The sequence below is a fragment of the Ceratosolen solmsi genome, unplaced genomic scaffold (genome assembly GCF_000503995.2).
Source record: "Ceratosolen solmsi marchali unplaced genomic scaffold, CerSol_1.0 scaffold10, whole genome shotgun sequence".
NCBI lineage: Eukaryota > Metazoa > Arthropoda > Insecta > Hymenoptera > Agaonidae > Ceratosolen > Ceratosolen solmsi.
The window spans coordinates 22,218,822-22,288,178 of NW_011948412.1; the positions used below are offsets into that span (position 1 = coordinate 22,218,822).

Here is a 69,357-nt window from a genome sequence, read left to right on the forward strand (position 1 = left end):
TTTTTCGATAAATGAAGAAAGTTTGTATAGTATTTGTTTATTCATCGTAGAAGATGAATCGTACTTAATATGGTTTTGGTAGAAGCATGTTGATATTTTAATGCTAAATTTGATTTTGCCTAATTTGCACTACTTCCTTTATTCCATTTTAAAGGACAAATAATCTAAATTTGATTGCAATAATTTTAATTGGTAAGGTTTTACCAGAAAATAATTTGTATTAAATATGTAAAGAATAATAATTTTTTATTACCATTTATATTATTGAATAATTTTACATTTATTTATAAAATAAACTGTTAATGTAATAATAATCTAAATTATTAAATTAAATTATTAAGTATAAATAAATTAATTTTCGTGTTCATATGCTTGTGTCATTTCTCTGTTTATGAGTGATTATGAAATTATAAGAGCAAATTTGATTTTTTGTGTCTATTTAAAACTTCAAATTGCTAGTGTTATAAGAGGTAGAAATAATAAAATGTATTTTACTATTACAAAGTTCATAACCTATGAATATCCATTTTTAAATATTAATACTACGGGCGATAGAAATAATAAAATGTATGTTGACATTTCAAAAAGTAAAATTGTAAATATCAATTTTTCTAAATACGACTTACTGCGATAAGTCATAGGAATTTTTTGTACTTATATAATATTTGTTTTACTTGAAAGAAAGTGGATATAATTTACATAATTTTTCATTAAAAATCATAAGAAGCAGTTTTTTACAATTATTATACTTAACAACTCAAATAAAAAGAATCGTGTAAAGAATTATAAGATTATAACCTGCGAGCTATTTTTTCTGAGATATTACTGCTGGGCGCACATTTTTTAACTGCCCAGGTTTACAAATTGTATAACTGCTCTAAATAAACATTCGTTTATTGCCGTCGCATAAGTGAACGCAAACTAAGTGATATTACGTTTTGATTATATTGATACGTGGTATTACTTAAAAAAAAAACAATTTCTCTTCAACTAAAATACGTTGAATATAAATTGTTTATTATAATTAGAATATTTAAATATAATGGATTATAATAAAATAAATGTAATTAATTTTACAATTAAATTCATTAACTCCTAAATAATTGTAGAATAATAATGATCCTAAAATAAAACTATATTTGTGTGGAGAATAGGTTACGAATGAAGGATCTTCATTTAGAAATATAGTATATAATTATTTGAATGTTTTATTATAAGAATATCAGAATTATTATAATAAATGATTAAATTAACATTAAAATTGAATGCTTTAAATTATATTAAAAAATACACTTCTCTCTCAAATAAAGATAAAATAATGCGATAATTTACGTATTAATTTATATTTGAACAATATATTAACAAAATATTTGTAAATACACTAAATAAACATATTTAGAAATTCCAGAAAGTTTAATTTTTAATTTTATTTTTTCTATACTGTACTTTATTTTTATTAATAAAAAATTATGTATTTTTGAATTTGAATTTCTAGATTTAACAATTCTTTATTAGTAAATTAAAACATTTTTCCTAATTTATAATAAAAAAACATCAATGTTTAAAAAATTAATAAATAAAAATAAAACATCTCAAAATAAAAAATAAATTTATATAATAAATATATCGCTATAATTTCCCTTGAGAGACATTGAATTTTCAGCCAGCAAACGTTGCCTTATTAAAAATGTTTTAATTTAATCAGAAGTTCTTAAAAACACTGTCTTAAAAGTAATTGGTTCATTAATATAGCATAGGTCTTATATTTGTTATACAATCGTAAAAAAATTTGACTTTCACTTTTTTATCAATTATAATATAAACTGTAATTCATTTAGGAATTTATAAAATTATTTATATTACCACATTCAATTTAAATACCTATGCATAAGAATTTGTGAGCAAGAGATTTATTATTAAACAATAGCACTATAAAAAGTATTCGATGTTGGTACAATCGTAAGTCACAAATTATGCACGTTTAATAACAAAATTTTTGTAAAGAACTGTGTTAAAACGCTGAATTTTCTAAGCAAATTTTAAAATAAATTAAATTAAAAAGTATTTTAATTAATTCCATGAGGTGTTTCTCATATTTATATACATTTTCAATAATGTTTTTCATGTAACAGTGCCGGCAGTGTTTAACATTGTTTAGCCGTATAACAATTAAAATACAAATTTATATAAAATCAGCAATGTTATAAATATTACAATGTAAAATATTTCAGATGTTAATAAAAATTAATAACTAAAGTATGATAATGTTTTCGTGTTAATTTGTATATTTTATTAAATATATTATATTACTATATTAATATGTGAGTACAATAATGTTATATTTCATCACTCTCAAAAATTTGAAGTTTTATTTATTCATTATTTAAATAAACATATCTATTTAAGTTATATTTAGTAGTTGATATACAATACTTTAAATAATAAAATTGATAATAAATTGCCATCAGAGTAAGTCTATTTATCAAAAATTGTAAAAAACCAATAAAAAGAAAACAGTTATTTAAATATCAATTTACCGATAATAGTGTATTCTTTATTAATTAGCAAAAATAATCTTTCCGATACTCTTTTATATCACTTTATATAATTGTACTAATGTGGCCCATATTTTAACAGCTCAATCTATGATTTCCAAGCCAAAATCAGCTTTTTAATTTCAAAACTTTCAATCTATGATATTTTTATTTTATATGTAATATACTTATGTGTAATATTTCTGTTTATTCCAAAATTGAATATTAATTATTATAATAATAACAAATATTTAAATTATATATAAATTAAAGCTTAGATTCGTGTATACATTTAGATAATTTTGATTACCGCTTTGCTTACAAAGTTTACAAAACGTATTTTAAATCAATTTTTCAATCCTACCATAAATATTATTATTAAGTGTTGTAGTCTAGTTTAAAGTAATATTGTACGTATTTTTCGCCTAAAACAATCGTTCAACCATTTTTCAATAAAACTCGTATTAAATATTCAGTTTGAAACATTTACAATCGCATAGTGTCTAATTTCGGAAATATTTTAATAAATGAATAGAATCATATGTAAAACTATAATGGATTTGTATGAATTGTAAAATTACATACAAACAATGTTATATTTAATAGTCTTGTCTTAACTTACTATTTATCTGCAATTAATTTGATATCTAACGTTCTTTTATTCATAAAGAAATAATATTTTATTTAAAGTAATATGTTAAGAATCATTCATTATAATAATTAAAATAAATCACAAATTTCAAAATGCTTAAGCAAACATTTAAATGTATTACTTACCTTCATAAATTTCTTCATTTCAAAAAATAAGAGTTTTAAGATTTTATATAGATATTTTATTACTATATATAGATAAAAAATTCCTCTCCTTTATATAAATGTATACATAAAAAATTTAATTGAAACATTTTTTCGACTTTATTTTTTTATAAATTTTAACATTTATTATTAAATTGTCTTTCCTTATTTACTAAAGTTTATTAAACATTTATTAAAGCATATTGAATTTAAAAGGTTATTAGAATTTGATTTTAGATTTTGGTACTTTGAATAGCAGAAAAAATATATTAATTTTGTGATGTAAGCATTCTACTACATCTTGTACCACCTGCTTCTAACATATATCAGATAGAAATATGGACTGCAACTTTGTACCACCTATTGTGTCGTGTGCATTGTAGAAAATAAATGAAGTTAAAATTAATCCACACAAAATTGCTGGTTAAAACGAAGCAAATCACAGACGAAGTTGACAAGCCATTGTGGATAACAAACATCCCAATAACGCACTTTATCAATAATCCGATCTTATATTAGAGGCTGGGCGGTGGGGAAAGTCGGGAGTCCAAGATTGTCAGCAATATTGAAAAACTGACTGCCAGAATCAACGGTGCAGCAATAGGTGTAACCCTGGATGGCGATGTTGAATTGTGGATAAAGTATAGCACACTTGGCGTAGGTTTGGCAGAGTATGTCCGAAACTGTGATGGCCGTCACGTGGGGATTATTCACTGTGATGAAAACAATACCGGTATTCGCAATTTTGTTCATCACGTACTTGAAGAGGAAGCGAGGCACCGGGACTACGTCGTTTCCTTCTCCGTTTGTTGCCAGTGTAATGGTGGTCGCGTTACCTGTTCTCATGTCACAATTTTATTTTTTGTTTTTTTCATATAATAGTTTGTCGTTTTAAGCATTCCCATTTCATTATCTTGCATGATAAAAGAGATATTTTTACATTGTTTCTAATTTATTTTCACCCAAACTTAAAGTGTAATTTCGTTTATTGATGCGTAATATTATAGTTTTTAATAATAAAATAATCTATCCGATGATGTAATGTTGTAATACATAATTACATCAGAGAATTGCAACTTATTTATATAAAATTATATCTTTCAAACTATATCCGCATTATGGAAGACACCTTTTTTATTTTGTAATATAAAAGTACTATCAAAATTATAAAATTAGGAATTTATACTCATAAGTACATGCACGAAAATAATTTAATATTTTTACTTTTAAAATATATTTACTTTTAAAATGTTCATTTCATGAAATTGATATTTATTATATAAATTTAGAAATATTTATAAGAAATATTTTTAAATAACTAAATTTATGAACCATTTTTATGAACGATCCAGTTAACAAATAAATATGCCATTCCTTACCTTGTGAGTTATTGAGGGTAAGATTACCGATACCACCGGTCCATACGTCCAATTCGATGGGTTGCTTACTGGCTACTTTTCGGACGATTTGCTCAACTAGATTCCAATTTTGGTCTCTAATACTCTTCCACACGGGCACTGTATTAATATAAAAGAAAGTGCTGCGCTGTTGTGCCTGATAGAACATATCTTCTTTAGGAACCAACATACTCTCGACAAGGTAACTGTCACCTGGAAAGATATTTATTATCTCTTAATGTCACCTCGATTTGTATAAATACTAATCGTACCGTCGATAAAATAATTTTATTATTCTTATAACTTATTATGTTTTAAATTATAAGTAGACAAATCACTTGCTTCAATGATTTTATTATATATTTTTTTTTGTTAACTGATTAAAATAATGTTTAATAACGGTTAATTATTTAATTAATCAGCCCTAATAAATTTTTTTACTTTTCCTGGAACCCCAACTTACCAGCATTCGGAATGTATATGTCAACCAATGCTGTACTGTTAAGTAGCGTCCGGAGTCTCGATTGCTGGTTCTGCTTGGTGAAAATCCAAGGGTTCATGCTGATATTTTGATAGAAGGGACCGGTGGAGTATGTAGGTAGTCCGAGTTCGCGTTGACGCTTACGAATCGATATGGGAACCTTCGAGTGGGCCCAGTGAGTCTGACCTAATGTTTCATTGTGACAAATCTCATCAATTGTTGGTAGAAAACCAGAGTTCTGCAATCGGAAACCGATGTGGGCGATAGTGCCATTCGGGCAGGTGATACTTGTGGTGTTAGCTTCTGCTAGAGGGGGCTGCGCACAACTAATGCGCTTCACTGGCGCACTATAGCCAGTCCCTGCCTGTAATTACATTTTTTTACGGTATTTCATTACTTTTTTATTTTTATTGCAATATGCTCTCATGCAGAATAATATACTGATAAAATAAAAAAATTCTTCAAAATAAGTTTTTTTGTAGCTTATTAATTTTAAGGTAGAATATAAGATAGTCATACTTGACTGAGTACAACGATAAATGATAACATATCTGTACTTGCATCATCTTTCTAAAAATAAAACGCCTAAAAATAAGCATGTACTTAGGTTCCAGTTTTAAATGTGTTTTAATGGTAGAAACAGAATAATTTATAAATAATTCTTAAGATTTTAAAGCGTTTAACTTTGAAGAGCAATTAATTTACAGAAAAGGTAACTTTTAAGGAGAAACAATTTTTATTTGTTTTTATGAGATTGTAGGCTTTTCTCCTATTAGTTTAAATGCACAAAATATAATATTAATAATACCTACTATCAAATTCTATATATACTAATGTCATTGTAAACATATATTCCAGAATAATAGTTATGCATATAAGATATTTTATTGTTAAATTTCGTAAAAATTATATTTTGCGATATTATTTTTATTAAATAATATAAATTATATAAAATTAATTTTAATATAATATAATTTTAAGATAAAATTTTATTTTCAGATAGTAAATACTCGTGTTAAGTTGAAAACATTTAATAATTATAAGATTATCATAATTTAATTATTAACTCTAAAATATAGCCAATACATTTTAATATTTAAACTTATTTATATTAATAAAATTTTAAATATATGTATAATGAGAAATTAATGATAAAATGAAATAAATGTAAAACGAAATATATTAAATTATTAGTTGATCGTAATAATATTTTTTTTTCTTTTTTAGAAAACATTTGTTACCCAATTAAAATTGTATCTCATGTATACTATATATTACTTTTTTTTTATTGAAATGACATAAATGAATAACACATTTCAACATTTTCGTAAAATATTTTCATAATAAACAAGTTTCAATATACATCTGATAAATTAACATCAAGATAATTTACAATGATGTGAAATGAATACATCTGGCTATTCAAATATTTTTACTACTTCACGTATATTTATCATATATATTGAAGTTTGTATCATAATTAGATTTAAGATTATTAATATAAATTATTTACAAAATTCTAATTTAATTTAGAGTTACGTTAACTTATATATAGCTTAGTTATTTAAAATGATTACTCTAGAATATTTATGTTGATTGGAATTCATAAATTCATTTTCTTCGATCATTACGAAATACTAACTATATTTAAAATAAAGCTGTATTTACCACATTGAAAAATAAAAGTCCATAACACTTAAGTGTGGCTTCAGAAATATTCAGTTTCGATGAAAAAACAGTGATATTATCTTGGGGACATGCAATACGCAGACTCTCGCAGAATGTAAATTTTAAATCACTCGAAAAACTTTTCGAAGGATATAGAAATTCATTTGAATTTGACTGCAATACCAATGGCTGCCTCTCGTTAAAATCTTTATTTACGTCGATCCAACAGTAAGTTGATCCTGTTGATTGTGGGACTTTTATCAATTGTTCTTTATGAACATTATGTATGTCGATGAATTAATGAGCAACTTTACAATGTTGAATAGATTAAGAAATAAATATCAAAAATATAATAGAGAAACAGTTCAAATTACATCTTGGTAATTAATATTAAATGTCAAATCGAGTATATACCAAGAAGTAATTAAATTTTGGATTATATTCTAATTATTTAATTGAATTATATTCAAGCCCCATGATAAACAACATGTATAAGGTTCTTTTTCACTAATTCAATTTCTTATATAATTGTACAAAAAGATCTTCAAATATTATTATGCACTTACGAGCAGGTGGAATGTAAAAAGAAAGAGAACATAGAATAGTGGAAATGAGAAACTTGCACATTTTAACTTATGCAACGATCTTAACAAGTATACAAAACCCGGTACGCGAGCTGTAAAATCGCTCACAGCTGTTGAGACACTTGTCGTTCTCCACAGAATCTTCGTCCTTTTATTTGCTGTCTTATCGTCGGCTAAATTTTTTTCTGTACATGTTACGTAAATATTTCTATATTAATTTCTATTACTTACTTTCGAGTAAATCTTGTTCACATGGAGTAGTGATCAATTAGGAGTTTACTTGATACTCTAATCAACGCTATTCCGGAAATAAAAAGAGGCCGATTCTAATCGCGCTTATTAAAAAAAAAATATTGTTATTCTAGGAAAAATCATAGCTAAAAGCCCTAATGCGAATGATATCACAATAAAATATATTGGTCAAAGATAAATTCTAAAAAAAACTGTATACTATGGATTTCATTTTAATTCAATTTATGCATTTGTCTTATTTACAGATAATATTGTACTTTGAAAGCTAAGGATGATGGGATATTGAAAATTCAAAGAGATTTATAAATAACAAAAGATTACTGTAGTTCTTTTACAAGGTAAAATGTATAAAGTAAAAGATTATTATATAGACAATATGTATAAAATTATAATTACTTTTATTAAATTTTTGTTATAGAAATACAATACATATATGCATTAACTATAAAATTTAACTCATATATTAGTGCGTAACGCCGTGGAAACATTATAATTAATTATTTATATAACACGTAAGTGTAGTACATAACACATAAGAAAAAATATAGTACTTAAAAAAGTAATACAATGTATAATTTTAATTATATACTCTTATGTTATCATAAATTATTAGATAAAGTTTTCAAATTTTACAGCTACTAGAAAAGAAATACTATTTATAATATGATACGTATTTACATAAAAACAAATTTTTCTTAAAATACATCTTTGTTTAATCAATGAACTTTTAATAGAAAAAATGTATTAAATTCCAAACGCGAATATAAATCTTTATGAATAAAAATTTATACCATATTCTTACATACAGCTTTTTAATCATTCAATCTCAATTAATTATCTAACAACCTAATGTCAGATCCAAAATATGTTACTTTGCAATTGACTTAACGAATACGTTAATTGAATTAATTTCTGCAATACTATTTATTTGGAAGTATATTTATTACAATTTAACAATTTTATCTATTTTCTTCACGTTGTACTTGAAACTGAGATAAATTTTTTATTTAATACTACTATACAATTTTTTGGTTATTTATAATAGTAAATAATTCAACTTTGCATAGTATTTCCATTATCGTTGCATCAATATAATAAATATAAAATTTTAAATTTTATTTTTATTAACACTAAAATACTACTATATGTAATGAACAATATACAAAATATTGTCGAGTGCATGTATGAAAATTTATATATTTAACCATATTATCAAAAACTTTAGAAAAGACTTTCCCATTCAACCAATTGTCGAATACGACCCGAATTTTAGATTCTAGATCAATGTTAAGTTTACACTAACAATATCATCAGTTACTCATCAGATTGTCTTATCCAACTAATTTGTACAGAAAGCGAGCCGACGAAGAAAAAGTAGGTGATAGATGATAAGACATTAAAAGGATCGGTTGATAATAGTAAAAAGAATCGGACAAAGCACACATTATTTTTGCAGAAACTATGTTCGCAGTACGTACATGAATGTAGAATCAATTTTATGTGGATGTTAAATAAATGAAGAACTAAGACTTTCGGTAAAAATAAAAATACTGTGGTTATACTGATAGGTGGGGCTCACGAATCAAAGATAACGATGGCGATGGATTCATACTCGAAATAATAGAAATAGTTTCATTTTTTAACAGAGCCTACATTCTTAAATGACCTTCTAATACCTCAAGGATAGAACGTCAGAAAAATTGAGATGCCAAGAAGAAGCAGCTTTTGCTCAATAATAATCAATATCTAGTGCTTTTCTTACATCTTACCTTAAATCATACCTTTACAGATATTCTGTCAATGAAATCTTTATAACTATACATTTATTATAATGCTCAAGATGAATGTTAATATGACTTAAATTACCATAGCAATAATAAATTTTCATACTCTTTTAATATAGTTATTTGTTTTTCCATAATTTGTTTATTTTGCCTTTAATATGTATTTCATACTTTACAATGGAATGTATAATACAAAGAATAATATAAATTTAATTTCCATTATATGGAAATATATAATATAAAAAATTGTCGATAATTGTTGTTTATTTTATTTTGGATTTGTTCATATTCTGAGCGAATGCATGTACTTAGGTTCTATTCTAAGACAATGCTTTCACCTGGTTGTATATGATATTGCAAGTATATGAATTATTTTGCTGTAATTATTATTAGTGTATATTTCATACGATATGATCGCTTTAAAAAGAAGTTATAACAAAGAATTTTAAATATTCCAAAATTTACAACTTTACAATATTATAGTGAATGTTAAAACTCAAAGGGAAACATAATTACACTAGTTAAAATTTACAAAAATATTTGAGAAAGATAATGATATATTTCTTAAATAAAATGTATAAATATCGATAATATTTTAAATTTATATTTATCATGATATCGTACCAAGGATAAATTATTTTCTAGCAACATATTCAAATACAATCAATATAAAAATAAAAAAATTAAAAAAATAAAAAACTACTTCGTAAAATTTAACAATAGACTCAGTTTGTTTTTCTAAGAGAGAAAATTCATGATATTGCTCAATCGATAATTGTTTTTGTACAATTATCCTGAATTTTTATATGACGCGATCGCTTTTTGTGAACTGTTTTCTAATTAACGATTTTTTATTGTGTATTCCTTCTGCGATAAATAGGTTACTCTTATGTAGTAAAAACTTTAGTTTATTGATTTAACATGCATTAAGTGAATTATATTACTTGTGCAATCAAATTCTGAATATATGAATAAAAAATTGATAAACTAATTAGTTGTGTCAACAAATTTAGACGGAATATTTTAAAAAATTTCTTTATAGAATTGTATAATAAGGAAATTTTAAGTTTACATCAACAAAATTAAGAGAGTAATTAAATTAATAAAATGGCATTTACTATTAATTTATAAAAAATTAAATTATATTATATACCATATTAAACATTAACAATAAAAAAATTACAAATTATAAATGTATTTTATATCTAATTTTGTTTTTCAATGATATTTTCAATAATTAAATTTATTGTTTTATATTATTTATCGAACTTCTAAAGCAAATAAAATAGTCGAATTTATGAAATTATCGAATTATTATTTTAGTAAAATAATATATTGTCTAAATCCTTAATCATAATTGGCTTATAACCAAAAGGAAACAAAATTGGTACATTTATCGTTGAAATTATGCATATTATACCTTCTTATTATACATTTAATTATTAATTATAAAAGCAGTTTAAACATATCACTCTATATAAATAATGTCATAAAATTATTTTGTATAATTATAAATATTTTTTTATATAAATGTTTTTAATCCTACTGTAATTTATTACAATTGTAATAATAGCATTACTGTATATACTTATTATATATATATTTATTTAACATAATCGTATTATCACACATAAAAGCTTTCTAGAATATTCTTCATTATAATTAATATATAGACTATCGTTCATGAATATTAAAGAATAAATTTATATATAAATATTCTATCTTTCATCATATTTATTCATTTAATTACAGCATTTTTACTAAATATAAATGAAGAATATATTTTTGAAACATAAAATCAATGTAAATATCTATCCATAAACTATATTATTATTTATTAAATAAAATCCTTTCTATTTATCCCTTATTTTTGTCAATATAAACAAGAAATTTTGTCTCTCATAATACAATAGAATTATTTGAATAGTTGACATGTAATAGCAGATAATTACTGGGAAAAACTTATGTTTATAGGATTAAAATAAGTAAGGTAAGTAGGATTTATATGCTAATTTATATTATTCGTTCTAAATTATAGTTATAATGAAAGTTATTATGTGCAAAAATTACAATTCTTATATTTTGATTTCAATATAAGGAAGTTTGAGATCGTAGTTAATATAATTTTATCGTAATTTCAATGATTTGTAAAATATAGTTTTTTTTTAATTTTTAATTATTTTAACATTAAATTGTATAAACATAATATGAAAATGTTAGGCAAGCTCGCATATCTATAAAATTTAAATTATAATGCAATAAAAATCCTTAAAAAGTTAATATTTCTTTTCAACATCCTGTTTAGTAAATTAAAGATGTGAGGGATGAATTAAATTATTTAGTATTTCATGTTTGGATAACTCAGTTCTATTATTTTTCGATTGTGTATCTTGTGATAAGCAAAAGACAGATAATATTTTTCTACATAATTATGATTTTATTACATATAATTTAATATATTCAGAAATACATAAAATAAAAATGCAACATAATAGACTTAATAATAGAAGGTATTCCCTCGATTTCAACTAATCTGAATTTCCTCCTTGGTCAGGAGTGTCATCGGTTTGAAATTCAGGAACTGTTTAAGGTCCTCGACGCCTACGTCCTCGTGATTCTTTACGTAAAAGTCTTGAATACTGCAGCAGTACATATAGCCTAGCGCTCCGTTGTCATAGTTTGTCAATTTTTCGCACAACGAATGTTTTTTACAGATGATATATTTGTCACCTGCGGCCTCTACCTCTGTTTTCGTCAAGTACGGATTGTTAATCACGAGGAAGCAAAGGCCCTCCTTCGCCTCCTTGTCAACGGCACACTTGAATATGACCTTGGGCACAGGTATCCGACGGTCGATGACTTTCTTGCCAGGCGATTTTTCGTAGTACAAGTAGATCTCCTTATTCTCAAGTTGCAGGGTACTGACACCTCCAACCCAAACCTCGAGTTCGTGCTGCTTATGGAAGGCTAGTAGGCGCACGTATTTCTCTACAAAAAACCAATTACCAGGATCGGCATTCACTTGCTGCCACATTGGTACTGCGTTTGCGTAAAAGTACGTGCTCTCCTGCTCGCTTCTGTACATTTTATCAGCATTTGCAATCAAGTGGCCTTTCGCTAAGAATTTTCTCTCATCTGCCAACAGGAAGTTTATAGTTTACTTACTTTTATAGTCACTTGACATTATTAGCAGGGAAAATTGGTATCATATGTATCTAATGCTTCCAAATTTGGAAAGAGACGTACAATTTCCTTATCATTCAAATGTAAATAAAACCTTTTTAATATAATAAAATAAAGTTATACGTTTTACTTTAAGCAGTTTGAAGGTTTATGTATTAATTTATTATATGGAAACTTTATCCTTTATAAATAGTAATTCGCATTTATGATTCATATATTTTGACAATAATTATTTTATAAAACTTATATAAAAATTAAATACTTAATGTATGAACAAATTTTAAAAAATTGTTGTTTAATAAATTTCAATTTACACATTTTAATACTGAAGAGTTATTTTATTTATCATTATTCGAGCTTTGTACAAATCCATTATCAAATTTTATAATTTGAATAACTTCAATAAAAATGTATTTTGTTTCTAAGCGATAAATAACCTTATACTTTATTTGGAATATTTTCATAGATTTGCGTGACTCAAGTTAATATCAGTAGATCTTTATTTTATTGCATTTTTTAAAATTGATTCATCATTGACGGTTACTTTATCAATGCTATAATCATAAGTGCGTCTACCATTCATGTCGGTAATAACTCGAAAACCCTTTTAAGTAAAGTACATACTTATCTTTGTAGACAAATACTTATTGACTGCTGTGGCGTTCTTGAGTATGATGCTAATAGTTTTGTATGCGACGTTGAGATTGTACGGTTCTTTTTTGGACATTTGCATGTTATCGTAAAGACAGCCTGCCTTAAAGGACTTGGCACCGTCCCCCGAGTACCGGAATTGATCCTGATCGGTGGGCTGGATAATGGCGTGGGCCCAAAGGGTCCTGGCCATTTTTTTATCGTGACAGAGGTCGATTGTCTTGAGGAATCCATGCTCTTTCAGGTCAAAGCCAATTTCGTAACGTTGTCCATTCACACAGTCTTCATTGACATTTTGCATTATTGCATTGTAGCTCATTCGTGGCTCTTCATGGCAGCTGATCTGCTTGAATATGTCCAGTTCGTCGTCTATCTTAAACTTATCGCCGCCCGTACACATAATCGATTCCATTGATTCCGGCGTCTTTGGCTCTTTACCATGCACCAGCACTATTTCCGGTTTTAATACAGCGGTGCTATTTTGGTTAGTCCTACCAGGGCAGAACACCATAACCTTCTCCCCCTTCTGAAACACGAGGCTCGAGGCATTCGACATCTTCGGGTAGACGTACATCGGTGGCTTAGAGAGTTTCACCACGATCGGGGGATGTTCGCGGTTCATACCATTTTTCACATTCACCGTGCATTGATCACCGACTATAGATTCTTCCATGGACAAGCGATAAATTTATTACATAAGTTATACTTTTTCTAAGTAATTATACGTTGCACACATTTAGATCAAACTATGTAAGTACAGTAATTTAAAATTCATGATACAAAAAGTTTATTCTTTTGAAAATGTTTTATATACAATATCTTTTAATTTATAATTTTTTTATATCTGAATTATTGAATATATTATCATATTAAACTTTTTTTAAATCTATTCCTATTTTATTCCTTTTTTTATTCTATTCCATTTATGTATAATTTTCTTTCAATTAAAATACTGAGATTTTATTATTCTAATAATTTATTTATTAATAAAACTGAATGTGGTTTATGCAAAGTATTTTTTATACAATACTGACACAGTATTTATATTTATGTTTATATTTATGTTATAAATAATTTATATTCTTAATACTATTATTTTTTATTTTGTTTTGATAAAATAAGAAATATCATCGGATGATTTTAGGATAAAAAAATACCTTAATAGTATTTATATCAAATATCATTATGTCTAAATAAATATTAAAATAAATAAGTTATGTTATAACTAAGGTACATTTTAATTAATAAGATATTTAATTAGATAAATGTATTATTCATTAAGATTCGTATGTATACATTTTAAAAAATTTGTATCCATAATTCCAATATGTAATATTTCTTACTTAATCACAATAAAAATTATATTATCTACATTATATGTAGAAGCTAAATTTTATGATTAAAGAAAAAAATGTCATAATGTTTAAGCATATAATATTTATTATAACAGCCAATGGCTTAAAATTGTAAATAATACATAATTGGTATTAATTGATTACTTTTTATTCTCTTAAAAAATTTTATAAGGAATAATTTTAATAAAATACTTAATGATAAAGTTTCGTAAATAGTAGAAGACAATTTATAATTATACTCTATAAGACATATAAAATATTTGATTAATTTAGTGACTTATTTTTTTGCTCGTTTAAGACTTATGAGATAACTTCATTAAATTATTTTCATTATTAATGTATCTATCTATATTATGCCTTTAAAAAAGAAATGATAACACTATTTGATGTCAACCCTCTTATCTTCATAAAAAATTTACTATTGTTTTGATTCTACTCTGACAGTTATGGATGAATTTATAATAATTCTTTTTTGTGTATTAATTTTATATTTGGTTAATATGTCTATAATGCGATATACTGTAGTATTTATCATGAAAATGAATTAAGTTTTTATTTAGCTTTTAATGCGTATATTAAAACGTATCTTGTTAAAAATTGATTTAATAATTTAAAAAATCTAAGGAAAATGATGAATACTAGTTTTTATTTATTTTTTTTTTTAATTATACCCATATAAAATATAATGCTTTTTACTTATATTACAATAAAATTAATATTACGTTCGTTTATATAAAAATGAAATGTTGCAGATTCAAATTATCTAATTAAAAAATATAGAAAAATATTTTTATAATTTAGAAAACTTTTACACAATCATAAAGCATTCATAAAAAATGGATTCAAGTATGAATTCTCGTGTATTAATCTGAATCAATATTCTGCAGTGTACATTAACAATAAAATTTTGTAATGCATAAAAATATATAATTTGAAAAATGAATTATATAATTTATAATTTGATGTTAAAAATATAAAAAGCTTTGGAATTAATATTATTTATTTATATTATAAACTATTTGTTCATTAACTTTAAATAATGATGGAGAATGAACATGCATTATTACCACCATTTCATTTCTCATATATTTATTCATCGTATACAGTTAATAAATAATTAATTAATTTTATATATAATTATCACTTTACTGGACTTTTTCAGAATAAGCATATATTATTGGATTATCAAATATAATATTCATAAACCACCAAAAAATAATGCTTACAGAAAATGTATGTAAGTATTTTTAAATATCAATATGTAAATCCAAAAAAATTGATAAAACTAATTTAAAATGAATTGGAAAATTTGTAGCAAATCACGATTTTATTAAACTTTGAGATGTAAATATTTATTAACAATATTTAATTTTTTACTAGTTCAGATATGCCAGAATTCAATGAATATATTTGAACATATTAATGCTGAAATTTACATTAGAATTTCCTTAAAAGATTCATTGTAATTTATTTGAATAATTTTTAACAATTATGCAAATAATTGGTAGAAATAATTTATACATAAAATAATGTTATTATAGAAATATACTATGAATATTAATTATTTTTTAATACATCATACATATGAGACGTAAACATCATTACCGTAGTTGATGAAACGAATCTTTAGAAAAAATTATACTTCTGGTACTACTTACTTGCTGAAATAGTGTTGAAAATTGTGAGATAAATAAATAAAACTGCTGGAGAAAAATGGTTGGATCTCATTTTCAATTAATACGAGGCTCAAAAGACTTAACACGCCATTCACAAATTTATCGAAGAATGACCAATAAAATTATACGAGAAGCAATATAATTTAAACTATGTGGTATATAATTTATGTGTTTTCCCTATCTTGGTGTTCAGTCAAAACATTGCATAAACACCTGTATCATCAATCCGTAAAATAATATTATTGTATATTTAAATTTCTGTGTTGATACGAATTATTAATTTCCAAATTTTTGCTAAATAAATTATTATATTTTTTTTACCAGATGAGTTTCTTTATCTTTATTTTAAATCTGTAATGATTGTAAAAACAAGGTTATTTTTAAGCTCCATTGACGATTATGTCCTCCAACACCGTTTTAATAGCACAGCAAATGTTAACTGCAAACATGTGACGACATTTTGAATTATAAAAGAAACTTGATAAAACATATTCTTAGTAATATCCGTAAAACTGAAATATATGCGTGCATACATATTGACACATTTCTATGTGTTTCCAGCTGTAATATACAACACTCAAAAAAAACAAATATATTAATTCTATCTATATGTAAGAGTGAGAGCATCTTTTTTAATTTTCTTCATGATTCTACACATTTTATGATGTACAAACTGTGCTTCACGTTATTTTTGATTAAGTAACACCTCCATAAAATGTATTCTATATCATTGATATTGCTAAAGATGAAAAAGGAAAGAGATAAATTATAAACTAATAAAGTTTTTTGTTTCCCCGACACACTTTTTCGACTATGTCACTCTTTTTCCTTTTATTTTTTCTTGTCACGTAGAGCAGAAGTATATGAAATTAATAAGTGTTATACATTTTACCTATAATTTAATTCATCTCTTTCTGAATTTACATTTCCATTCATCGACAGAAAATTTCTGAGAAGCAGGTATAATGAAAAATAGGTTTTTCTCTGTTTAAAAACTCCTTTAAAATCTCATATCTTTTACAGTTTATAAATACGTTAAATTAATATTAAATAAAAAAAATTAATATTAAATAAAAAAAATTAAAATTAAATAAAAAAAATTAAAATTTAATATAAAAATTAATATTTATTAATATTAATTTAATATTTAAATTTAATATTCATAATTCAACTTTATGAATAGATTGCTATATAATCTTTAGAATATATTTATCTCAAGTCAATAACAATTGACTGGATCTTTCCGATTTTGAAAAGATGTGTAAATATAATATTCAAGGGTTATTATTTCCCTAAAAATATTGATCTATTTCATTATTTAAATGTCACTAAAGATATCTAATGATAACTACATATGTAGCGATAAGGCTATCTAGAGAGCGGCCGTCTCGTCAAAGAAACTTTCAACTTTGAGGCTTGAACGAGGTGTACGTAATGATACACATGAAAAAGCTTGTAAGAATTATGATAAAAAATAGACTGAAATGTAATTTTATTTGTTGTATAATTACCTAGGTTAGAAGGAGTAATAATTTTGAATGATGTTTTCTTTAAAAACACATGTTATTTTCCATATATGTAATATAAGTTATTGGATAAATTTGTTGACCAATGTGTTTACCAATGGATAATACCATATCCGTTTTTGTTTAAAGTATCTAATTTCACAATGAATTGTTTAATAATACATAATTATGACAAAAATATTGTGACATGTTCAATATTTAAATTTTTTTATTGTATGAAATTGTTATATTGCTTTTTTAGTTTACTACCATAAAAACAAATTATGGTACGTTTTCCATTAAAAACTGCTTTGTTCAAATCAATTTTCTGATATATCTACACAAACGTTTTATAAATACAAAATACAATTAGAAATAATTATAACGCAGTAAATTATTTATACACTACGATATAAGTTATTTTATAAATAATTGTAGACAATAAAGCATAATTATTTATTAATTAATATTACATTTCCATTAAAGAATTAACTATTTAATTTATATGTAAAAAAAATTGTGGTAACGTAAAATTTATTGAATCAAAAAAATTCAATAAAAAATTTTTTTATTATAATGTAAACATTTAATTAAATCTGTTGGAATTTATAAAATGAAATGAATGTAGTCTATATAATTGCTCATTGTTTCCAAAAAAAATAATGGACCATTTTAACTTTTTTTAAGAATATACTCCTAACAATGTAAAACATATATTATGTTTGACAATTTACAAAGTTTAATACTAAATATTTTGCTTTTTATTTAGAAACAAAGTTTTTCTATTTTCAATTTTTTTTAACTTTGTGTATACAATTTGAAAGTAAATCACTATATGTTATTTGGGACAATTTGTTTATTTTTAACATAACATTATATACAGTAAATAAATAAGGAAGAACGTATAATAAAATTCGTTCAACCATAATGTTAAACAGTTTTAATTTTTAAAAATAATTTATAATAAAACGAAATGTAAGATAAAAATCGATATTTTACATGAAGATAATTTTCATTTAAACATGTAAGCTCAAAGATAACAAAAAATATTCATATAATTAATTATTTAATAATAACGTTAATTAGCGAATGGAAGGAATCTTAGCTAGTATCCAATTTATATTACTGCATTTAAAATATGTATGAAATTCAATGTTTTGATAAGAATTCCCGATTAATTATTAAATAAAACTATTATTAAAAAATAATATGTATTTTTTTAATTAATTTGTTTCGTATATATAATTAATTTGATACATGCAATTATAAGGTACTGTTTTATTAATTTGATCTATACACATGAAATAATAAATTTGAGTACTTTTTAAATAATTATCGGTACAGTTTATTATACAACTAAATTGAAATTTGCTGGATTTAGTTGAGAACATAGTGCAGTATTCAGTTTACAAAAGGAATGATTTAATTATAATAATCAGAACGGATATATTAAAAATTCCTCTCAAATTTATACAAAATAATCATAATAATAAAAATATAGTAAATGCTCAAAATATCAAATATATTAAAAGTTTTATAATGGCCGAAGCATTGAAATTTACGTCGATCTTTTTATTCCAAGAATCTTTCACGGAAATGGCATTTTCTGCAAATTAAGATTGGCCTAATAGCCAATCTTGATTTCACCTTGACATAACAACTTACAGAGTTGCACAGAAAAGGCTCTCATTGTTCTCGCAAACGATGCACAAAGTCTTCCAAATAATCACAATGAAGCTCGTATTTTTCTACAATTAACAAAACCGCTAGATGAATTAGGCAGGCATATTCGAAACCAATTCCACTCATATCGAAAAGCGTAGGCGACTCATCCTAGAATCCATATTCGCACGTAAGCGGTGGTTTTACAACTGATTGATGTTCAACGCCCACCCCTCGGCAATTACTCGAATGCCTGTTGGCATTTGTTGCCGACCCTCGAGCGCAGCTTGCATTACAAGTGCGGCATTCTTGAGGTTCGCGCCCTGTATTGATTCCTATGTTCAAAAGCGCTCTTAGTTTATAGTTTCTTTTGCATTGATTCCATTTCACTAGGAATAACTTTGGAGAAACTTCATTTTGAAATTTTGAATTAATATGGAGCTGTAAGTCATGGATTTTCCTTTGACTGATTAGCCAATTATTATACAACAGGTATCATTTTTCTTTGAAAATAAGCTGAACATGGTACAATCGCACATTCTGTTAAATATTCCATTATTTCCTTGTCAAATATTATTTTAGAAATTTAACTCCAAAAGCGAAAAACATAGCAGGCTTTCTAAAACGCTTATTATTAAAAAAAAAATTGGTTAATACTTGGAAATACACAATTTATTTTAAAAATTTTAATTTATTGTGTGTGATTTTATTAATTTTTTCTTAAGTGAAAAATTAAAATATTGACAATTTATTTTTTAACGAATTAAAATTTCAAGATTAATCTGCCTTTATCGACATGTAAATTGGATGTTCTACAAATACTTGAAATGATTAGCTTTTGCAAAAAGGATGAATAAAATCTTTTTGCTCGATGCTGCGAATGGCTCTTATCTACATTAAATTGGGCTTATATATATATATAGATAAATTGACATATGAAAGATAAAATGTTCGTTGTAATATAATGCAAATAATCAAATCGTCACAATAAATTGTATATTTATTTAACATGTGAAATAAATTCTGTCAATTGTATTTTCCTATTAAATTTTTTTCCACAGGCTAGTAATTTAGTTAGAAGCAAGACATAGTAGCCTCTTTATCTCATTGTTTAATTGTAGTATTTTGTATTATAAATTATATATAAATTATAATATTAAACAAGGACAAATAATAATATTTTAAAATAGATCATTAATTATGCAAGAACTTAATAAAAAAATTTTTAAAAATTGAAATTATTTTGAAAACAAATATACGTAAATATCGAAAAATTGACACGAATTTTTCAATGACATAAATATTTTTTTTGCGTGACACTTTATTTCATAAGCGGAAAAAAACATATTTAGAGAAAAGTTTTTATCCCAAAGACTAAGAAAACGAGATTACTTACTAGTAATATGAATGGTACTTGAAAGTATAGAAATATGAGCATTAAAAGTAAAAAAGTTGCATTAAAATAAGTTTCACTAGCGCGTAAGGCGCTGACAACAGGCACTTTATAAGAAAGAAAAAGTGACTATTAAACCTTATACGGAATACAGAACAGCAGCTCCTTTCTCTTACTGCCAGTGCATGTCTCATCCTTAGTATTCTCTCGTAATTCACTCGAACGTGCCAGGCGTTAGCTAATTTATTTTGTCATTCGCGAGAACTCCGTGGCATAGAAGAAACCCATCGAGATGTACGAACGAGTAAGATGTCTTTGACGAAGTTTCATGAGCGAATTATCAGTAACATACGGGGCTTGAATTATTTGTGTTTGAAAACACCATCGAACCTAAATGGCTTACATGAATTTCATAACTTTTTACGATGATAAAGTGTAAATTTTGATGATTGGGTAGGGCATAAGAATAGCTCTAGAAATCTTCTGTAAGTATACATTTGCATATGACAAGTTTATTCGTAATTCAATTATTGTTTTCTAAATTCATTTATTATTTTGATTAAATTTAATTCGTATATAAATAAATTTCTATTATTACTTCTTAGTTGTGTACAATTTCATTTTGGAACAATTTGATTCGAAATGAAATTAAAGTTAATAATGATAGAGAATCGATAGAAAACAATACACCATAATACTTAATATTAAAATTGAGCTATAAAAATCATTTTAATTTGAGATATTATTGTGAATTATAGTTCTCGGGAAAAGAGAAAATTGTCAATCATATACTCGTTAAACATTCAAAATCAAATATTTTACATTTCAAAGAATTAATTTTTGTTTAATATTAAAAAATCCACTTGATTTTATATCATGGAATAAATATTAAATTGTATTTAATATTCATAGAATCAAATTACTGCTTTCTTCTGCAATGTATATTAAAATATTTTTCTGTTCAGCATTCGTTAGAAATACTTGAATTTCAAATTCATTTAATTCCCAATACTTATTTTTCATCTAATTTATAATATAAAAAATATTAGTTAAATACAGTGATTATAGCGCAAATGAAGATTTTCATTTATCATTCTAATACCTAAATTTTAATAGAAAATGAAGAATTTTTAAAAAATAACTCGAAATTAAGAAAAATACATTTAATGCTATCATGTAATGTTAAAAAATAGAAACTTTAAAATGGACTCTTACTTTTAAAGATAATCGGTTAATTTTGAAGCGCTAATCATAAAAGCACGGAAATAGAAATAATGGAAATTATAGTATTAAAGACAAAATGAGAAATGTCAACATATAGCGTTAAGATGGAGAAATGAGAAGAAACGCTGGGAATCAATAATAATGTTGAAAAAGTAGATAAAAAGTTTTCCAACATTAAAGACAATAGGTATGAAAGAGACCGAGAAAGAATAAGTAATAAACAAAATACTTAAAGATATCTACAAATTTCTTAAAAATTATGCATATAATAAAAAACTTCAAAATTATAAATTGAAGATTTATTAAAATCCGTAGATTAGTTAAAAATTATAATTAACGCAATATTTATAGAAGAATTTAAAATATATGTGCAATAAAAACTTTCCTAAATGACTTAAAATTAATTAATTTAATGCCCTATCGAAGCAAATCGTTTTAACAAATTATCATATGTTCAAAAAATATGTGTAAACACCGCAAAATGTAATTGAGTTTTCAGAAAGATGAGAAACAATAAAAAAGAACAACCTATAGATTACAAGGGAGCATGTGCGGGCTTGATGTTATCGACATACGAAATGGAGACTATCTTTTATTATTATTGTAACTTCGGGGCATAATTTATGTTGTTGCAAAATCATTTACATTGTATATACAATTCGATTTTTAATGTCATAAATTAATCTATAAGAAGACAGAGTGATTTAGCTTAAAAATGTCATTTTATCTTCAATAACATTGATTGTATCTTTATATCATCCTGTATTTAAAGATTAATTTTAGAAAAGCTTTGAAGCTTTTATTTTAATATAAAATTTATTATATTAATTTCTAAAAATTTCTAATTTCTAAAATTTAGATTTTCAAATTTTTTTAAAATTTATTTAATAATAATAATAATAATAAATAATAAAAAAATCAAAATTTAGATCTAAAAAAAAATTCTAAATTCTAAAAAATACTAAAATTTCTAAAAATTCTAAAAAAATTTAATATAAAATTTAATATAAAATAATAATAAAAAATATATTATTGAAATATATAAACCTAGAACACAATCAAATTCTATGTGAAAATATTATTAAGATAATTTAAATTAATATTGTATTATAATTTTAAATATCAATCATATGCTCATTCGTTTATTTAAATGCAAATTAATTTTTCTTTAATAGGCGAATTACTACTAAGAAATATTGCATATCCGCATTTAAAATGAATTAAAAATTAAAATTAATTTTATATAAATAAATCAATGTTGTCTATATATAACATTTGTTACGTTTTGGTATTGTTATATTATTATATTTATAAAGATTTAATTACCTAGTTACAAATAGAAAATAAATTAAAAATTCAATTTTTTAGATTATTAATTTATTATTTTGTTACATTTATATATTATATCAAATATACACTAATTATATAATTCAAAATTTTTATAACTACTTAGTGTGTAATAAGCAGTATAATTTTTATTATCAAAATATTCATATGTGCTATTACATTAATTAATTAAGGAGAAAATAAATTTCTATCGATATAAATCAGTGTGTACGGTTGATCTGTGTCTACGAAATAGAACAAACAATAAACGCAATATCCAATGTTAAATGATAAATACATTGTTTTGAATTATCCTCGATTATAAATTTCGTGACGTGATGATTGCATATTAATTTCATTTGATTAATTGTTGGGGAGCGTGTCACATTGCAATCTAATTATCAGAAAATATTGCTAATAAGTGCGAATATACTTGAAGTATTAAACAAATTATTTTATGTGAATTGCCAATCTGTCACTCATATAATTATTGGAAACACTTGTTTCTCACACAATTTGACATTTGTACAAAATTCATATTTCCAAAATATTTTTTCTATGAAAATTATATAAATGTTTTAGATTAATTAATGATAAAGATACGAATTTTAGTTCTTTAATAAACAACAGTCACCACCAAAGTAAAACATCAATATAAGCGTATTACAATTTAAACTATATTATTATTATATATTTTTTATTTATACCTTTTTACTTTGAATTGTAAGAATTGAAACATTTCATATTCGTAGTTAAATAAGGAATATCAAAAATTAAATTTCTAGTATTCTTACAAAAATAAAATATAAACAAATAAGTTTTAAATATTATTATCATATAATAATATTATATGATTTATATTTTACATAAATTAATTGATGTACAAAATTTCCATAAAATTATCATAAATTTTTATTATTAACCAATAAATGAAAAAATTTATTATATTAAATTATGTTAGGTTTCCATTATCGTCGAAATTTTTTTTTTATTATTGTGATCATTTTCGCATCAAAATTTATTTATAATCAATGTACTCAAAAAAAAAAAAAAAAAAATTATATCTCATCATAAACCACATTTTTAAGCAGATTCTGATGGATGAAAATTGCCAGTAAAATCTATAATGTACCGTATATATATATTTATTGTCTAAGCATAACCAAAGGATCAGTATCTACTGTGATGCTGCAAAATATGCTGTATATGTATAAATATAAGGTAAAGTCCAAGGGAAATGGAAACAGCTGTAAATCCATCGTGGTTTTTAACTAAATCTTATTCTGTATGTCAATGAACACTTTACGATTCTTGTAGATTTTATTTTTTAACGAATTTAATTTTTTTAGTATTTAGAAATACATAATAAAAAAATATCGTTTTCTAGTTCGATACATATTTAAAAAGTTTTTCAAATTAAAACATTTAAAAAAAATTAATCTCTATATAAATTAAAAGCATTCTTACCAATTTTATTATACAATGAACAAAAATGCAAAAATTATTAAATCTTGTGTGAATTATTTGAGAATCCACAAATTCTTCCATAATAATAAAAGATTTTTAATAATCAACTACTTTAGTATTTAATATATTAAATTGTGATATTTTGTTACCCAGGAAACTTAATTATTTTTTTTAATAAAACGAGTCAGTTTTACAACCTAATGTAAAACATAAGGTTTTACACTTTATGTATAAAATGTTATACTTTGTATAAATACGTATACAATCATTGTAAATAGAGGGTTTTATAATGAAAATCATTTTTTTTATTTATTAGTTAATTAATATATGATTAAAGAAAATTACATTATAATTTACAACGAATGGATTTAATTAACATAATAAATATTTTGATCAGTAATTGTTAACAATTATTAATATGTAATGACTTATATGATATATTACATTACATTTCTACATCTTTTATTACATTCCTATTCACTTCACTTAACATTATCGACTGGTCTCGGTTTAAGCAATTAGAAAAGTTTTTAACATTTTTTCATTTTAAATAATAATGCTCAATAAAATTAGAATTATATATATTAATAAATTAGTTATTTATAAAGATATATATAACTATTGTAATCAATGTTATTCAAAGAAAAGAAAATATAACTTTTTTTAATAAATATGAATAAATAAAAAATTTACTATAAATTAGATAACGTCAAAGGTAGGTTAAGATATTTCAGAATGAAATATGAAAGGAATATAACGATATAATCATATAATATCATAATTTATATTTAATTTTATTTATATATATTTTTAAGAATCTGAAACACGATTCTGAAAATTAAGGATAAATAAGAAAATTACGCATTTGTAGGATTTTCAAAGAGAAACTTTATATACATACATATCTATACATATTGCATAATAAATATATAATTATTCTCATAAGGTATTTCTGCACATTTTTTATTCATCGCAACTTTTAATAATGGCAATATCGAAGAGGCAAGCATTTGGAAGGATATCAATATTTACGTGTTTCCATCGTTTTTTTTTATTTATCTTTTTTTCTGATTATTCTTACACCGTACATCTACTTATTTCATTAATTTTTATATCATATGTATATATATAGAAATATAAATAGAACATGATAGAAAATTATAATCCTTTTCATACGATTTTTGATATTATTTTTTTAATATTTCGCAATTATTAAGTTGTTACAATAAATCCCTGTAAGTTAATATACGTAAATTGACAAAGGAAATACGATATTGACTTTACAGTTAAGTTTGTTAGAGTTCTGAATTTTATTCAAATTTTTTTTCAGTATACTTTTACATATATAATAATTTTATATAATAATTGATGGGTAATTATGAAGGATTATAATATATAAATTAATTTGTAAAAAATAAGTAGGTATGCAAACCTTATAAAACATAATCCAACATTCGTGAGCGACTGTAATCGATAAAGTATAATTTTATCTTACTATAAATCACACTGGATCGATTGTTTAGCTGTAATAGTTTATTACTTTCGATAATACAGTTACTAAGATTAATGTTTTCTTCATTGTTTGCTGTATTTTCTTGTATTAACACGAATGGAACATTTAAATCCAGAATCTTTAATTTACGAGGAATAAGTTAATATGCCGTGTCAGGATAAATACAAAATATTACTTGACTGCAAAGTAATTAGTACAATCAACGAATATTGACAATTAGCCAAGCTTCTACTAATCAAGCATATTAAATCTAATCAGACTTTTGTTACCGCTCATATAATATTTTCCCCCCAATACTAGAATTAAATACATCTATTTCATTTATTTTATTTTTAATGGTTTTTCAATAAAATTTATCATAATTTATCATCCGATTAAAAATGTTTAAGCCGTAATTAATTATAATATCCTGCCAAGAAAATACATCGAAAGTCCATAAAAAAGAAAGCTTAGCTCGCATTCTGGATTTAAATCGAATACTTACAGTTTTAATTTAATATCATTAATTATCCAGTTATTATTTAATCCTAATATACGACCGACTAATCATATGCTTTATTGGATTGATTCTTTTAATTCTGCATGTCGGTCGCATCTGCGTGTTCTTTTTTACTTTTTTAGTTTTTGATTACACGTCGATAATTAGAATGCGGACGTTACCGCTAAGATGAGCTTCAATAACTGACTCGTTTCCATTTCCGATGAAGAATATGGTATTGCAGAGACCAATAGCTGGTGATTAACGACGTCTGCCGAAACGCAGGAACACGTGATCAACGTCCTTACGCTTGATGCCACTGTCCATCAGGGAAATACCATCGTTCAGTACTGGAACTACGTAAACTAGTCATTGCTTTTATATAGTAGATAGAGTGTAGTTGTTTTGCTGTTAATACCATCGACATCGAGAAAAAGTTTTGTAATTTTTACATAAATACAATAGAGAATACAATAATATTTCACAACTATGGACTTAAATGGACTGAACTGGATGAATATTTTAATTATTAATTAAGATTGATTATATTTTCTGGTTATTCTTGTTTTTGAATTTTTTTCTTGATTTACCTTGGTTATTAGTGATTAATTTGTTGTCAATGTAGAGTTAAAGTGTTTTAAGTTATTTTTAGTGGTATTAAAATATATTTTTTTAATGCTGCGTATATTTAATTCATTATTAGCGAATGCTTCGAATATAGTGTTGATATTTTTTTTATTGATAATTCTTCGAAAAAAGTTCCAATTTAATTAAAGTTAAATAAAGTAAGTTTCGGCAAGATTACATAACTTACAAAACATAGATTATTAATGAATATATTAGATTATATAATAGTAATTGATACTATATTATTGTGGACAAATTTCTAGTTCTAATGACTGTAATATAGGCTTATAAGTAATTTTTACAGCTACCCATTTTATAATTAATGTTTTCATTTAGTTTTAAATAATTTTGTAAGAATTTCTTATTTTTTATTCACTAAGAGGTAGTGTCGACGTTAAACTATATGGCATTGTCATCGTCGTAGAAAATATTTGATTTTGAAACATGCAATTAATTTATAAACGCGAGAATAGAATGTACCATGTAGTCACTGTGTAGTTTCTTATTTTTATGTCTTATGTTTGTAATTTGCCATCAAATACTAGAAGTTTCTTATAACCAAGACCATACTTATTGAGCAATTAATTGTGAAGTCGCGACCTAACGAAGTTTTCCCTCGATCTCCGGCGACAAGGGCTTCTCAAATATATCATGACATCCTGTGGTAAAACGAAACTTTTCTAATTCTTCGGTTGACTTAGCCTTAACATGTTTTTTTTTCTTTTTGCTTTTTAAGTTTTTATTAAAATTGATAGGTCAAGCTGCGTGTTAAAAACCTCAGCACTTACATAAAACATTCATGATTGAAAAAGTGTATATCTATCTAGTTAAGTATTCGAACAATTATTTTTGGTTACAAATTTTGTATTGCAATTAACTTCATTAGAAAATATTAACATTATTATAAATTACAAACAATGTTATAAATATTAAAAATACATTCTTTTAGAAATTGATAAATGTTTAAATTAAATAAAAAATATATCTATGTATGTAAATATTAAATTCATTTTATTAAATGCCTAACGAACGAATTATTTATTAAAGATATATTGACGAAATATCAACATTTTTATTAATAATGAATTTTGAAAGTTTTACAATGTCGTGGCTTTTACGTCATTATTTACAATAACGAAGCCAAAGATTCGTTAGAAAAATGCAATTAAATGCAAACCTTGACGGGAAAATATTATAAACTATGACTTTTTCTATAGATTGTCGAACGTTTAACCACATACCTCTGTCATAGATATAATTCTCCATAGCGGATCCAAGCTCATTGATCGTGGAAAGGGCGGCACAAACTTTACGGATCCTTGGGGGTACTTCGTCCAGGAATCCTGGGTTGCATTGAGCCGGCAGCATCGCGTCTGCCCGTCTCGTCAGCATTATCAGGATCACTACACCGGTCAGCATTGCTAAAGCACCTCGACATTCCATCTCGGCTACGCATAAGTAAACTCGATAGTTAAACAGCAACTGGAATGTTAATATTATTAGAAGAATTGATCGACTTATGCGGCAAATTGTAATTACGATTTTGCAGAAGCAACGATTTTAATAACGAAGCATTTCATCACTGGTTATTATTGATGCGGTAAATAATTTTACCTTATTAGAATATTTTAAAAAATGGTAATCGCATATATGTGAAATTTGATGTATTTTTATTAAATAATACAGTATTTTATAGGTAAAACTAAAAATTAACATAAATAAAATTTCAAAATAAAAGGCCGTGATTTTTATGTTTTAATAAAGTATTATAATAAACCCCTACTCATAAACGTAAAAATTTATTTTTGAAAAAATCGTATAAAAATTGGAAAACTTAGATATATTATTTATTATTAATTATCGGTAAATTATATTATTTTTAACTTTTTGCATATTTTTAAACCCACTTTATTATCTATCTAATAGAAGTAAATATTTTTAGACAACCATTTTTTCAATTTTAACATTACAGTATTATTATTTTTGAGAAAATATAAGATGTTTTTAACTAATTCTTACTTTCAAAATTATAAATTATATACAAATTAATGATGTTTAATAAATAGGTGTATGATATACACTCACATGGATGTATAACGAATAGCTTCGCATATATTGTAGTAAATTGCCACTTTTTCAAATTCAAGTATAATTAAACAATGGGTAGTTAAAGATCTTTCCTAATTGGGAAAATGTCTTAGTTTAATAATGATTATTTGCTAGAAAAATACCAATATTCGTTGTTTAGAAAATATGTGATATTACGGGTTTAAATATCTGAGATAGACAAGAATAGTAAAATTTGTCAAATATGTGTTCGTGTTGAATATATCGCAAATTAGTGATCAGACATAAAAGTGATAATTAGTACATTAATATAATCATTATTTTTCTTTTCACGTTGCTTAGAAAATATTTATTTTAATATAATATATTTGAGCCAATTTAGAATTTCATTAAATTTTAATTTGAAGAATAACTTACAAACAATATAAATTGTAATTTTTTAAGTAATATTAGCTAATTTCTTTATAAATGAATTGCAGATATTTCATGAAATGCTAATGTAATACTTTTCGAGCAATTTTTTTGGATCATTAATTGATAATTATTTTTGTTTAATTTAAATTATTTTTCATCTGATATACTCTCAAAAGTAACGAAAGCTAAAGAAAAACGCGTTTTATCAAATTATTAGTATCTTCTAGAGTATTATACATATTCTCAACCATTATTAATGAAATACAGAATATACAGAAATTTTAATAAATATCTAATCATTATATTATTTTTTTGAATAATAACGAACAAAATTATTTAATCATAGTGAGACGATTGTCAATGGAACTTCCTTAATCGAAATATTGATCATCTGCTCAATATTTACCATGATGGTGAAATTTGCCTTATATTCCTCACAGTATCACCTATATTGCAAATATATTATAATAATAATTATAATAATTATAATTATATAATAATTATAAACAAATATATATTACAATAATCGTCAATTAACATATATTGATCAAATTTTATAGGACCCGAATGTTGTTCTTGATTTCGGACGAAATTAAATGGTCAATGATATTGATAAAAGTGCAATACGATACATTATGACTCGCGTGAAAACAATCATGATGATTATTTGTTTTAGAACTCCACGTGAATTTCTAGTGTTTCATAATGTCTCAAGACAGTTGAAATGTCTCTCACATAATAATATGAATTTATTTCTAAATAAATAATTCTACTAGAAAAAAGAATGTCAAGATCTTCTGTGTCACAATCACAAGAATGTAATATACAAAACGAGCAAAGTAAGTGAAAACTCAAGTGATGACAACGTTGACATATAGATAGTGGAAAATATGGAGAATTTGGAAAATGCATACGGATATATATGTATATATAAATATACTATTAGAAAAAATTAGTTAATTTTTATGTATTATTAAAAATAAATATAATAATAATGACATTTTATTTTTATTTATTTAGTATGTCTTAATAATAATACAAAATTTTGTTGAAAATTTGCAAACAAATAATAACATGATAGTACACAATCTATTTGTTAAATGTGCAATAAATAAGTTTAATTTATTAAAATAATTATTTTTACTATTTGTTCGAGATTGCGAAAAAAGTTTTTGCCTCGACTTCCCACGGTCGTTGGACATTCGAAACGGTCAGTACATCTGGAAAACACCCGTGAATAGTTAGCTTATTTATTCTCGCTTATCTCAAAAAGTGCTCATGATTTTTCGGTGCAGTTAAACTATTTTGTTGTTTACTGCCAAGAAGACGTAGATTCTGAAAGAGTATCAGATATACGTAAATTATAAGGAACAAACATTTAATAAAATTTCGCTGCAACCCAAAACCCCGCACGTGCGACTACAAGCAATAGACGTACGTGCGCACTCGGCATCTTAAGACAATGCGTACATTGTTCTTAACTACGTCAAATCTTGTCGGTCGTCCCTAGCCAACCGACCACGCCCTAGAGGACTCTTCATCTAGCCAAGTCCCAGAGAAAGGAGAGGCGACCAATAGTAAAAGCTCCCCCCTTTCCGACACTTTCCCGACTAGCATATTCGGGACTGAGCCCGGAAGGAAGTGGAAATGAAGGCGTGCATAATTAATCATGCCGCCCAGAGTCGCACTTTGATTGGACACAAGAAAGAAGAAGGGGTCCCAAGTAGAAATGGGTCAGTGAACTATTTAAGAAGGACAATGCAATGTACCACCACTTATTCTTATTTCTTATTCTTATTGAATGGACCAGAGAAAAATTCGGTCAGCTGAGTCCTGTAAACTATCTTTCTACGACTGTGATTCAATATCCAGTTAACTCTAGTCTCATCAAGCTCTGATAGCATATGCACTGAGATTCTTGTTAGCAAAGGGGATAAGAAAGAAGTTAAGAGCAGCAATTATTGGAAGGGAATTTCTCATCAAGCCTGTGAGAAGGTACTGGGAGCATCACACTAACAACTTCAAGTAAGTGCTGATTTTTCATCTAACGGTTTTACTTTGAAAACGGACAGCAAGTTGTCCGACCATAGAAGCTTCCCGCGCATACTCACTACGCAAGACCAGCAATTCGCGCCATACAGTGGCACACATTTCCTCGACCCTCTATTTTAGGCACGTGCTCACTCACACGGACCATTATTCAGAGGCAACTGCAACAAGTTACGACACAAACAAGAATTGTAGTGTTCGGTCAGAGAACAACAAACGATCATAACCTCTCAAGTGATAATATGAATAGATTATAATCTATCTCTTTTTACAGTAAATCATAATATCACCAGTTACATCCAGAGAATAAGGAATTGATCATCCTCCAGTTCTCCAATAAAAGTTTATCACAACGCCACATGATTATTGAGAAACATAAAGATCATTTGTAATATCATCACGATTAATCATCCCGACTTGGAAATAAATTGAAAATAAATGGAATAAATAGCAGTAAGAATTATGTGTGTTAATTATTGAATCAGTGCATTAACCTTTCCACTTGCCCACATATTCTCCCACACAACATCTAGTGGTTTTTTAGTTAATTCTACACGTTTGGTTCACGAACCAGATTAGTGGAATTAATTTTTGAACATTATTTGTATATAAAAATAACTCCAGAAAAATTATGTTAAAAATTTATTTACATATAAATAAAGAGTAAACTCAATTTAGTATTTCATGTTAGAAACTGTAATATTTTGTAACAGTCATATTACTATCACATATTACTTTCACATCTTTTATTGAAGTTATCGGCAAAGTTAATAAATAATGCTGATATATCTAACAAGATATGCAATAATTCTAACGAGCTTTAAAATTTCAATTTTTTTAATATTTTTCTTTATTATGTTAGATTCTACAGTACTGTTCTGTTACTCAAGTAAATATATTAGTAATATTTATTCGAAATTAATATAATTTATAAATATCTATAATATACATGAAATTATATATTAAACCATTAAATGTCTTGCAATATTTTCGTAATTAAATTTAATTCTATAATTAAAATTATTAATTTGAAGCCTTTATTTAATGATAACATTTAAAATTTTTAAATGCCAAAGCTTCATAAAACTTGACTTTTATTCAATATATGACCTGCTACGATTTGTAAAAGTGTAATTCTCAATATTTTGTAATAAATTTCGATCCGTATATTAGACAATATTTTCTAAGTAATATTTCGATTGTAAAAGTGCAATTTAAGAATCTATTATTATAAATTAAATTACAATGTGTATTTAAGTTAAATATTTTTATACATTATCAAGTGATAAAAACAGAAATAACAATAAGTATTAAGTTGCGAGTAGTTATGTTCTATATTCGATGTTAAATACTTTCCATTTGTATATTGACAACACTATATACTAAGTTAGGCAAATATTTTCATGTAATAATTACTTTTTCTAGCTGAACAAATCAGGAAAAACAAATTAGTAAGAAATATTTTAAATATTAGTATATATAATGGAAAATAAATACAAAATATTTTTAGTGCATCTAGATATTTCATAAATATATTATTAAATTACAGATTCGAATTGGAGTATTTTATTCTTATATGTATTTAAAAAATATGTCTTTTAATTAAATGATTGGCTTGGTCAGAAAAGATATTTATTTAATTTAAAATTTCTATATTGAATGTAGATTTCTTATCTTGTGAAAAATACTAGATGAAAAGAAATCGATATCCTTTTTTAAAGGATATATTAGAAAGGAAAATATTAGAACGAAAACTGATTGAGGTGAGTATTGAAATCGGAGCATCAAAGCAAGTGAATGTTTTTTTCATTGTAATGAAAATAAGACAAAAAAAGAAGAAGAAATAATTTAACTTTGTAGTGCCGTGTTTGAAAAGTAAATATTTACTTTAAAGACAAAACATTGATAGAATTTTATAAATTAAGTATAAAAATTGCACTAATCTGGCATGAATAAAAAATAAAATAGTATATAAGTTCTGTTAAATTCTTTAGTTGCATTTTCTTAACGGTAATAACCTACAATGTAAGATTGAAAAATATTTTTATAAAAAAAATAAAAATGTATAATCAGTGTAAATTATTGATTTCATACGATTAATATTTCTAATCTACATAAAAAAATGAATAGTAGTGATTTTTTTTATACGATTTTTTTTTAAGATTGTCGAATGTTTGTGAAACTGTAATGTTAATGAAATTAATATAAAAAAAAAGTTGACATTGATAAATTGTATAGTAAATAATTGGATTATTATTATTTCTATGATAATAATTAAATTATTCGATATGAAAATAATGAAATGGGCATAATAAATGGATTGATTACTTTTGTTAAGACAACACGAAACAAAAAACATTTATTAAGAAAAATAGTTTTAAAAATATAACTCAATTAAATTTAGGTAATAAATTTAACCAACAATATATACCATTGATTTCATTTTGTTTTAGGAAACAAAAATAATTAAACGTTACCGAATTTTATATTTCATGGTGTAATTCAATCATAAGGTAATATTGAAATAATATATATATTTATATATATAATTATTATAAAAATGAAATCTGATGCTAATTATTTCATATGTAATTATTATTAATAAACAATTATTTTTAATCTAACAATGATTATGTAATAAAATAATAAACATTTATCATGGGATATAGTACAAATATTGTAAATTAAAACAATATAATTTCGTATTTTCAAATAACTTGAAATAGAAATGAATAAAAATATTTTTGATTGTGTAAAATAATTTTCTCTAAAGATCAGCATTTCATTCTGCTTACAATTAGATAACAAAACTAGTAAAAAAAATAACTGGCCTCCCCATATAAGATCACATTGTAAGATCAACTAATGAATATGAACGTCAGATTATATTAATTAAATTAATCATATTTCAAAAGTATATTAAACATTAAAAATTAAAATTGAATTGCTACAATAGTAGGCTTTATACGCGCGAAACATAAAGCCAATTAATAAATAGTAAGAGGAAAATCGATATGCTGAGAAGAGCTACTAGTTGGAGATGAGCAGTTATCATTTCGTAAATATATGTATAATATCCATATTCATTATTAATTCTCCTTGTGATGCAAATGAAAATCGAATTTGATACTTTACTTGAACTTTCTGTAGTTTATTTAGTAGTCTATTCGAGCTGTAATTTAAAATTTCTTTTGTTACTTTTACTAAATAATAGTATAAATAATAATGCATTGCCATTAATAACAGATTTGGAAAGCATTGTTTTTAAAAATGACTAAAAATTATAAAGCGTGTGTTTGTTCAAGCATCAATTTAGTTTAACTAATCCAGCTATAATTTTTTAAAATGTCAGTATTTTTCGTATTTGATAACTTATTTTTAAAAAAGTTTAAAAGAATAAATTAAATAAATGATCTATTTTTGTATACTGATGCCAATGTGCAGGTTGGTAAGTCCGAATAATTTCCGTTTTCACAATATCATTATTTTTTAGTTCATTTATAGTGTGTTATTTTTTATTATTTATTTATATTCTCTCTTAAAATAGTTGAACAAATAAACAAAATTTAATTTTTCTCTATTATCTCGGCTCTGGAATTATTTGTTGAAACTTTACAGGTTAAAATTAAAATTTTATAATAAAAATATTTTTGTGAAACCTTTATTTAAGAAATTAACAATATTAAAATTATATACTTCAACAGCAATTTTTTTTCATTTAACGGAAAACATGAATATACATTCAAAATAAATTAATATTAAAGTAAATATATTATAGACAAATAAATTCCATTGTTTATTAATATTATTTATTAATATTATGCGAACAGTATTAAAATAATATCGATATAATGACGTGATAATCACGATATTAAAATTCGACTCAATAAAGATAAAAAATTAATCACGAATAAATCAAATATTTTGGACAAGTGTGAATACAGATGAATTTTTACGTAAATCCAACAATGAATCAATATTTTTGAATGTTCACATGCAGAATTTCACGTATACTACATTTTAAATCAATAACCAACCGTAAAAAAAATTTTGCTTTTGTACAAATTTACTGTACTATAGATTTGTAAAAAAAAAATCAGACATTTGTTATTGTGATCAAAATTAACATATTTTGTGCCTATCTTCTTCAAGTTTTGTTATATATTCTTTATAAAATCTATTTAGTTTTATAATTGTTGATAATAAATTATTTCTCTAATCAAAAATAAAAACCTTTTATGTAGTTCTAATATGATATTTAAATATATTCATGAGCATTTTTCGTTGTTATGCACTTTTATATGAGATGTACATAAGTTAACTTTATTTCACACGTATGTATACTTAAACATTCAAATTTCAATTCATTGGCATTGTTAATGTGAATATACGTGACGCATAATTTCAAATTTAAATTGTTTTCATTCTATTTCTGTCTCATAAATCAATTTTCGGACTATACGTGCATATTTATAAAGAAATAATGCTACTATGAACTCGAAATTATGGATTATTAGAAAAATTACTACTGTTCAAAGAATTTGAAATTGAAAATGTATTTTTTTTAATTAATGAGTAATATTTACACGAAGCACATAATATAGGAAAAATTTAAATATTATTTATTTATACTAATCGATAGCTAATTTAATAAAAAGGACTTAACAATTATTCATTTTTACAATAACTGAAAATTTATTTAGTTAAAAATAACAGATATAATAAGTAAAAGTAAATATTTTTATAAAGCAAAAACTTTTAAATTTAATTAATTCTTAGGATTAATTAAGACTTAGGAATTTACAAAAACGAAATAGTGAAAATAATTACTGTATAAATTATAATATTCATAAGGCATTATTGAGAGTTTGATATTAACATAACAAAGCAAATCTTATAGTAAACTCATATTGACTAACTTTATCGGTAAAATTACCATTACAAAAATTATATATAACTAAACATAAAAATAACTATGCTCATATTTATGTTAAAAGTCAATATCAATTAGAGCTGGGATATATGGGCAGAATTATTAGCACTCTAGTAACCATGTAAATCATTCGGAAGTAATAACGTAGAAAGAAAAAAATGTTAAGGAAAAGTATCAAGGGAATTCTTGAATTAATATGAAAGTCGACCCTTTCTTCTTCGTTCGGATGAAATAGATAAAATTTCTCTCGTTTATTAGTGAATTATTGAAGATTTTGCCTTGGGTGTAAAGAGATTTTCATTAACTGCCACTTTGCAATGCTATTACGTGAAATAGTCGGGTATCACATTTTCAATAGCCATTGCTATTTCCAGGATCTTTAAATATTTAGTCCATATAATATACTTATAAGTTCTTGAGATTATTGACTGACGTACTATGTTATAAATAACTCTGAATGCATTTTGAAATCTCCTTTAAACAATAAAGTAGAAGATTGTTGATTACTTTTATAATTGCCTAAAGTAAATGTAGGCTAAAAGAGTAATATTTTACAATCTTTAAAAATATATAGTGTCAAATGAAAGATTTTGACTTTGAAGAATTAAAAATTCTCGAGTCCATCCCCGTAAATGTATTTTTATTTCGTACATATGTATTCATTAGTTATATAAAATTAACATTAATTTTATATCAAATGTTTTTTATTCTTATTTACATAAATATAATTTAAGATAATTTCTAATTATTTTATTCAAAACAATGTTCTAAAAGTTGAAGTTGCTACGAAGATATCGCTAGAGAAATGCAGCTTTGTAGCTTTGATACATCGCTATCGAAAGGATATATATTTTCATTTAGGCTTCTCATTCAAGAATTATGCTTATACTACAACTCTGTTGATATTATTAAAATAATCAAACATTTTCTGGATTAGAATTTCAGATACATAATATCGGGCTTTAATGCTATTCTACTAACAATATGAAATGTAAAAAATATTAATCTCATGATCTTATTTGATTGTGGTGATTAATAAAAATCAAACTTATTTAATTAATCTATAATTAATATGAAAATTTATTACAGAGTTTTCTTTTTCTTCTAATGAACAATATTTATAAAATCTATCGATGAAAAAAACATATTTACAGTCTTTTAAGTTTTTTAACTTTAAAGAAGCTTTTAATGGAAGTCGTCAATATGTAATTTCAGAACATTGTTATTTTCTTTATAGCTAGTTTAAAGTACTATAGAATTAAAGGGAAAGGATGACATAATTCTTTAAATACATTATTCCAAATACATTTTAAATAGTGGAGCATACTGTACGAACACAGTGCGCATATTTTTGCTTCCAAGCTACAAAATACCTTAAAAGCAGTATTTTCATTATTCATTATGTGAAAACTTTTCGACAATGACTTTAACAACGTTAAAAGAATCAAACGTAATCACTAAAAATCACTATTAAAGACAAAAGTGGAAAACAATCTATTGAAATTAACGTAAAAACTGCTATTGTTTACGTCAGCATAGAAAGGAAACTACTAGTTAACATTTGTATATTTCTAGTTAACATTAAAAACTTCATTAAAACAAGTAGCAAAAATACCATTAAAATCTTACGTAATGTATAATAAATATGTTTTATGAAAATTTCTTTTCTATCAAAATTCAGTTCTGAAATTTGAAGGAATTCTGAATACAGTTGTATTCTTTTATGTTCAGCGTATTCACAAATAGCAATTATAGGCAAAGTTGATGAAAGTTCTCATGAATTATGAAGAATGTATAGCCTTTAATTTTGTCATGTCCTTTGTAAACAAAATACAAGGAATAAAGTTTATATATAGAGAAAAAAAATATTGAAATAAAATCTCATATATAATGAATACACAGTATGCGAATATAAAATGTCTATATTTTATATATTATTTATTTAGATATCTATAGAATATTATCATATATATATTATAATATATAATATATATATTAATGCATTATCTATGCATTGGGTTAAAATTTAGAAAATAAAATGTATAATTAAGAATAATAAAGCTTTAAAATTGGTAAAAACATAATTTGATATAGTTTTTAAAACAAAAATTTTCTGTGGCCACTGGCTATAAAAAATATGATTATTTATTTAGTATAAATTTATTGTATTAATATTTATTAAAAATTTTTAAATAATTCTTATTAAATTTATTATATCTATCATAATTCTTAATTACTATTTGATTATATTATTAACATCGGTACGAGTAAAGTATTTTAAAATACGTCTAAAATATCTTTTCTACATAATTATATCGTCTACGCATCAAATTATGATCTTTTCCAATTTCTTCGAAGAATATCTATCAACTGGATGAATAGTTAAATATTCAATAATTATTTTATACATGCTATAGTTTTTACAAATTAAATTAAATTAAAAAATAATTTTTGATTTAAACAAATAAATTAAATTTGATAATCAGTCGAACGCGTAATTTCTTTATAACTGAAAACGAAATACTGTAGTTTACATTATTTTAAATACATTTTACTTTAAATTTATTTTATTTTAAAATTTTTTTAAAAATTCCAGTTATGGTATACGTATTTTATATTATTTAGAATAAATTAAAAAATATATTTTATTAAAACTATAGTTTACATAATATAAAGAAAGTTTTCAACCTAAATGTAATATAAATGTAAATTAATATAAATTACTTTAGTATATATATTATGAAAACAATTTTTCATAACTAGCTTATACATTATTATCTTAAATAAAAAACAAAGAAATTTATTATAATCCACTACAAATATCTACGCTACTTTTCATATAATTTACAAGAAAATTTTGGAATTTTTTAACAGCGAACGAATAAAATAATTTAATTAAATAATTGACTCAATTATTTACATAATATAAAGACTTATAAAAAGTTTTTTACCATTACTTAATCGCGTATTTTATTGCTGCGTAACTGCTTGCATAACTTCTTTGTATAAATACTATACAATGCTTCTGAAAAATTGTATAAAATTCAAATTTTTTTAATCACTATCGAAAATATAATTAGCCGTATTAACATCCACTATACATTAACAAAAATGATTAGGACAATACATATAAGGAATTGGTAAAAAATGCTTCAATGTTTTACATCATCTGTAAATAAGCTCATTTGATATAAAATACATGCATTAAGAGATTTTAATGCCTAATAATCATTGCTATTACTCATCACTGAGTTCTACTACAATACCATACCGAGTGCATAATTTCGAGTTAAAGTAGTTATCAAGCAGGCGTCAGCCAAGTATCTAGGTTGATAACGAAAAGTATTGCATCGCATCTTGCTTAAAACATGGGTATGTATATTTATAGAGAGGAAGATTGAACTATATACAGAGATATGTGTGAGGCATAAGGCGATATCTAGTCTCCATCTCTCATAAATAATTCATCATTGCTCTGTCTTGAGATCGTATTAAGTTGGTGAGAAAATTTTTGCGTCCCACGTGTTGCACCCTGTCACTGAAATCTTATTAAGTCTCTTTTTCTTTCTTATTTTGTAATCCAGCTGAAAGTGGCTGAGTTTCATTCTTGATCCAGATTATCGAAGATGAAACATTCAGCTTTATTATGCAATAATTTTTAGCAGTCCTAATGTGTTTGAGTTACAAGATACCTGATCATTTATAAGATACTCAATTGAACAATAAATAAGATACTCAATTGAACAATAAATAAGATACTCAATGAACAATAATTGTAAGAATTATTGTGTTTGTGAATTGTATTGTTATGAATATTATAAGAGGCGCTTTGTTTTGAGGGTATTAACTGCTACTGTAATAACATTGTTAAAGAGACAGAAAAACTTTATTTTTGAAAGAAAGTAATTATACTATTTTTTTTCCACTTTTGTTTTAAAACTAAAAAAATAGTTTATGATACATAGGAAAAAAATAAAAATTTAAATAAATTATTAAAATTCAATTTCTGTTATATTTTTTATTAACCTGTTTACATTTAAATCCATAGATTAATAATCATACAAATGCTAACTTCAGATCTCGAATAGCGATGTTATAAGGATGTTATACTATACTGTTTATTTATAGTATATATGTTTCACATACATGAGTATAAGGATAATATTCAATTTAAAAACATATACATTAATCAATTTTAGAATTCTCATAATAATGCATAAATAGAAATTATAAAGCAAAAATACATTTATATTGGGTAAATTCTATTTATTATTAGCATTTTCACATTACATTAAGGTATTTTCTATTAGCATTACAACTTATTTTACTTTTGAAATCTTTTTAAAAAAATTCAATGCTAATTTTATATAATAAAATATGTACCATCTATCATACTGTATACTATTTGTGTTAAGTTATCAATTAGTGTTCCGCAATTTATATACTGTACTATTTTCATAAGAATAGCAAGTAAAATCGTCAATAGTAATTGAAAAATATACTTCACTTTTACTCTGGCAATTATTAGAATTTATGCAAAGAGACAGATATTAATACAGTATTAAATAATTACGTTTATCTTTTAAGAAGAAAAATATTCTATTAAAGAATTTTCTGAGTAAAAAAGTTAAAATAAATAAATGCATCTTATACAATTTTATTAATAAATGGAAGATTTATTCTATAATATTAAAATAAGAAAAGATATATTAAGATAAAAAAAAAATATAAAAAATTTTAGTTATGAATTACTTTAATCCTCTACAAAAAAATTAAATTAAATTTTGCAATATATTATTTAACGATACCTAGATATATAATTGGACTGTCTTTAAACGATATATTAAGATCAATATGTATTATACAAAAAGTATTCAAAAGAGTAACGAAAAATGGATTCAAAAATTCTTTTTGTATTTAACTAATAGAAAAATTTATTGTTTAGAATATTACATTATACTATACATAGCAGAATATATAGCAGAACCTGTAACATATTCTATTTTATATTAATCAAAATATATATTAATAAAAAATTTTTAATTATAAATGATGATAGAACCTATTTTTATTCCTTTTTAAGTCCCTATTCGTCAAAACAATGTACATTTAAAAAACTTGTGCATCAATAAAACATATTCAAATTAAATTGAATAATTGAATAAGAAAAAAAACTAACACGTGTTGCAATGATTTCTAGTGATATTTGCAATATAAATAAATTTTAATATCAATGAATATTTATGGTTATAAAAATAGTTGTAAAAATATTTATATTTAAAGATTGCACATTTCGAAAATATCGAAAAAAATTATAAAACTACGATAAAAAATTGTTATCAGTGACATAGGTTTTAAGATTCACAATACAATACTTGAAATTTAATAAAAATGTTTATGTTATTAATTAATTGAATATTTTTTAAACGTGAATGAAAATTAGTTTGAAAAATCATGAAACAATTACTGAATGTATATGTAGTAAAAAATTTCTTTACTCGTTATTTTGTATTTTTAAATAATAAAAATAAAAATTACTCTAAATAATATAACTTAATGTAAGAATTAAATTATTTACAAATAATTTTTTTTAAATAAAAATAGCTCTATGTTTAAAATAGAATTATTTTTTACTAACTATTTATAATTTAAATACTCCATGATGTATTGAATATTAGAATTGAGTATTTAATACTTAAGGGAAAGTCTAATAACCTAATAATAAATTTAAATTTTACTTTAGCTTAATTTAGCATAATTAAGATATATTGCATACATTTAAATGTTAAATATAAAAATATTTAATGATTACTTAGTTTTATTTGTATATCATTCTACAGAAATAATGTATTTAAAACATACAAAATAATAATTTTTTTATAAATCAGAGTTTCTTCATTACGACTTATAAAATTAATAAAAGCAAATTATTAAAATTTTTAAGTTATAAGAAATATACTAGAATAAAATTTAATAATATTTTTTATTTCAATAGAATACGTTTTCTAGATTCTTTTGTTAAAAAGGAAAAGTTGGTTTAAAAATTTTATAGTATTAAATAAAAAGTACCAAAAATATTCCGTTTACATAATTTACTTAAACAATAATATAAAATTATTAGTTGAATTATTGAATGAACTAAATCTTAATTAAAATTATTTAAATTCTCTCGTATAAATATATTTAGATCGATTAAAAATTTTATTATTATTTTGCAAAGGATTTCATTTTAAGAATTTTCAGTTATATTAATAAATTAACTATGTTTGAAAATATTACAATTACTATTAGTTAAATTAATTAATGAAATGACTATTAATTAATAAATAAATAAAATTACTATTAATTAATAAAATGATTTTTCAAAATGTTACTGACGCAAATGAAAACAGTTTAATTTGTCTAGTTTGTTAGTGTCCCTTGTTTTCATAAAAACTCCTTATAAATGATATATCTTAAATTGAACATAAATATAAAATATTTTAATTATAGGATAAGTTGTCAGATTAATTATAGCTACTTAATTATAGTTTTGAACATCATTATATATATAAAATTAGAATGATTCTTAATACAAATTACTGTTAATTAAAAATAATTATTTATAGTTTAATAATAATTTTGATGCGAACATAATTCAATGTGTATGATGAATAATGGGATAAAATTGATAGTGTAATTTTTTTATATTAAATTAATTATTGTCTTACTAATTCAAATTTAATGTACCTGTATTTTATGAACATTACCTTTGCGCTAATTTGAGATACGGAAGAATCTATTTAATGTTCTAAATAAATGTATATAATATAGATGGTTTTTATAATATTACTAGAAATATTGTATATAAAAATGAATATTTATGAAGTTTATTAACTACTATTAAAAAATATTTAAAATACACAAATGTCTTTCAATTTTTCGTTATAATAGAAAATTATTAAAAATCTATAATGACCTGATGAACCAGATAAATCAAAGAATAATCAAATCTTTACCTTATGCAATCTATACGATATAAGAAAGGTTTTGAAATCAGCAATGAGCAATGAAAGAAAATTAATACAATTATAAATATGATTCCGTTAAATAATTATTAATATTAATATTAATAACAATAATCTTGCAATAGTAACATCGCACTCAGATTGAAGACTCTGACATTATCTAGAAAAGTACAAAATATACACCGCAAATATTAGGTTATGGAGGACAATCCATTTGTCCAACATTCTTGTAAGACTTAAAGACAACGTTACTTCAAGAAGTCTCTGGGACATGAATAGTACTGCTTTTTATTACTTCGTTTAAGATTTAAGGATAAGTAGTTCAATGGGATTCTCACTATAATTTATTCGGCAATTTATTCAAAACTAGTAGTAAGTTTAAATTTGCTGTAATTTTTTACTATCAGTAATTCAAAATAAATTTCTCTCATTTAGTGTGATGAAAGTAGCCTTATAAAATAAAGAAAGTACTTATTTCTCTACCGCATTACATTGTACAATATGTTGATCGATTGTTAATTGACTTTTTTAATAAAAAATCTTAATACGTTGATAAGCTTACAATTTTCTAATACTTAATTTTGCTTAATATTTACCAATACACCATGCATCATTTATTATTTATTAATGTATTTCATTAATATACAAGTATGACGATTATTGGAAAAAATCTAAAAAAAATTAGTAAGAAAATAAAACAAAATGGAACAATAAATTCATGATATGTTGAAAAAAATAAAAGATGTTCCAAGAGGCTAAGCCACTTTAACATATTTATAGAGCATAAAACATAATACTGAGGATAAATCTAATGATATATCACTATATTCGTAGTATAATTTATAGGCTTACCCATTTGGGCTATTTAAAGCATTCGAAGCAATAAAATTTAACACATGTATAAGCAACATATTCTATCCTACATGTATATAATCTATTATATATTCGATATGCTGTACTTATTTTATTCTACTATGTTATCTATTGTCTGGTGAGTTTAAGTTAGTTCATAGATTAATCTTTATTCAATATTTATACATTAAAATGTTGTCGCGATGTAAATTCGTGAATGAATAAAGCTCCGCCAAATTTCCTTTACAAAAGAAAACTTCAATATTACATATAATTTAAACTTATATAAGACAATTAAATTTTAATAGAGAATACAAGATTAATTTAGCAAAATATTAATTTATATGAGCAATTATTAAAATATAAGTAAAAATAAAAACAAATTATTTCATTTATTATGTAACTTCTCAGTTTATATCAAACGGTAATTCCCAAAATGTCCTTAAGAATCAACATATTCTTCGAAACATCAAATCATTAATTAATGCGTAAAAATATTCTGATTAATCTAAAGATTAATTTTTACTGAGATATTTTTAGTTTAAAATTTTATGAATGTTAATAAAGTGAATAAAATAAAAAAATTTTTATGAAATATTTGTGTAATGCAACTGATTGCACAATTAAAATAATTTTACACTTATTAAAGCTGTAAATTTTATTGTGTACAGTTCCAAAAGTATAATTTGAAATTATCAGATTCGATATCTAGATAATAATAAAAAAATAATTCGAATTACTGCGTTGCTGATTGCGATACTGAATTGAATTACTGAATTACTGATTCAGTAAAATGTACGTGCTCAGTATGCAATATTTTTTCCATAAATGAGTATGCACTGTCTTTTGATAACTATCAACTATTAACTATTAATATTTTATTTCCTTTTATTAATTTCCATAAAATTTTTCATTCCAAAAAATAACTAAAACATTTACAAATTTTTACCTTTTTAGCAAACTATATTGAAAACTGAATTGTTTCTTAAAAAGAAAATTATTACATTACTTCCTAAATTATTATAAGATAAATATTTGCTCAACCACTAGTAATAGTAAATTATTAGTGAAATATGAACAAGTAAGAAATTCTTATTTATAATAAGGAATACAGTGATATCAAATCTAAAATAATTATTATAAAATTGAAATAACTAATAACAGATTTTATAGAATATTACTTTTTATATTTATATACCTTGTATCTTGCAAACATAGATTACTTTCTAAATTACTGTAAATTCATTTTGGATTAAAATGAATAAGGTTTTTCAAAATATTAATCAATGTAATAAATGCGTGTATTTATGCTTAAAAAAATTAAAAGCCTTAAATAATGCAGTTCCATCGAAATTTAATTTCAATCACATTCAATTAATTCATTACATTATCATCTTTATATATTTGTAACAATGTATATAATACATTGTATAATGTATATATATATATATATATAATTCTAAATAAATTACCATTTTATTATATAATATTAATTAATTGATAAATACAAATTTAAACATTTAAATTATTTGTAATATAAAATATATTATGTATTTACATTTCATTAATTATCTAGTGTTATTTATTGGAATTTACTAGTTTTAACAGTATAATTTGTGTATTACTTTAATGTGTTCACTAAAGCGTCATTATATTTAATTATTTAATTTATAATTCTAAAAAATCAAAAAACGATAAATTTTAAAATATCATATTATAAAATGAAAAATATGAAAAAAATCGATAAACTCAAAGTAAATTATTAATTTTTCTACGTTTATAGATACTACTGAGTTATCTTAAAATTTATTGAATATCAATAAAAGTTCCATAATATGAGTTAATAATGTAATGAGTTAATAAATTAGAACTTCGAGTTACATTGAAATTATAAATAAACATCCTGCATGTTTGTACTAAAAGTATGCTAAAAAACTGCAATATTTTGTTATATTTATACAAAATACATGTAATATAAACTACTTTAAATTTTACTTTAAAATTCAACTTTTTTTTTAGATAGGATACTATTCTCATGTTTTTAAATCATATTCAATGTAATACAGACTATTTATTTTGGATAAAGATTGGTTATAGAATATGTTAAGATGCAAATAAAAAAATAAGATACAATAAAATTGGTGAAAATTAGTTTTGAAATAAAATTTTGCTACTTCCAATGATAAATGATTATTTAGAAGGTCCTTGAAAATTGAAAATACGAATTAATGTTTATTTGGAAATAAAAGGTTTTGAACGGAAAATAAAATTTTCTACTATATTTCATTATGTAAAAGAGATTCAGTATATTATGGAAAACTGTAATATACAAGATATAGAATTAGGAAGACCGAAAGGAAATAGTGACATTTTGATAATATATATATGAATGGTCGACTTAATTGAAATGAAATTTAAAGTAAAATTCATTTATAGTAAAACACTTTTAAATATAGCTGCATCTGTGAACAAATTCTTCTCAATAACATCGGATAATGAACAAAATCATTTTGAGCATTTTAAAAGTAATATAATTTCCGTCGATTCTACACGTAAATAATAAATGCCAATAGTTCTTTCAGATAATATCCAAAAATTGATTAGCGCTCGTCGATGAAGTCAACACTGTGCAACAAGTGCCGAGACCCCCAAACAAACTTCGTGGCACTCGTTTGTGAAAATGCAAAGCAACTCACCCAAACTATGTATCTCTCCGATCTTCTCTCTATTTTACTTGCGCTATTCGTCTTTCTCTCTCTCTCTCTCTCTCTCTCTCTCACTCTATCTATCTATCTATCTTGCTTTTTGAATTTTTCTTCCTTTTTTCGGGAACGAGCGTGAGAAGTAGGAAAGATTCGCGACGGGTACTTGCTCTTGATAATCGGGAGCTGTGAGGCACCCGACGAAGTGAAGACTCGGGCGACGATATCAGCCCTTAAATACGAAGAGCGTTGCGACGCGCGCAACGCTAAAGGCCGCGCGCACGTTCTCGTCCTTTTCCCCGCTATCGCTTCCGTCGGTCCGTTGAACTTTAAACACTTGCAATTGTAAAGCTATCCACCGGCAATGAGATGAAGTTAAAGGATACGCAATATGATGATGGAAGTCACTTGGCTGGTGAAATAGTAATGTTCCTTTCTGAAAGAACGAGTTCGCGAATGTTGTGTAAGAAAATAGAAAACACAGATATGAAAGTATTTAACAAAATTAAAAGTTAGACCACGGGAATGTTTGTGCATCTGACCGCTATTGAAATTTTGAATAGACGCAATATTAATAGATAAAAAGTCATATAAATAAATTAAAATTCCTTTCAGTTGATTTAATTCCAATTTGCTAGAAATTTTGTGGAATACGATAAAAACTATCTTGTATTCGAATTAAATATAAATTTCATCTAATTATTTCTATAAATAAGAAGCTTCAATTAAAATGAATTAAGTAAGCAAAATTGTTATACCATATCAATTAACTCATATTAATTAAAACTATTCATAACCTTAAGTAGAAAAAATAGCATCTTTAATAAATAAAGGATTCGTCTTAAACCTTTAACAGAATGTGTATTCGAATTTTAAGAAAAATTAAAAATTTAGTATTATACTAATATTTTTAAATAGCTCGCGTGAAAATTGGAATTTCAGTTGTATAATAAAATATATGATTTATTTCAATAAATCTTAATTTTTTCTACATTACGTTTTAGTGATACAGCAAAATATCTCAACTATAATAATTATACTCATGAAATTTAGTCATTAAAAAATAGTCAGTATCGTATGCTTTACTATATTTAAATTACGATCTTGAATATAAACTTTACTTTTATTATTATGTACTATAAGGGATTTAAATAAAAGATATAAAAAATCTTTTACCTTTATAAAGGAAAATTTTTCACACGTTAATATAACAAACAATTAAATCACTATTGAATATTAATTACAATTAATTTCACTGTTTATACTATATAAATAGGAAATAAAGTACATTACTGATAAGTCATTTTTTTCGATAAAATAACTTTTATAACTATTCGAAAAATGTGATTTAATTTAATTATTCGGCAAATTATAGTTATAGCGATATTTAATTGTAAATTATTAGAAAAACTTATATTATAACTGAAAATTTCTAGTTTGTTGTATAAAGAATTCAAATTACAGTTGACAAGAAGCTTAGAAATTTGAATACTAGAAATTAGAATTTATAGGTTAAAACTACTTTATGTAATAAAATATTCTGTTTGAAATATATTTACTATAAAATTTTAATGATTAATAAATACAAAATTTTAAATTACTTTTAAATATTTCGTACATTGATAGTTGTGTTGCTTCTATTTTTATTTACATAAATTATTTACAAATGGTTACTTCATAAATCATATATGCATTTCTATTTATATTTATTGAAAAGAATATTATTTGTAAAATTTTACAATAGGATTTCATAAAATTTATAATGAACCATTCCAAACAATAATTTTAAAATATTTTATTTGCTATAATAATCTTCGTGTTCTAAAAATTATGTAAATTATTAAATTTATTCTTGTATAAATCAGAAGCAAATTTATAATTTTGTTTGTTTTTATATATAATTATTGACTAATAAATAAGAAATAACTCTAAAAGAATAAAAAACGTAAACTCATTTACAATAAATATTAATTTGAATTTACGTACACATCGTTTTCGTTAAATGTAATTTTTTAAAGAATTGATATTTAAATAAAAATATTGTGTTATTGTTATGTTATATTGTGTTATTTTATTATGTTATAATAAAATATAAATTAAATTGTTCGGTTGACATTGCATTTATAGAAGTAATATGAGTATATACAATTCAAAATAATGTATTAATTAATATATTTAATTGCCATAATTATGTTATGTGCAAAAATGTATACAATTGAAATTTAATTATTTCACAAAGTAAAATGAAGTTAAATCGGAAAACGATTAATAAACGGTTTTTCAGTTCTCTTTGTCGAAAAATTTAGATTTTTATGTGTGTGCCTTAATCGCCATCTCTGCTTTATATTTTTTTATTACGAACGTACTAATTATCAATATAGAAAAAGTGAAGTATGCTTTACAATATATGCTTGCAATAGCTAAACTTTTTGTGCACAGATTATTCAAAAAATTAATCAATGCTTAATTAATGACTGCGCGTATATATTGTAACATGGGATTAGTAATTACGAAGAAACTACGTAATAATACCATTATATATTGGCAATTACAATACATTCGCTACCTTTCTTGAGCTTTTGAAAAGTTTTGAAAATAAATTAATTATTAGTTGTTGAATATTTCAGTATAATATTAATAAAATAAAAATTATTAATATTTATTATTTTTTAAACAGCATTATTAATTATATTTGTAAAAAAGTATCAAAAATTTAATTCTTTTCATAAATCCGATACAATGTATTAAATTTTTTTTAATTGATTTTTTACTTAATATATAATGAAAAAATTTAACTTTTATATTTGATAGTACATAATTAATTAATATTAATTAATATCATATAATAATTTTTTACCGTAAATACATAAATTATCTAACAGTTCTAATCTTATAATGTAAGTAAGCAGCACATCACTTCTTTTCTTTTAAACTGACTACAAGACTCCATTGACGTTTATTTCTTTATATTAATGTCAAAATTAATTGTGAGTAATATTTTATAGTCTTTGGGACTATATTAGATTGTACGTATATTCCCACATCTGTCCATATATATAATAATATATAATTATAATTTTTCACTGAATAAAGAAATATAAAAAAACAATAATTCGACTAAAGTATTTATATATTACTTGTAAGATTTTTGATTACTTGTAAGATTCATAATATTCCAAATTTCTCATTCAATATCTTTCATGATCTTTACAAATTTAATGAAAAAATATGAAATCTTAAATAAATAAAATCATCCAATTTATTATAAATTTCTATATGAAGCTATTTGAAACGATAATTTTCCTAACAATATAAGTAAGTGTATATTTTTAAAAACTTATTCATTTTATATAATATATTCTGTAGCTGCTTCTGTATCATGAATATAAATTTTTTAAATAATGGTTTGGATAAAAAATTTTATATTAGAATATAAAAAAGAAGTTCGCAAAATAGTTTTTAATAACGTTTTTAAATATTATTGGCATCATATTAATACGCAATTGAAATTCGCAAATAATATAATATATAAACAATATTAATCTTTTCAAATATATCTACATTGATTATTCTTACACCGCCCGTTATTGTAATTGGATTACTTATAATATTTATAAGTAATATATATTATTTTTATTTGCTCATTATTATTACGACAATATAATTGTAAATATTTAATTATAATATTAATAAGTATAATGTATTATGTTTATTTCAGTTTTTAATTAAAAAAATATTAACATTTTTTCAATTAGAAAATCGTACAATTTTGAGTTTTTGATCATTACTTTAGAGTAAAAATGGAGAAACTGGAAATTTTTAATTCATTATCTTAATTTATATTAATATAATAAATTTAGATAAATGCATTAAAAAATGTATCTTCAGTCTATAAAACATCTTTAGAGTATCAAATATAAAATTAAAGAATGCTAATAGTTCTATAATATAGTAAATGGATAATTTGTTTTTTGTATTTATAATTTCTGCTTATTTCTATGTATCGCTAAAGTTGTTATGTTGTATTTTTAAAGCCCTTGTTAGATAAAATGAGTAACAATTTTAAAAGAATTATCTAACTGAAAAGTAAAGTTAATGAATAATATAATTTTAATTTTTTAAATTAATAAGGTTTACTACACTTTATTTCAATTGAGTTTAACAGTTAATATATTAGTAAAAAAAATTGTGGATATAATTAATTATATATTTCTACTGAAAAGTTTATGTAGAACTGATATACAATAAAGATAATAAATATGATTTCTAAGCATTATTTGAAAAATTTATACATTTTAAAAATATATTATCAAAAGTCCAACGTAAATAGTTATTGAAGTTTAATTAGAAAAATCGTAGTTCATCATCAGTTTTATGTACTTTCGTGTCAAACAATGAATAAAATAGGATATATATTAAATAAGTAAATTGCTACATTGTTGCTATTTTTGTATCTGAGAATATCTGGAAATAGTTAGAACATATGAAACAATTGGTGGAATCTCAAATAAATTATTTAAATCACAAAAAAAATACATAACCATGTGTGTAATTACGTGTACATGATATATGTAACAATATATAATGATTATATATGTAATATTTATAAATGTATGGAAATTTTCGATTTGGTTACCGTTTCTATTACATTCATTGAATATCATTAACGATGCCTTAATTAATCGTTATATAATTCTAATTCGAAAAATTAAATAATAAAATGAGATTGATCGTGTGTACAAAAATATCCTAGAACGTCAGCATTAAATTTTATTACAATTTAAAAGGATTTAAAAGTTTACCGCAGTATAGTATTTTTATTTATTAGAAATTCTTAAACCTCAGTAAATATACTGGAAAATTTTGCCTCTTAAATTTTATTTGAAAAATATTCTCAAGAAAATTTTAAAAATATTAACAAAAATATTATAGGTTAAAATGGGTTGCTATTTATGATACAATTATTTATTTATATATATATATCTATAATTTAGATCACTTAAACTGAAAAATCAAAATGACTACTATTTATTAAAATTAACTATTTGAGAATTTTAAACAATTTTCATTCTACCACATATTGATTTCACATTATGCATGTAATTACATAATATCTAATGTATCATGTAAGTCAATTATAGATATATATTTTAAACATAATATATTATTACATTTAATTTCTCTTTGAAACTAGTTACATTGATGTACTTACTTTAAGTAATTCAAGAAGTATGTATATGTGCTTAAAAAAACTACAAAAAAAAACTACATTTTCATAAATATTGATAATTAATTCTAGAATTCTATTGAATTTTAAATTAAACATCACAAAAACATAAACAATGTTTAATAAAATAAATTAATCTGTTTATCAAATTCAAAATTATGATAAATTATTTTTTCAATTTACTGAACAATGCAGTGAAATTTTATATGGAATTTATTATTTTTACCATTATTCATACAAGACGATTCTTTAAATGGAGTGATTAATATAATAGTTTATAAAAACAATTGATTATTAATTAATTAATATACTTGGAATATTATGCGTGTAAAATTGATAAGTCTATCCTGTATTATTTAATATTACTTTTGCTAATAATACTATAGGTATCTGACTATAAGTTTATGCATAAGATTTATGAGTAATATTGTGTAGTAAAAATTTTGGCACGTAATAAATTGTATAATAAATATAATAAATAATAATAATATGATTTATATATTATTATATATTATTTTTATATATTATATATAAATAATATAAATAATAATAAAATAATAAATTATTAGTATCACTATATTAAAATTAATAGTTTAATTTACCAATTATAAATAAATAAATAAAATTAGATATAAATAAACTTTTGATTAACTATATACACACATAAATTCGATATTACTATAAAATTAATATACAAAATACTTGCTATAATCCCAAAGCTTACATGTGAATTTATTACAATATGTAAATTCAATAGGTGTATGAAAAATCATATCTTTAAAAAGACTCTAAATTTTAGAGTAATTGAAATATATAATATATAAAAATTATTTTAAATTAATAATTTTGTCAAAATATAATATATACTATAAATTACAAGTTTAATGTTCCATGTTGTTTGCCTCAAACTGCGCATACGTAAATTAATGAATGAGCTTTCAGACCGGTATTCAGATTGCATAAGCAACAAGTTTTTAATGATCAAAAAGGCGTCAATATTCATCGATAAGTCGAAATCATTAATTAAGTAAAGGGTATATATTAGAACAAAATATTCTACTTTGAAAATGGATTATATACAATTTTAATAAAGTGTTTGTTAATAACAATGTATTTCATCTATCATGTATGCAAACGATCAGAACTATGCTTCGTACTTTACACAAATATATTAGGATGCTGTATACTATTAATATTCATTGAGGTGTGGCTGCTTACAAACATAATTTTGTTGTTAATAACGGATATCGACTTATAGTAATTCTTTCTCTTATTATCATATTTTAGAAATGTATATTCAAAATTAATACTAAATATTTTACAAACATTCTATATGAATAAGGACCGCATTTTTAGAATAACGAAGATCAATTATATGTACCGTAAATTTTAAATTAACAAAGAAAAGAGGATATTGTATTAAAATATCTAATTTATATCAAGCTTTCATTTATTTAATAGTTAAGATAGGTTATCATATTATTAAAAATATTTATGAAAGTCTTTTATGTAAGTGATATTTAATCAATGATTAATAACATATGTGAATAATTTGTAAATAAATAATTCATCGGTAGTATTAGAAATCTATATTAAATAAAAAAGTACTTATTTGTAGAAAAGAAAATAAATTACAATAAAAAAAGAATTTTATTAATATATACTTTTGGTTAAAAGTTTAATTTATGTATACAATATATATATTCATTTATTTATTTATTTCGTTATACGACTAATATTTAATTGAATAAATGTTTATTATGATACAATTTAAATATTTAAATATTTTAATGCTATAGCAAATAATTTATATTAAAGAATCATGAAAATTATTAGATTATAATAAGATTATCTAAACATATAGTACTCACGCAAACTTTTAATTTATGAGGAAGAGTGAACATACTGAAAAATAAAAATCGAATAAAATAAAAATAAATAATGATAATAAAAAAATAATGAATTTACAGTAATATACAATTGAGAAGATATTTCAATGGAAAATATTATATGTGAAACACTGAAAACATTATAGCACGAATTTAATGAATAATATACAAGAGCCCATTTTATTGATACGAGATTGAAATTTTAATAACATTTCTAAAGTAATACAATTGAAAGTTTAGTATTACAAATAATATTTTTTATTAATATATATTTTATTATTTTAATTATACTAACTTATATTTTCAATATATCTAAAGGGGATCAAATCCATGTTTATCATCTTTTAATACATTTTTAGTAGATCACTTATAATTAAATCAAATTCAGGGTGAATTTTTCAAAATTTGAATACAAATTTTTAAAACAAATATTAAAATTTAAAAAAATATGACATTAAAAACTAATAAATGTAAAAGTGGATTATATAAGCATATTTAATTTACGTTAATGAATATTGCATTTCATAATTATCAGAACAATAAACGCGTAATAATCGAAATTTCATGGTTATAATTTTACACAGAAGCTAAAAAAGCAAAATATAAAATTTAAGAATGAAGCGTAAGACAAAGATATAAATTTAATACAATTATTGATTTTACCATAAACTAATTATATTTATAAACTAAAATGAAGCTTAATAAAATTGATTCATCAAATTCGTTGTACATTCAATTGAACGCTACCGATCCTTCAGATAATTACATCTACAAATCAGCAATATTAAAAGTAACTTATAAATATGGTTAATTTACAAATTGTGCAGTAATGCCTTTCTAAATTATTGTATTATATGTATTTTCTGATAAACAGTATTGAAATATTTAATGCAATTCTTTGGTATATTGTGCCAATACATACATATATATATATATATATATATATATATATCGAAGATATTAATATATTAAATACATTATGATGGATGTACAAATAACACAGCGGTAGTAGGATATATGTTTTAAGAATTGAAATAGGACTATTTTATTTTGAATTACTTATTAAATATAAGTGAAAAGGAAATTCAAACCAATCTTATAAAATAAATTGAAAATTCTACCGAATTTTATACAGTATATTTATATTATAGAAAATATAAAATATATAAAAGTTTATTTAGAAATGAATCTTTCTACTTAATAAATAATTAAATTTTATATAAATACAACTTAAATAAAGTACTATATAAAGTATGCACATATTTAAATTACTAGTTTGGCTTTACATCCCTTAATTTGTAACGAGAAAATATGTTAAAATATAATTATTCGAAAAAGCACAAGTGCAAGACAATGTGAAGATTTTCCGTTATAAAATATAAAGCCTCGTCAACTAGAATTAGAAATACAAAAAGGGTACTTATGATGCAACAGGTTTAATAGACACTCTGACTATAGAATAAATCTGATTTGATGGATGAAATATAAGTTTATTTTTTATACTAAAGTTGATATATGTTAGAATATTTATTATAATCCAAAAGAATAACATCGATAATGTGATTAAATTTTTAATAATTTGGATAAAAATTATTTTTCATGTTATTAATAACTATACTCTTCATATTTATATATAATAGATGACTGGTGATAAGCAATAATGTAAAGTTTAACATAACAAATTTAAAAATGGTAAATAAGTAAAAAAAATAATATTCAAGATTTAAAAATTCAATTAAAATTTAATTAAAAGAGAATTAAAATTCTATTCAGAAAATAAATTCATGGGTGATTAATCTCATAATGTCTGATTAATTAATCAGGTATTATGAATTGACAAAAAAATATTCTTGATTTTACTTAATATGTATTGAATCAGAGAAGAAACATTGCTACGTCATTGTTATTGGACTCTCCATATACAATTTAACATATATTATTCTAACTTAACTTTGTGATAAAAAAAAATTCGATTGTGAATGGCACATATTTTAATTAATCAAAATACTAAATATGCAATAAAAAATTATTTTAGTTTAAAGAAATTAAAATTATCATATTAATAAAGTAAATAAATTTTATAAATAAATTTTAAATTAAGTTATATTTATTAAGTTAGAATACAAATTTTAGTTCAACAATTAACTATTTCACTATATAATAATAGACTATAGTTAAAATTCCGTTAGTGTAAAGTAAATTGTAAAAACTGTAATTTTATTATTTGCACATAATAATGAATTAGAATCAATATACAATGATTTTATTTATAACTAATATATAATAGCAAAACATGAGTTTCATTAAAATAAAATGCTTCAATTAATAACATTTTAAGTTTTATTTTATAGTTAATAATAAAAAATATCAATTTCCTTCAGCCCTTAACTGAATAATACTTAATTTATTAATTTATACATTTTATTCATAATATTTGAAAAAAATAACATTTATAAAAGTAAACTATCGAAATATTTATTTTGCAGTTTAATTGTATTAAAGGAATTAATTTCATGTTTATATAAAAAATGATATAGCAATTAAAGAATTGAATTAAAATTTTTAAACAACGCATCATATAGCACTAATTATTATTATGTTATGTTATTAGCTAATTCAGAAAGCTTTATAGTTTCATAAATAATGGTTAAAAACAATTTCACAAGTACGGACACTTACGCAGGCTCATTAGAATAATTTGTAGATACATTACGCTTAAGTTGAGGAACAAACGAACATATATGCATGTATAAATATTTACGAAAACTTAGGTAGATAAAAAGTATAGGATGAATGAATAGTATTACATGAAATTTTTTTTTTGAAGTAATTTGAGAGAGAAAATTGTATTGCAACTCAAGGCCCACTATCACGTTTAAAATTCATCTTTACATATACACACATGTTATCGTAGTATATGTAAATACGATTTCATTTAATAATTTCATAGTTTATAGTATTAAATTCTAATATTTATTTAACGTATTAAATAGGTAAATTACATTATTAATATGTTATACAGTATAAAATTAAATTTAAAATAAAATTATAATACTAAAAATTAAAATACGAGTAATTGTCATTAATAAATTAATATGTGTTATTTATATGTAATAAAATAATGTGTGTGGATATATAATTTATGAAAAATTCTTGTACTACACAAATTTTATTCAAATTCTACATATTCGTTATATAAATAAAATAAATTATTAAAATAATATTATTACTTACGCTCACATTACATTATACAATATTCATGTGCAATATTTGTCTGTATTTTATTCGAAAAAAGTACTTATTTTACCCCCAATCAATTAGTAATACTAACGAATTGTTAATGCCATAAAAAACTTTCAAATAATCACCGATATTAAAGCGAAGTATTGAAAAAAAATCATTATTAAATTTTAACCTAAAACAATACATTTTTTTTAATGAATTGATGGAATCTTTGAAAGCTAAAATTCGTATACATAATTGATCTGTGGTAAAAATGTCGAAATTTTATCGAACATTATAAATAGTTATATCAAACATTGGACTTTACAAACAGATATTTTAATATGATTAATATTTTTCATTTATCAAATAATAACCATATATATTGAATAATATATAATATACATAATCTATATATAAAACTATATTAAAATATATAAAGTATAGAAAAAAAAATATATTAAATATAAAATAATATACAATTTTTCTAGTATTCACAATTTTATGAAATTTTAACTTTGTAATTTAATAATTTATAATACATACGTAATTTTAAATTATATAAACTAAAAAATATTTACCTTTTATTAATTTTCAATTTCTTATAATTATTTTAATAATAAAAATAACAAATAATGATAAATCTGCAAATGTTATTATTATTTAGCATAAAGTTAAATTATAAACTCCAAAATATTTTAATGGTATTTAATGATTTTACAAAATAATTTGCAAATAATTCGTTGGGATTTTTATTCAACGGTAAAATGAAGCCTTAAGAAAAAAGTTTAAATTATTAAATTAAACCGTATTTGGAGATTCAATGCAATCTCGATAAATGTTCACAATTCATTAAAATTTTAACAAGATAATTATTTGAGTGATCTGAAATGATAGTATGGGTGAATAAAAAGGTTATGAAAATACATCAAAAATTATTCTATTCAAGAATAATTGCGGTATAAATATTGATAATGTTTAACAATACTAGAATAAAATTAATTCAAAATTGTTTATCAATGCAAAATCTTCATATACAAAATATTTAAATGAATAAAATTATACAATAAAATAATGATAAAATTAATAAAATATATGTATAAATAAAATTAATATATATATAAAATTAAAAAATAAAATGCTTTGAAAACTGAAACTTTGAAAATTGAAACTTTCTATTTGAAAAATCAATATTTACTTTCCATTAATATATATATATATATATATATATATATATATTTATATACTGTTAAAAATTAAATTAATATAAAAATTAAAATATTCAGTATAAACCTCACGTATTTGGAAATAGGCAAAAATATATATTGTGTATTATTTCACATTATATATGTATATATATATATATATATATATATATATATATATATATTAATGTGAAAATCCTACTCAAGTCATATTAAAAATAACTGTACCGTTAATTATTGGCAGTAAATTTATTAAATATCACATTATGATTATTCTTTACATTAAAAATTGATTTCCATAAATAGATCAATTTCTTATCCTAATAAAAATAAGTTTTTACTTATTCAAAAATATTCGATAAATAACCAAAATATTACTAGTGTTTTTACTACTTTGATGTTTCATCTATAATATTCACGTTTTCAACATTTTGTCATACTTCAACAAAGAATCCAGTTTATTGTAATAAAGTACTTGTAATTTTTGATGTTTAGTGGGAAATTAAACATCACGGAAATTAAATGTCGTGCGTAACCTGTTGCTATTTGTATCATCCGTAAGTATGCAACTTTTATTTCTCGTCTAAGCTTTATTTACTATGAATTACTAATTCAATAGATACATTCATTGTAACATACTTCCCGCTTTCATTAATCGACCGCTATTTTTATCAGACTTTATTGATTACATTATTTTATATGTTCCACAGAAGTACGAAAAATTTCCTTTATTTTATTTTATATTTAGCGCATCATGGTTTATTGCCATTATGTTACTTTATTATTAATATTGTATATTTATAGAAATAATTTTGCATTTTATTATATGGAAGAAAGTTTAATTATTGTCCCTTTGTGTAATCATCAGAGGTAGATCAATCAAAAATACTTACCCTTTATTACTTTTTATCTTTCTTCATATTAATACCTTAGAAATTGATCATAATATTCGGTAATTAAAAATATTTTTAAGTTATCTTTGAAATTATATACAGCAACTAATGACTTCTTTTTTTTGGTTTAGAAAATTGTATATTGAATAAATTATGAAACAAATATTTTTATATTTGTTATGCTAGAGGTCTAGTAAAAAAAAGATTTAAAATAAAATATTACTATATAATTAACTTTTAATTTAAAAAATTGAAATTTTGTATAGAAATGTAATGCATTACCTTTGAAAAATATCTGTGAGCCGGTCCTTTATAATATAACTAAGATGATATTCTAAAGCAGTATAGAATTAATTCCATTAATATTATATTAATTATTAAAGATAGTAACTTTATGAAAATAACTTGATTAGTGAATAAATAATTAATACTTTATTGATTTTTAATAACAATAATATTATTATCGTGTATTGATTATTAAATTAATACACCTTGAAATGTTGAAAGTATAATTGCACACGTTCAAACTCATAATTCATTTCTATAAAAAAGACAATTGTTTCTTTCAATGTGACTAATAATACATGCACTTGTTAAATTTTTTATTAATTCAATATTAATTTTGAAGAATATGAAGTTTAATGAAAACAGACTATTTGCCGCATTTTTACAACTGCAGTAATTTATAGTTAACGATAAATTATTTATAATATTTTGTATTTCAATATACAAATTAATAACAAGTACAAAATAAAAGGTATAAATTAAATATAAGCATTCAGGTTACCCAGAACTAAATAATACGATACTCGATACCACTTTCATTCATTCGTACGAGCAAGAAAAACTCGATCCGGTGGTTTTTTACATTCTCGCCAACTTAATAACATCATCTGGGTCCTGCATTTCCGAGCTAAATAATGAATTGGTTTTAACAGGAGCAACAGCCTTCCACACTGAGTTATCGACCATTTTCTGTGGAATAGAAGCAAACGACGTGCCTAGTTTTACTTATTGACTCCTGTCTCTTACTTCGTTTGGAAACGTTTTGCAACCTATATTCAGTAGGTGTACGTTGTTTGCGTATAAGGATCGTTTTTAGTCAGGAGATAAACTGAAAATAGGCAAATGATTTTCCATGTATGGCCATTCAGGTCATTAAACACGCGATTACTATTTATATAACACGAATGTCAAGAATTGTGCTATACCAAACAAATGTTAGAATAAGAAAATAAATAGCCATATGTAAAGATGCAGTTAAATAGTTCATTTACACATTTCTAGATTTAGTGATATAATATATAAAACCAATTATTTAAAAAAAAAAGTTTAAATTAGATGTGTTTGGTTTTTTATTCTTGTAATTTATAATTCTTATAACCCTATAAATACATTTATTATTCTGAACAAATAATGCACCCCATTTTCTCTGTTATATTAAAAGGTAATTAATAAAGAAAGAAATCGATTTTCTTCATTATCATAAAGTGTTCTGATACTATATTATAAATTAAGAGTATATTTAAATTCCTATTTTGAGCTACTTCGATGCATTAATATTTAGATACGTATGTTAAAATGAAATGAAATGATTTATAATTCTGTAACTTACAAGTAATACTAAATTTATATATATTTATTAAAATTATTCTTAAGTGAAATACACTTAGTAACTTTAAAACATATAATACTATTTTTTACTATTAGTATGGTAATTTATAAATTATATTGATTATCTCTCTAATAAAACTTATTAAAAAAAAATCAATTCTGACTTTTATTTTTGGTACTACAAATACAAATAGTGGCATTTACCTGTACGCATATGAGAAATCATTTTAAATCATAGAATAAAAGTACTTCTTCTAAAGAATGAAATATTATAATTTTGCCCCAATGAGAAAGAATAATTTTTATTCGAATTGTTAAGAGAAATGATTAGAGGTTTGCTAATAAGTTTTGTTTAAAATTTTAAATTATGCCAAATATTTATTATAAAGGAATATACATATGTTTTAAAATAATAATTTTATATAATTATTAATTCATTAATATTTATGCAATGGATATTATTTTTATATTAGCCTTTCAATTTAAATTTAAACAATTTAAAATTTTATGAATGATATAAACTCTTAAAGTTCATTATTAATACAAGAACGTTATTTTTTCCTATTTTGTACTATATCAAGTTGTAACCCAGTTTATTCGAGCCAATTTAATTTTATATTTTTGTTCTCATCTTTCTAGACTCAAAGATTTTTCTTTCAAATTTTTCAACGTGAACCTTATATGATGTACTTATTTATTATTAAGTTTAGTGGAATGTTGTAATTTAATTTTTAAGCATATACTAAGTATTAACAAGTTTTATGAATAATAACATTTAGAAAAGTTCAATAATCAATGAAATAATAGATGCTAGATATAATTAATTGTTAATCAGAGATATTAAAATTTATAGTAAATTTAAATTCATTAAATCAACATAGCAATATATAATAATTAAATTTTGTTATTAGTTATATCTGTCTTATATAAGAATAAATATATATTCATTCCTTTAATAATTAATAATAGCAGTTGTTTTAAAAATAAATAAATACCGTTAATATTTTAATTATTGTCACGATTTCGTTATTCATTATAATTTTAGATTAATTAATATAAATATATTTATTTGCAACAATTAAAGAAGGTTTTCCGAATCACTAGTTTGTGGATTATAAACAATTTTTTAATCAAAATTAAAAGCTTTAGTATATTTTGTTACTATAATTTTCATAAACACAAATTGGCACTAAAATATACTTATTGGTGACTAATTTATTATTGTATTACATTAATTTCGCACAAATATGGTCATAAAATATACAGTCATATTTGTAATATTGCCATACATTTTTATAGTGCATATCGTATAATTATAATAAATTTAATTTTTCATGTAAATATTTTTATCTAAATATAAATCAATTTTAATTCTGTATTTGAAGTCAAACAAATAATTATAAGAACTAGCGAATCGAATACTTAAAAATTTTCTAATGTTTAAAAAAGACAATGTCAATTATTGTTATTGTAAGTGATAATATTAAACTAGTTCATCTTTTAGATAAATAATCGAAAGAAAATTAAAGTAAAAAATAAGTTAAATGTAGCACAAAAGAATTTTTTTGAAAAGAATATAATCAAGAAATTAAATATTTTAGATGTAATGTAATGCATTTAAATAATTCCATTATTGTATCAAAACTATTAAAACATTAATTTTATTATCAGCAGTTGATTAGCAGCATAGAAGTTAAGTCATTTTTAATGATCATCAAAAATTCCAATTTGCATCTAATAAAAAATGCAAGTATTTTAAATATAATAATTTTTCATATTCATTTTTAGTTTTCAGAAAATAAATTTGTTTTTTATCTGTAAATATTTATGTAAAGTATATTATTTTATTAATATCTATACTATGAAAATAATATAACTATTATGTATTGATGAAATCTGTTATAGTTTAGCACATTAATGAAAAATTGTAAAAATATATAAAAATCTGAAATTTAAAATGATGAAGATAATATTTTTATTTCACGAGTGTAATTTTTGTAATATTTTTTTAAGACACTGAAGTTTGTAAAAAATTTACGGACAATCTATTAGTCCGTAAGTTTACTTTCAACAATGCACAGAAATAAAATTAATTTTATACTTGAATATTCATTCATCTAATAATACGAAGTATAAAGTAGAAAAAATTCTCTTAATATTAGATTTAAATTCTGGTATACACTTGCAAATAACACATCATATACATTGTAATAAATTATGACAAATGGTTATTCATGTTTCCACTAATTGATGAAAATGTATGCAATTACTTTAGTTCGTAATTAATATTTGTCTTGAAAATTATTTTATTTTAGAGTAACGTTTATTAATAATATTTATATTAATTAATAATAAATAAATATAATCCATGATGATCGAGCTGTTATACCACCTGAGATCCCTACTACCTGTAGAATTGTGATATTATTATAAAGTTGGTGCCTATTGTAATCTCCACTAAATATGGATCGCGTGTTATGCGTGTGCAATCAAACTTCTCGGTGGTTTGCATATAATAGACTGATTATTCTTCGGTATAGCTAAAATACTCTCTTAATTATATATGTATATAATTAGAAGTTAGACATCTCACCTTTGCTTCTTCGAATATTCTCAAATTCAAAAACTTCGCTGGACAGGATTCAAATTTCTCCAATTTATTACCTATTATACGTAGGAAACACCTTGCGGTTTTAATACTACTGCTATTCAAAACTTTTACCGGACAGGATTCCCTCTTAATCTTATTCCTCTAATTTTTAACTTTTAGACTAAAATTTTAAACTAACTACTGTTCTAATTATTGAAATATCACCACAGCGCCATCGGTACTCTCTTTTCTCGTCTCCATTATTGGCATGAACCTCATGTACCTTACTTTCCAGGCAACTTATTCGCTTGTCCGCGTGCTCCCAATCTCCCTTCCTAATTCAATGAAAAGTTATGTGCTGCATAATTACCTGATTTACCTCTACTCGTATTGTCATCCCCGTTTTTCATGCCATTAATCATTGACCTTCGCGCATTCGGTCGTTGCCAATTGTGACGTTTCTGTCCAGTCTCTCGCGAAACATCAATCGCTTTGCAAGCACGGAACGTTGTAACGCGTCCGGACAACACTCCGTGGATGTTGTGACACGATTTTTTCTCGATCGTTCGTATAGCCAAGAGGATGCTGAACCAGGTGCAGCCGGACTTTCTCGAGCCCAGGTCGGAAAATGTAGAAAAAGTTACGAGATCAAAACCAAGGGCAAGGAGTGACGAAGGCGGTGAGCTGAGCAAAAACATTCGGGGCACCATAGTATTAAGCCGCTATTTCGACAGAATTAAAATTTTATTATAAATACATTTATTATAATACGATTGAAAATGTATTGTAGTTATTTAGAATTCAATCGATAAAATAAAAGTATATGCGAATAAATGAAGCCCTATAATAATAAAAATATACAAAACTTATGAGCACAGTAATTAAGATACTGAGAATATTGCGTACATTATGCAAATACTTATTTGTGGATTGTCAAAAATCACAGTGAATAAAATATTAATACTCGAATGCAACTCAGTTCATTTCTTAAAAATGCGTATTTTAATATATATTGATAAACAAAATAGAATCAACATTTTAGTAGCATTACATATTTCAAAATGATTGCAATGTAACGTAGAAAATTATATAATCAATATCATGAATAAATATATTCTTTCTTCTTATTTAGATATTTATTCGTTTTGAAGTTAATGTGAAAAAAGTATGTGTATGTATATATATAAAGAAACAAACTGACTTTAAATCTAATTAAGAAAATTTACGTACTATTGTAATAAAGAAAATATTTGAAAAGCAGTATGCCAGTTACAGAGATATTATAAAATGAGCAAAGTAGTATCAAAAGAAATTGAAAGACATAATGGAAACAAGCAGAACTAATTATGATATTCAACAAGGAATTTAATTATCTATTTTATATCTATTTAATTAAGATATAAAATTTATAATTATAACAAAAAAAAATATTCGACGTACGATAGAATACAGAGAAAAGTATATACTTCTGATAATAGTCCGTTCTAGTTGGAAAAGAGGACTATAATGAATTTATAAATAATTTTTTTTTCATAAAGCAATACATTTCAGCAAATTGTGACAGATTCTATTTAATTTTGGAACTTTCTACGTACTTACGTATAAATCTTACCTTTCGTATTAACTTTTTACATAATTTTTGTTGTTTAAAATAATGTATATTATCTATTATTCAAAGACAATGTATAATTGAAATAGATATTTCAAATTGAATGTATTTACAAATAGTATTATTAAAGAGTAAGTAAAAAATATTAAATAGTAGATTCGTGTATATTATACATTATAATTATTCATTGAAATATTAAGGTTGTAAAATGAATTAATAATATGAAAGAAATTAATAAAACTTGCTTGCTGAGAAGTGACAATGATGTTAAAAGTTAATTATCGTTTGTACTTACTTTCGTATAATATAATATTTTTATAGTGAACTCAGGGTTCAAAATTAATAATAAATAACAAAAATTCTACGCTTTTAATTAGATTATATAAACAATTCACTGTACAGAATCAGACAAAATTAATGAATGCAATACATAATTCATTTAAACATATTCATTCCATTAAGAATGTTCAGTTCATATGTAATTATACATTTCAACTAAGATTTACAAAATTAATAAGTATACATTATTTCAACTTCTGATGTTTGAAACGCATAAACTCCTATGTGTATATTTATACAATTGAAATTCCATTATATATTTAAATATGATCTAATTATAAATTATCTGTATAGTTTAAAGATTTACAATTTAATTTAAAACGTAAACTAAAGTAAACTTAAGAATTCTTTTTTACTGAATTGTGCTTTGCTTCGAATTAATGAATATCACCAATGACTTTGCAATTTCCGAAGTCTGCATTTGACCGAAGCTAATGAACTCCTCACAATGCTCACGAATTTTTAAACTCTCATTTCTTTGATAGTCCGAGCGCTAATTATGAATTCGTATAAATTAGCAATTATAACATTTATTTTCCAATTTCCGATACAGAGTGAATTAGCGTAGTACTGACATTAAAAAAATATAACAAACTAAATAATACTTTTTTTGTAAAGACATGCATTCACTGCAGTTATTTTATTGAACGAGAGTTTCCAATCAATAAATGGTTATACAAGTTTTATTTAGTTTATAAAATATTTATATAAACGAAAAATTTATTGTTATGTAACAGCTAATTAATTATTAATATTTTTATTTAGATTTTTAAATTTTACACATAACAATAATTATCCTAATGGAGAGATCTTAATACTCTTAAATATTTATTTTACAAATTATTTTAATATGAATTATATTACTTTATCGTAATAAGTATGAATTTCAACATTAATAAAAGGGATTCACTCTCTCCCCCCAATCACGACGAGTAAATAATATACGATAATTCATTGTTTTGGTACAAAATGAAATTATATGAATTAATATTTTGTTTGCTAATATGTAATTTCATCAAATAATTATTATAAGTATATTATTATAATAAAGTGAATATGATTTTTTTACAGATTATAATTTCAATCAAAACAATTATAGAAGTTCATTTTATGAAGAAGCATTTAGGCAATCAATAGAAAACCCTGAAAAATTTTGGGCAGAAATAGGGCAATGCGTCGATTGGAGTAAACCATGGGACAAAGTTTTGGATAATTCCAACGAACCGTTTACAAAATGGTGAATAATTTTTTAATTGAAAACATGAAGTTTCCTTATAAATATATAAATATAAATAACCACAGCCTATGATTGTATATATTTGGCTTTTAATTATATACTCTAAGGATAACTTGAATATTGCATGTCAAATTAAATACAGATAGAGAAAGAAAGAGAGAGAGAGAGAGAGAGAGAATATAGCAGTTGTGTCCGTATTTAACTTAATGTCATATTAGAAAAATAAAATTAATTATCATTCAAATAAGTTTACAGACCTTAAAAATGATATAAGATTTGTTTTTTTTTATATTTAAAATTTATTCAGATATACGAGATATTAACATAAGATTTAAAGATATTCATACTATTTTTCCATTGAATGCGTTATGCGATTCGGCGTGAATAATGACAAACGTATACGTTAAAATTTACAAAATTTTTGACTGAAGCACTTTGACTAATTTCACGTTCGAAAGCGAAGGAGAAAAACATTTTCTAACGAGCTTTCCAAACACTTAGGTACGTCGGCGGCGAGACAAACACCTGCCACAATGCCGTGGATCGGCACGTGGCAGCGGGTCTCGGCTCCAAGGCAGCTCTCATCTATGACAGCCCGATGCTCTCTCTTACGCGAAAAGTGACTTACGCTGAGCTTCTCGATGGTACGTCGCGACTGGCCGGTGCTCTTAGCAAACTCGGAGTGAAGAAAGGCGACCGCGTCCTCATTTACATGCCTCTCATACCCGAGACTGTAATGACGATATTAGCTACGTCGAGACTCGGCGCCGTCCATTCCGTCGTATTCGGTGGTGAGTTTTACATGACCTAACCGTGGAACCTATAATGTAATTAACGCTTGGTGTAATTAAGATTTCTTAGCTGGTGAAATATGTAGCAAGATGAGCTTGGATTTGCTACTTATGAAGACGATATCGCTCTTGATGTTGTAAACAATGTTAAATGAGGAAGTAGTTCGTCAGTGGCGACATTCTCTATGTCCTTGCTATTTAAATAAGCAGAATACATTCCTAGAACGGAGTTAAAAGTATGATTTCAATTTTGAAAAAGAATGGAATATCGCACAGCACTTGTTCAAAACATGTCTCTTAATTGATATATAAAAATCAGTATTTTTAGTATCATCGTTAATATATATAACTAATTGCTTCTATAGTTCTAAGAATACAAAGTAATAATAACATTTATTTATAATTAATAATTTTCACATATCGTTAATGTTAATTATATAATCGAATCTAATACTATATAAAAAATAAAAAAATAAAATATATAAAATATATAATCGGTGAAATGAGCAATTGTAGCAATTGTAATAAGTATAATAAATTATTAAAATTATATTAGAATAGATGATGACATTTTTTTAGAAATAAAATTCTTTACATAATAGCGATATGCTAGTGAAGATTAAAGTATAATTATAGGTGTTTGTTATTTTCTCATTTAGGATTCGCCTCTAAGGAACTCGCAACGCGAATAAGCCACGCAGAACCGAAAGTTATAGTTGCTGCCAGCTGTGGTCTCGAGCCTAATAAAATTGTCAAGTGAGTTCTGTTTCATAATTATTCCTAATCCTCGAAACAGTGCATGTATTATGTTGGTTTTATAAAAAAAATCCATATTGATTATTTCCTGCATATAGCAAACGCTTTCAAAACATTCATTTACTCATAAACCAATTATTTAATTATTTAAGAAGAAACATAATTTCAAGTCAAATTTTTCTATAATATATATCTTTCGTCTGCACATACTTGGGCAATTACGCTTGTCGTATCATTCATGCATTAAAGCCTATAGTCGCAAAAGAAATGTCACCACTGCAAGATCATACTCCAATTGGCCATCTGAACTCCAAAATTGACCGGGGATATGCCGGTTATACCGGTGAAAATAAAATATCGCGTAGGAAAAAAAAACGGAAATTATTCTCGCCTGATTCAGATACAC

At 23.5% G+C, this 69,357-nt stretch overlaps 4 protein-coding genes and 1 long non-coding RNA gene across 5 annotated transcripts in view; 2 read left to right on the plus strand and 3 right to left on the minus strand.

Moving 5' to 3' along the window:
- Nucleotides 1–3,839: 3,839 nt before the first annotated feature.
- LOC105366035 (uncharacterized) lies at nucleotides 3,840–7,618 on the minus strand. Its single transcript, XM_011504346.1, has 5 exons — nucleotides 7,442–7,618; nucleotides 6,876–7,114; nucleotides 5,190–5,571; nucleotides 4,709–4,939; nucleotides 3,840–4,165 (listed from the first exon to the last, which is right to left on the minus strand). The coding sequence occupies exons 1-5, from the start codon at nucleotides 7,500–7,502 to the stop codon at nucleotides 3,840–3,842; spliced, it is 1,239 nt and encodes a 412-aa protein (XP_011502648.1). The 5' UTR covers nucleotides 7,503–7,618.
- A 1,251-nt stretch (nucleotides 7,619–8,869) lies between these two features.
- Nucleotides 8,870–9,609, plus strand: LOC105362278 (uncharacterized). The gene is made up of 2 exons (XR_912880.1): nucleotides 8,870–9,181; nucleotides 9,280–9,609. It is a non-coding gene; the product is annotated as an uncharacterized LOC105362278 (long non-coding RNA).
- A 2,210-nt stretch (nucleotides 9,610–11,819) lies between these two features.
- On the minus strand, nucleotides 11,820–16,477 carry LOC105362283 (uncharacterized). Its single transcript, XM_011499692.1, has 3 exons — nucleotides 16,343–16,477; nucleotides 13,303–13,995; nucleotides 11,820–12,630 (listed from the first exon to the last, which is right to left on the minus strand). The coding sequence occupies exons 1-3, from the start codon at nucleotides 16,410–16,412 to the stop codon at nucleotides 12,020–12,022; spliced, it is 1,374 nt and encodes a 457-aa protein (XP_011497994.1). The 5' UTR covers nucleotides 16,413–16,477; the 3' UTR covers nucleotides 11,820–12,019.
- A 10,570-nt stretch (nucleotides 16,478–27,047) lies between these two features.
- Nucleotides 27,048–28,932, minus strand: Ms (neuropeptide receptor myosuppressin; the record flags this gene model as incomplete). Its single annotated transcript, XM_011499703.1, has 2 exons — nucleotides 27,048–27,278; nucleotides 28,797–28,932. Coding segments are annotated over 2 exons (225 nt in total), but the record flags the coding sequence as incomplete, so codon positions are not given.
- Nucleotides 28,933–64,655: 35,723 nt separating this feature from the next.
- Nucleotides 64,656–69,357, plus strand: part of LOC105362301 (acyl-CoA synthetase short-chain family member 3, mitochondrial) — a 10,733-nt gene continuing 6,031 nt past the window's right edge. Inside the window, 4 exon segments of the mRNA XM_011499715.1 lie at nucleotides 64,656–64,898; nucleotides 67,239–67,404; nucleotides 67,906–68,195; nucleotides 68,855–68,993. Of these exon segments, the coding sequence (XP_011498017.1) occupies nucleotides 64,802–64,898; nucleotides 67,239–67,404; nucleotides 67,906–68,195; nucleotides 68,855–68,993 (692 nt within the window). The 5' untranslated portion in view covers nucleotides 64,656–64,801.

What these genes read in the sequence shown, in the direction of transcription:
- LOC105366035 (XM_011504346.1), bottom strand. Translation starts at nt 7,502, where the DNA reads ATGTGCAAGTTTCTCATTTCCACTATTCTATGTTCTCTTTCTTTTTAC. An exon ending in GACTTTTATTTTTCAATGTG is followed by an intron (nt 5,572 to 6,875) that starts GTAAATACAGCT and finishes ATGTAATTACAG; the next exon opens with GCAGGGACTGGCTATAGTGC. An exon ending in CATATACATTCCGAATGCTG is followed by an intron (nt 4,940 to 5,189) that starts GTAAGTTGGGGT and finishes ATATCTTTCCAG; the next exon opens with GTGACAGTTACCTTGTCGAG.
- LOC105362283 (XM_011499692.1), bottom strand. Translation starts at nt 16,412, where the DNA reads ATGAGATCCAACCATTTTTCTCCAGCAGTTTTATTTATTTATCTCACA. An exon ending in TTTCAACACTATTTCAGCAA is followed by an intron (nt 13,996 to 16,342) that starts GTAAGTAGTACC and finishes TGTCCATGGAAG; the next exon opens with AATCTATAGTCGGTGATCAA. An exon ending in GTATTTGTCTACAAAGATAA is followed by an intron (nt 12,631 to 13,302) that starts GTATGTACTTTA and finishes TCCTGTTGGCAG; the next exon opens with ATGAGAGAAAATTCTTAGCG.